At 41.0% G+C, this 72089-nt stretch overlaps 1 protein-coding gene across 2 annotated transcripts; it reads left to right on the top strand.

The window, feature by feature from the left end:
- The first annotated feature begins 31197 nt into the window (after window positions 1-31197).
- On the top strand, window positions 31198-68891 carry LOC118229065 (keratinocyte-associated protein 3). 2 transcript variants are annotated; one of them, XM_035420735.1, is made up of 8 exons: window positions 31198-31310; window positions 33011-33195; window positions 33409-33468; window positions 33955-34152; window positions 34490-34624; window positions 48678-48783; window positions 68184-68210; window positions 68808-68891. In XM_035420735.1, exons 1-6 carry the CDS (start codon window positions 31298-31300, stop codon window positions 48762-48764), a joined length of 678 nt encoding a protein of 225 aa, XP_035276626.1. In that variant the 5' UTR covers window positions 31198-31297; the 3' UTR covers window positions 48765-48783; window positions 68184-68210; window positions 68808-68891. The 2 variants fall into 2 exon arrangements, with proteins under 2 accessions (XP_035276626.1, XP_035276627.1); XM_035420736.1 differs by lacking the exons at window positions 68184-68210; window positions 68808-68891 and adding an exon at window positions 49138-49712.
- The last annotated feature ends 3198 nt before the right edge of the window (window positions 68892-72089 follow it).

The following is a 72089-nucleotide window of genomic DNA, read 5'->3' as shown; positions in this document are numbered from 1 at the left end:
GAGGCGTCCACCTCTACCACAAATGGGAGTGAAGGGTTAGGGGTTATCAGGATGGGCTCCGAACTGAACCTCCTCTTCAACTCCGTAAAAGCAGCCTCGGCTTTGGGCGTCCACTCAAAGCGTGAAGGGGTATTTTTCTTCGTCAGTGCGGTAATTGGCGCCACCACTGAACTAAAATTGCGTATAAAACGCCTGTAAAAATTAGCGAACCCCAAAAACCGCTGCACTTGTTTGACCGATTCTGGGGTAGGCCAATTCATGACCGTGGAAACTTTCTCTGGATCCATTTGTACCTTCCCCTCTGTCACAATGAACCCCAGGAAAGAAACGGATTTGGCATGAAACTTACATTTCTCTGCCTTTACAAATAGCTGGGCGTCCAAGAGACATTTTAAAACCTGTCTAACATGTCTGACGTGCTCCGAAAGACTGGCAGAAAATATTAAAATGTCGTCTAAATAGACAAACACAAATTTCTCCAGCATCTCTCGTAGCACGTCATTCACAAATGCCTGAAAGACAGAGGGGGCGTTAGTGAGACCGAATGGCATGACCCGATATTCGAAGTGGCCGTTGTGCGTATTGAAAGCCGTTTTCCATTCGTCTCCCTCACGTATACGCACTAAATTATAAGCGTTACGGAGGTCGAGTTTAGTGAAAACTGACGCATCCTGGAGGCGTTCGAAAGCTGAGTTCATGAGGGGCAATGGATAGCGGTTTTTAATAGTGATATTGTTCAATCCTCTATAATCAATACATGGTCTCAGTCCACCATCTTTTTTCTTCACAAAGAAAAACCCTGTCCCCGCCGGCGAAGTGGATGGTCGGATAAAACCGTTAGCTAATGCCTCTTGGATGTATTCCTTCATAGCTGTACTCTCCGGCGCTGATAAGGAATATAAGGAACCGCGAGGCGGTACTGTGCCAGGATGTAGATTAATGGCACAATCGTACGGTCTGTGAGGTGGCAAGGTGGTAGCCCTTTGTTTGCTAAACACCTCAGCGAGATTCGCGTAATCGGCTGGTACGTTAGGTGGTAATGGAAACTGAAGCGCACCCACCATACTGGTATTTTCTGAACTAGCGGGAGAGTGGGGCATGGAGTCAGAGATAGTCTCTGGTTCTGTTAACTCCCCTAGGGATAAGTCATCAACCGGAGGATCCCAGTCGAACCGCGAATCCCAATCCAAACTCTCCTCTCTGTCCTCAGAAGGTGGGGATGGCGCAATTGGGTTGGACGGAAACCCCTCTTCCTCATCGTCCCAAGCCGAATTAGTCTCTCTTTGCCAACCACGAAAATTAGGAGTTGGTGATGACCTCTGTTGGCAATGTTTGACACACTTGGGCCCCCACTGAATCACTGTGTTTTTCTTATTGCCCCAGTTAATGTGCGGCTTATGTTTCATCAGCCACGAATGACCTAAAACAAGTGGATAGGCTGGTGAATCAACCAGGAAGAGCCGGACTCGCTCCGAATGACCACCAAAAGGGACACGCATGCAGACAGGGTCGGTAATCTTTTTAACCAATCCGGTGCCCAGTGGGCGACCGTCAAGAGCTGTAATGTGGCGAGGCCGTGAAAGGAGAACCACAGGCAATCCAATTTCACTAGCCCAATTAGAATCCACAAAACAGTCAACTGCTCCTGAATCTAAAAAGGCGTCAGTTTTAACTAATTGGTTATTCCAGGATAGCTCAATGGATAAAACAGTTCGAAAGGCTGATGGGTTACGCCTCACTGGGACCTTTCTTTCACCTAGTGAGGCCTCCCGTTTCCCCCCAGCTTAGGGCACTCATTCTTAATGTGTCCCTTCTGTCTGCAATACCGACACCATTCGCTGCGCTGCCTTTGTTCCTGCACATTGCGTAGGCTGGAGCTATCTATCTGCATTGGTTCATCATAGCTCAGAGAGCCTAATGGGGGAACCAAAACTGCAGGCTTAACCGGAAGAGAGGCAACATACGGGAGGGAACGGTTCCTCCTCTCACTTCTCTCTCGCTCACGTTCCCGCACTCGGTTATCAATCCTGATAGCCGTCCTTACCAAAGCATCCAATGTGGCCGGGGGCTCAAGAGTTGCTAAACTGGCTCTGAGAGCGCATTCTTAAATAACGTCATGAGCGGAGCCTCTGACCAACCTGTTTCACCAGCCAATGAACGAAACGTGACAGAAAAGGCTGCTACACTGTTCTCTCCCTGACGAATGCTGCTTGTAGCTTTCGTAGCTGCTTCCTCTCCGGTAATATCATGATCAAAGACCGACGCCATTTCTGCCATTAAACTTCCAGACGTGTTCATTACAGGGGCTTGTGAACGGATGAGCGGCTCAGCCCATGCAAGGGCTGTCCCTGTTAGCAGGGATAAAATAAAAGACACCCGTGAATCCTCCGTAGTGAAACGTGATGGTTGAGCTCTAAAAAATATCGTACATTGCGCTAAAAAACCCCTGCATCTCCCTGCTTCTCCATCATACCGCAGGGGAAGCTGCAGTTTAGGTTCGCGGACAATGACTGATACCATCGGCTCTGGGGTCGGGGGAAAGGAAGGTGCTTGTGGAACTGTGGGGTTTAATGCGCAAGCCAGTTGGCGAACACTGTCAGCAAGCTCCCGCAGTGCATTCTCCTGGCTGCGCAAACTTTCTTCCTGACGGTGCAGGCGTTCAAGCATTTCCCCCTGCCGTTCATAAGAGGTTGTTTGTTGGGAATGTAATATCTGAATGCCCCTATCATGGGCGGTTAGGGCAGCCTGTTGAGCTGCAACAGCCTGTTCTAAGCCCGTTGGAGTCGCTGGTACATCCATTTCGTGGCTTCAGTGTACTGTGATGGAGTTGGAGTTTTGGGAGACCAACCGCGACTGAACAGGGGGGTTCTTTAAGCTATTAACCAGAGGTAAAATAGCCACAAAGTCTCAAGAGACACGGGAAAAGAAAACAATACTCCTTAGGGAGAGTATCCCAAAGAAAAGCTCTACACAACCCACGTACTGGGTAAAAAAAGAACTAAAGCTTAAGGAGTATGAAAATAAAACAAAACTGCCAGAGCAGAAAACGGGGCAACTCAAAGAAAACAGACCTCGAACCGAGGCTGAAAAATTAACACCCTAAAGAAAGAATACCGAGCTTAGATTGTGGCACTAACTGGTTGCCAACAATCTAAAAAAGCTAAAGACTGTTGTGCTAATTTTATAGCCACAACAATCCAATATCGCAACTCAATCCTATACCTTTACCTTTACCTCGCTTGACAGAATACCGGCTTTCGTGCAACATAAGTGACACTGAAGCAAAGCTTATCGGCTTGCTCAGGGTTTAAATAGAACGCCAACAGGTGCAAATTGTAAAAAGAAATTTGCACGTGTATAATTTAATCAACTCAATGGCCGTAATAACTGAAGAAAAGGCGCATGAAAAAACCAATGGCCGTAATAACTGAAGAAAAGGCGCAGGTAGGAAAATAAATGGTGGTATCAGCCAAAACCATGACAGTGACTCCAGCAATGGATACACTGTGGATTTTGCTGTGTACACAGGAAAGAACAGCTTTCAGACAGGACAAGGACTTTCATATAACTCTGTGATGTCACTCGTGAATCGTGCATTCTTGGGTTTCGGATATTATGTGTACATGGACAATTTCTATACGAGCCCAAAGCTCTTCAGGGACTTGTATGGACAAAACTTTGGTGCTTGTGGGACATATAGGGAGAACAGGAAGGAATGTCCACGCACTGCTTGTAATGCTCTGACTAAGAAGTCAGGAAGAGGAGCTTTACGGTGGATAAGGGATGGTCCTCTGGTTTTTGTGAAGTGGATGGACACACGAGAGGTGTCTGTCTGTTCCACCATCCATGCAGCATTCACTGGGGACACAATACAGCGGAGGGTGAAGCAAGATGGTGTCTGGATTTCAAAGAACTTTCCATGCCCATCATCTATCATCCAGTACAATGCACACATGGGGGGTGTTGATCTGTCTGACCAACTGATACAGTATTACACAACACAGCACAAAACAATGAGATGGTACCGGAAATTGTTTTTACATTTCTTGGACATTGCTGCCACAAATGCGTATATCCTACATAAAGAACTGTCATCACTGGGACAACAGGAAGCAATGCCTCACAAGGCCTTCATGGAGGAGCTCACTGCGCAGCTGTGTGGCGTCTCACAGAAGGCACCCAATGTAACAAGACGGGAATGTTATGATCATGTGCCTGTGCCTACAGCCTCACAGACTCTGGATGCCAGCAAGGTGGCTTCGATTGGTCGCAAGACATGTAAACTCTGCAGGATGGACTTCGGGAAAAAACAGAACACTCCATGGAAGTGCAAGGAATGTGATGTCCCCCTGTGTTTACAGCCAGACAGGAACTGTTTTGCAAAATGGCACTTGCAACTTTGAAAGATTATACACAAAATATATAAAATAGTGGTGTATATTGTGTAGGTGCTCTTTTTACATTAAGCACTTTTTATATTCATTGGCTTTTGTGTTTGTTGTTTTGTAAGGCACTTGTGGCAACCATTCTGGAGTCAAATTGTGTGTGTGAAGCAGAAATATTGGGTTTATATTGTGTAATTGCTCTTTTATATTATGCACTTTGCCTAATAAAGTTGATTCAGATTCTGAAATAACCTGGAAGTGTGTGTGAATTGCATCTCCCATTCATATAATTTACTTCAATGAATGTACCAAAATCAAATGATGTCTGCGTTTCTGTCTTCTAAATGGCTCACTGTGTATTGCTTTGTGAAAAGTCTTTGTCTTAGAGGTGGGGAGGCATGCGGCCAGGTGTGAATAGCCTACTTAGCAGGCAGGTCCTCCTTCTCAATAAATATTCATTACAGAAAGGCCATTAGCCCTCCCATTTTCAAAAATAATAGTCACAACACTTACTTTTAGCAATTGATTTTATATTTCTCATTGGATTTGCAAAAATATTTTGTCATCTTTTGATACCCAAGACCTTGATGAACACATTTCAGTGACCAAAAGTCTTCGTCACAATTGTTTAGTGTGTTTTATTACAACATTCCTGTGCATGTTCAAAACTACTGTTTACAATTTGTGTGATTTTAGAGCTGTTTACAATCCACACATGATTATGACCTACTTACTACTGCCATATTCTTGTAGCTGAGTTTGTGCTGAAAACAAAGATGTGAAAAACTTTGGAATCACTGTGTATGAAGTTGATGAAATTTACACAAATGCCAGAGCATCGCAGAATCACCAGTTTGCCTCATTTTACCCTTAGACCCCTGAGAGTTAATTTTGAGCTGAATATTAAGCCTAAGGCTTATGCTTCATATTCATCTTAGGTTGAATATTCAGATTAGGCTTAATATTCAGTTTAGGCTGAATTTTCTGCTTAGGCTTAATATTCAGCTTAATTTTAGGCTGAATATTAAGCCTAACGCTTAGGCTTAATATTCAGCTTAGGCTTAATTTTCAGTTTAGGCTTAATATTCAGCTTAATTTTGAGCTGAATATTAAGCCTAAGGTTTAGGCTTAATATTCAGCCTAAAATTAAGCTGAATATTAAGCCTAAATAAATCTGAAAATTCAGCCTAAGCTGAATGCTTAGGCTGAATTTTCAGATTTATTTAGGCTTAATTTTCAGGATAGGCTTAATATTCAGCTTAATTTTGAACTGAATATTAACCCTAAGGCTTATGCTTCATTATCAGCTTAGGCTGAATTATCAGCTTAATCTTAGGCAGAATTTTCAGTTTAGGCTTAATATTCAGCTTAATTTTGAGCTGAATATTAAGTTTAAGGTTTAGGCTTAATATTCAGCTTAGGCTGAATTTTCAGCTTAATCTTAGGCTGAATTTTCAGCTTAAGCTTGATATTCAGCTTAATTTTAAGCTGAATATTAAGCCTAAGGCTTAGGCCTAATATTCAGCTTAGGCTATATATTCAGTTTAGGCTTAAAATTCAAGTAAATTTTAAGGGTTAGGCTTAATATTCAGCTTAGGCTGAATTTTCAGCTTTATCTTAGGCTTAATTTACAGCATAGGCTTAATATTCAGCTTAATTTTGAACTAAATATTAAGCCTAAGGCTTATGCTTCATATTCAGTTTAGGCTGAATTATCAGCTTAATCTTAGGCTAAATTTTCAGTTTAGGCGTAATATTCAGCTTAATTTTGAGCTGAATATTAAGCCTTAGTCTTAGGCTTAATATTCAGCTTAGGCTGAATTTTCAGCTTTATCTTAGGCTTAATTTTCAGCTTAATTTTAAGATGAATATTAAGCCTAAAATTTAGGTTTAAAATTCAGCTTAGGCTGAATCTTCAGGTTAGGCTTATTATGCAGCTTAATTTTGAGCTGAATATTAAGCCTAAGGCTTATGCTTCATATTCAGTTTAGGCTGAATTTTCAGCATAGGCTGAATATTCATCCTAATTTTGAGCTGAATATTAAGCCAAAGGCTTATGCTTCATATTCAGCTTAGGTTGAATATTCAGATTAGGCTTAATATTCAGTTTAGGCTGAATTTTATGCTTAGGCTTAATATTCAGCTTAATTTTAGGCTGAATATTAAGCCTAAGGCTTAGGCTTAATATTAAGCTTAGGCTTAATATTCAGTTTAGGCTTAATATTCAGCTTAGGCTTAATATTCAGCTTAATTTTGAACTGAATATTAAGCCTAAGGCTTATGCTTCATTATCAGCTTAGGCTGAATTATCAGCTTAATCTTAGGCAGAATTTTCAGTTTAGGCTTAATATTCAGCTTAATTTTGAGCTGAATATTAAGTTTAAGGTTTAGGCTTAATATTCAGCTTAGGCTGAATTTTCAGCTTAATCTTAGGCTGAATTTTCAGCTTAAGCTTAATATTCAGCTTAATTTTAAGCTGAATATTAAGCCTAAGGCTTAGGCCTAATATTCAGCTTAGGCTATATTTTCAGTTTAGGCTTAAAATTCATCTTAGGCCTAATATTAATCTTAGGCTGAATTTTCAGCTTACTCTTAGGCTTAATTTTCAGCTTAGGCTTAATATTGAGCTTAATTTTTAGCTGAATATTAAGCCTAAGGCTTAGGCTGAATATTCAGCTTAGGCTGAATTTTCAGTTTAAGCTTAGGCTGAATTTTCAGCTTAATCTTAGGCTTAATTTTCAGTTTAGGCTTAATATTCATCTTAATTTGAGCTGAATATTAAGCCTAAGGCTTAGGCTTAATATTCACCTTAAGTTGAATTTTCAGATTAGGCTTAATATTCAGTTTAGGCTGAATTTTCTGCTTAGGCTTAATATTCAGCTTCATTTTAATCTGAATATTTAGTCAAAGGCTTAGGCTTAATATTCAGCTCAGGCTGAATTTTCAGCTTATTCTTAGGCTTAATTTTCAGTTTAGGCTTAATATTCAGCTTAATTTTGAGATGAATATTAAGCCTAAGGCTTAGGCTTAATATTCAGTTTAGGCTTAATTTTCAGCTTAGGCCTAATATTCAGCTTAATTTTGAGCTGAATATTAAGCCTAAGGCTTATGCTTAATATTCAGCTTTGGCTGAATTTTTAGTTTAGGCTTAATATTTTGCTGAATATTAAGCCTAAGGCTTATGCTTAACATTCAGCTTAGGCTTAATATTCATCTTAGGCTGACTTTTCAGCTTAATTTTGAGCTGAATATTAAGCCTAAGGCTTAGGCTTAATATTCATCTCAGGCTGATTTTTCTGCTTAAGCGTAGGCTTAATTTTCAGCATAGGGTTAATATTCAGCTTAATTTTGAGATGAATATTAATCCTAAGGCTTAGGCTTAATTTTGAGCTTAGGCTGAATTTTAATCTTAAGCTTAGGCTGAATTTTCAGCTTAATTTTAGGCTTAATTTTCAGTTTAGGCTTAATATTCAGCTTAATTTGAGCTGAATATTAAGCCTAAGGCTTAGGCTTAATATTCATCTTAGGTTGAATTTTCAGATTAGGCTTAATATTCAGTTTAGGCTGAATTTTCTGCTTAGGTTTAATATTCAGCTTCATTTTAATCTGAATATTAAGTCTAAGGCTTAGGCTTAATATTCAGCTCAGGCTGAATTTTCAGCTTATTCTTAGGCTTAATTTTCCGTTTAGGCTTAATATTCAGCTTAATTTTGAGATGAATATTAAGCCTAAGGCTTAGGCTTAATATTCAGCTTAGGCTTAATTTTCAGCTTAGGCCTAATATTCAGCTTAATTTTGAGCTGAATATTAAGCCTAAGGCTTATGCTTAATATTCAGCTTAGGCTGAATTTTCAGCTTAGGCTTAATATTTTGCTGAATATTAAGCCTAAGGCTTATGCTTAACATTCAGCTTAGGCTTAATATTCATCTTAGGCTGACTTTTCAGCTTAATTTTTAACTGAATATTAAGCCTAAGGCTTATGGTTAACATTCAGTTTAGGCTGAATTTTCAGTTTAGGCTTAATATTCATCTTAATTTTGAGCTGAATATTAAGCCTAAGGCTTAGGCTTAATATTCATCTTTGGCTGAATTTTCAGCTTAAGCTTAGACTTACTTTTCAGCTTAGGCTTAATATTCAGTTTAATTTTGAGCTGAATATTAAGCCTAAGGCTTAGGCTAAATAGTCAGCTTAGGCTGAATTTTCAGTTTAGGCTTAATTTTCAGATAAAGCTTAAGCTTAGGCTTAATTTTCAGCTTAGGCTGAATTTTCAGCTGAAGTTTAGGCTTAATATTCAGCTTAGGGTGAATTTTTTAGCGTAAGCTTAGGCTTAATTTTCAGTTTAGGCTTAATATTCAGCTTAATTTTAAGATGAAAATTATGCCTAAGCAGAAAATTACACTTAAATTTAAGATGAAAATTAAGCCTTAACTGAAAATTAAGCCTATGTCTTAGGCATAATTTTCATCTTAAAATTTAGCTGAATATTAATCTTAACTATATATGGTTACTTTAGTATTTATTGGTTTTTATCGTTTGAATCACCTGAAATTGAAATATTCTTCCGTGGCCGTTTGGGCATATTATTTTACCGTTGTCAAGCAAAACTTTCGTTGGTAGTTCAACTTGGACCGTTGTTATGCAACAAACAGGATATAACAGGCTAATATACAGATTGAAACTGTTTTATATATCCTCTCAAACACATTCATTATGTTTTTATACAAACATTCACTTTCATGTCTTGACATCCGAGGCGACAGAATGCATTCACATTCCACAAATCACTGGTAACAACATTTATAGTAGAAAACATGCACACGTCTAAACGCTAAACGCTAAAAGCAAGAAAAGAAGAGCACGTTATAATCCTCAATCTTTATTTCTCATCTGTAAACGTTGGCAGGCTATAACCAAAAGTAGGCTACTGCGCCGCATAACATAAAGGTTTGAATTCAAGGTATTATTTTGAAAATAAATCGGACTTGCGGCTGCAGGCTTTTAAAAATGGCGGTTGAAGGAAAATGCTGCGAGTACTCGACCAATCAGAAATGTTTGCGCTTGCGCCGCACCCCAAAAGTTCCGGTACCTTTGGAAAGTATACCCAGGGACTTTTTGGGGGGGGTAAAATAAAGTTCCCGGAACTTAATTTAGACCTTGGTCCCTGCGGTGGAAATGCACTGATTTCCTCAAAAGGTTCCTAGTTTCTGGAAACTAGGAAAGTTCCTGTGGTGGAAACGCAGCTATAAGATAGCTATTCAGTTACCCTGTATCAAGTTATGCCTTGGCAGGGGCATGCCCCATACCTATACAGCACTGAGAGTTTGGCACTTTTCAGGGTTTCCCACAGAAATAACCACAACAGCCACAGACACTCAGTACTTAAAAACATTAAATTCTGTACATTGTCACCCCATTTCAACAGACAGAATTCATAAACAACTTCACATGTCCACACAATAAAGCCCCAAACTTCTTCTTCTCTTTCTTCTTCTTCTTCTTCTCATTCTTATTTTTCCTGCCGCCTATCCCACTAACAACATGTTTCCCCATTGGATATTTTACCGACACCAGCCAAATCTTCACCTACACGACCCAATCAAAAACTCGCATACACACGCAAAATACCCATACCTTTTTACTCTGAAACATTTCCAGTTTTAACAGCTAGTCTGCCTGTGGCCTAGTGGGCAAGGCTACAGTCTTGGGAACATGGGGACCTAGGTTCAAGCCACGCTAGGAACACGTTTCTTTAACCTGCTTTTACCCTCACTAATAATTGTCTACTACTTCTCAATTATGCTTTTGCACCATATCTACCCGCCGTCCACCGATCGTATACACTGCATTATGACGTACCGTCTGCACATTCAGTTATTAACCAGCTACAGTATTGCAAAGCCATATGGATTCAACGGGAGCTCTTCTGTGCTTACTGGCCTGTGTTCTTCTTTAAAACCACGGACAGGTTTGCTAATGATATTTCATGCATTGCATAGCTATGCTGCACTAACAAAGTCAGACTGGTAAACCTCCGGTTGAAGGCTTGAATCCCGCCTCGCCCTCAGGCAGATAATTTCCTCTTTTACACTAACGTTTTCTTACGCTTATATTTGCTTTATCAAAACTCACTCACGGCCACCCATATGCATTTAATGATGGCAAATGTATTCCTTTTATTAAAAAGTTACACCAGTTCACCACTGTGCTATTTCTACTAACTATATTTCTTCACTTGGCTACCGTACAAAACCTTCTTATCAGCAAACGCCACGTTTCTACATTCATGTTACCTTGCCCTGTTCTCTATCTAGCCACATACAAACAATTACTACGTATGTACGTTCTGCAACTCTGCATTAAAACATTACATTTAAAATCATGACTCACTCATAATTATAACTATTAGTACTGAACATGAGAAAAACACATCGTACAATAGATTTCACCCGTTATTTAATCCTCCACTTTAATGAGTAATGTTTAATACAGACTGTTATACATACCGTTTGATAAGGAAACTAAGCTCGCTCATGGTCACTTCATTTACTTCGCACAATAGTCTGTGATCATGTCAACCTTCACCTACATGCCCATTCTAATAAAAACATATTGTTTCAACTACGCAATTTCATCATTTCGCCTAATTTATCTCACACTGTTGTTATTTTCTCATATGCAAAGCTTGCTGGGACATATGCATCTGCTCCTGTTCTCCACTATCAACTTTTCCGGTTCTAACTTAACAAAACAGCAAAGAGGATTCCTACCTGCAGATAAGCTATCAAAATGCTTTATAAACCTTACAAACACTAAAAGTCACGAAATAACAGACAACGGAGCAGGACAGAAGGGTACACAATTTGCGACCTAATTCTACGCAGCTCTAATTCTACGGGCTTGCTGATTCTTTTGTCAATCAAGGCTCGTTGGATGGCCGTCTAATCCGTGACTACATGCACATAAATATTTCACCTGCGTTTATGCTGCATTTACACTTACGCCACAGCCACTGTTTTACATAAGCCGCGTTTCCACCGCAGGAACTTTACCCCGGAACTAGGAACCTTTTGAGGAACTCAGTGCGTTTCCACCGCAGGAACTAGGGTCTAAATTTAGTTCTTCTGGCTACTTTAAATTAGGCTACTGGGGGTGTGTCCCTAGTTCCCTACCATATATTTTATAAGCAGCTAAAAAAATACAAGCCTTTTCATTTTTGTATTGTCCTTGCAAGGGGGAAAACAAACTGGAACCTGGGGAAAATGCAAACTTAGCTCCGCTATCTTATTTTGCAGAGGGGGTGGGGTAAATTTGAAAATACACCACAGAAAGACGTAGCCTATTGAATTTAAGCTTATGGTAATTCTTCAAAGCATTTACTTTCTCACGTATTTACATGAGTTAACTAAATATTACCAAATTAACAAACTGAAAAAGGTCTCTCACCAAGTATTCACTTAACCCATAATCAACAGTCGTGAACAAACGTGAAATACACGATGTAATCCCACTGCAGACTGCGAGAGCTACTAGGAATATAGAGCTTTAAGCAAGCCTTAGCGCGACACAAACGAAACCTGTGTAGACACGCTACGCGCCGTGCCGTGCTGCTTCGCTGTGCTGCTTCCGCGCCGCTTACGCTACGCGTGCGGTGGGTGCCCAGCATAATATAAGGAAATATAAATCAGAGCATGTAGCCTATACCTAGCATTTTAGAGCATGTTTCTGTGTATAAACAGGTCATCATGACGTGCGGCAAGCAGAAAAATAGAACAGAAGCGAAAAACTACGCTTCAGTTCGCTTGTCGCACAAGTTTCGCAGCCGGTTCGTGACGCGTTCGCATCTGGTGTAGAGGACGTCGCCCACTGCCGTTTTAATAACAGTAGGTCGACTTCAAATACGCTTCACTTACGTGCGTAGTACGTGCGTTGTGCGCTCGCGGCAGCTACGCGTGCGGTGGGTATCCGGCTTAATTCCTTTGCACAATTCAGTCACTCCGCGTCTAAGAAAAAAAACGTTTTTTCAGTGGTTAATAGGAGTGTGTCTATTACTTTCATATTGCCATACTTGGTGACTTCCGCTTCGCGTCAGGCCGAACAACGCCCCTTAGCTGTTATATAATAACCATAACGGCTTGGCTGAATACTCGATTCTGATTGGTCCAAGGGTGGGCATTAGCCTATTTCTCAGTAAAGGGATACCTCGGCCTTTTAACAGTTCTAAAATCAATGCGCTACAAAATCCAGCATTTTAAAGCAGTTTAAACAGCAACGTTATTCTTTCACTTTTGAATTGTTGTTACATCCCCTCCCCTTTTCAATGTCCAGTTTCACAATTGATGGCAATGTTGAATCACATTTCTAGTTACTGTTGTTAGCTTTATTTACGGTTGCCAACCATCCCGCAAATCGGAATCGTCCCTTATTTGGACAGTAGAATAGGCGCTCTGCATTTAACACATGGCTATGGGACGCATTTTCATCCGTATGTTTGTGAACGATTGTGTTTATAGTAACCGCTGTTTTGAATACAATTCAATAGTTAGCTAGCTAGCTAGAAGGGATAACAAGAATGCCGTGAGACCATTCTGACCTAAAACCAAGAATTTTAATAGAAAAACGTTATGTACATTGTGCAACCACACCATTTAAAAAGTAAGACAGTGAATTTGATTGACTTATGGTTTCATGCAGTTTTATTAAGTAATGTAATGACAAAAATGACCAAAATTGGTGCTATACTGTATGGTATAAAACGAGAAGGAACTGTTTTTTCTTGATAGAATCATTGTTTTCATAGAATTAATGACCAGAGGTTTTTGCTTAACAACGGTGCAAATGGAACTACCAACCAGAGTTTTGCTTGACAACGGTAAAATAATATGCCCAAACGCCCGCGGAAGAATATTTCACTTTCAGCTGATTAAATCGATAAAAATCAATAAATATAAAAATAACCATGTATAGTCATTGTTGGTAACCCGTTGTATAAGTGGAATAAACCCCTCCGGGCTGTCCCGTTATTGGAAAATAATGTAGCCTACCTTGGGGCTGGTTAAGCGACCCTACATTATTTTCCAACAACGGGACAGCCCGGAGGGGTTTATTCCTTGCATGTCATATTACAACACAAAGGATGAATATAAAAAAGGGGCCAGGTGAACGAGAGGGAAAAACACATCTAATCGCTGCGGGCTCTGGATGGGAATGAACCTCGTGGTGTCACTAGAATTAGAATTTTTGATCATGGTTATCTGTGGAGCTGGTTGTCCAGCAGTCTTGATCCTCACCTGCTGCGTAATCCAAACTGTGGAATGGCTGTGACAACAAATAATCCACAAGATGTTCTTCCCCATCCCACTCACTGCGTCTGCGTCCATGCCTCTCTGTGACCCCCTCACTCACGCTGCTGTTAATTGCCTCGTCAAAATCCATTCTTGCCGGCGTTAGCTCAGTTCTTCAGGGCTGCTACAACAAGCTAACTGTTGCGTTGGCTAACGCAAGTAGGTAGCTACTGCTCGATAAAAAAGGGAAACGTAAATCTGAAAAAAGGAAATTTGGACAACCTCCTCTACCTCTATGGACCAGCCTCCTCTGGTTGAAAAGGCTTAAATAAAATGTACTTTTTTTAGTGATGTGTTTTAAAAGTAGTTGCAATTTGCATGTTATAATACAATACAGTGCTAGAAAATTGAAGATGAAATTTGGAAATTATCATTGGACCAACGCGATGTCAATATTGTATTCTGGTTGTTGATTGGTTAGGTAGGATGTCCTCCCTTGGAGCATCATTTTACGTGTATTGGCCAATAACAGATTAGCATGAAAAAAATGAAGTACATTAAATTGATATAAGAGATCCCGCCCTAAGGAGGACAGCAGGAGCCCGTCCTCCCCAGCCCCCCCTCCCCCCCTCCACCACCACTTCATAGATACTGCCCTTTCCCCTCTTGCCTGCCCTGCAGGTGTTGAAGCATTTTAATCAGAATTTCAATAATGGATTTTTTCCAAAGAAGAGATAAAAAATATTTTATAAATGATAACGAGATTTGTTAATGGTTTATTTCAACCGATTACTCTTTTTTATATTTTGATCTCCCTCTTGCCTCTAAAAAATACAGGAGGAGAAACCTCCTCTGCCTCTATGGACCAGCCTCCTCTGCTGCAAACTCTAGCGAACTCTGCCTTTGGTCTTAGATAAAGTGAGCTGGCTTGAGTGGCATGTAGCCTACCACTGTACATGGATCAGAGATCACTTCCGTCTGTAGCCCAGTCTACCACGCCCGCCATACCAATGTGATTGGACAGTGATTACTTTTCACTGTGGCACGATTTTTGCATTGTTTGGGTTGAAATGCAATGAAGCCTACAACGACATTCGGAGAAATGCAATGATGTGATTAGCATTTATTTTTATCATGGAGTTTTTTATTTTTTTATCATTTATTTTTATCATTGAGTGGATTGCACATCAAGATGGGTTGGATTCAAATATGACACAAATTCAGCATTTCATTTGTTCATCTTGGCATGTTTTCCGCATGTCACTAATGAAAAGTAATGTCATGTGTGCGGATTTCACGTTGTTCTACTCTAACGATTGCATTTGATTGTGGCACAAATCCCCCACCATGTCATTACACTGAAAATTTTTCTTAAAATCTTTGTTTAGGAAGAACCAGCCACGCCATATCACACCATTCAACTGCCGGATGCCTGTGACTAAGAAATGGTGTTCAAGGAGAGAAGAACTACTGCTTCAGTGAAAATGGAGGGATTAGACATTTGCAGAGCTGTGAGTGTGGAAGATGGCATCCTTGCAGCGTGTTGTGCCTACTTTGTGTCAACGTGTCTTACCCTTCTCACTGTAAGAATACGCTAATATGTATCCAGAGGCATGTGCTTAAAGTGTCTGAACCTTGTGATAAGCCACTGCTGTCACCAGGATAATCAACCTTCTGGACTAATAGATAAAAATGCTACGACCATATTGTTGCCCCAAGACTCACACAGATTTTTCACCTTGCTGAAATTGGTTCAGCACATTGGGTTAATTCATGCTCATGAATCAGACTTATATAAACTGTGGCCTTGATGACGGTCAACGGACCTTTATGAAATATGAATCTTTTAGGAGGCACGTCTACAGGAAGCATAAAACATGCATTGTGCCATGTAATCAAAGTAATTCTGAAGATTGTTCTAATGAATCTGCTGAAGAAGACCGTACTGATGCAAATAGTCCACCCAATAGAAATGCACTATTAACAGATTTCAGAGGGAATCTCATCAATTTCATACTAAAGTACAGAGAAAAGAACATTATACCACAGGGTGTTCAACAGGATATTCTTGATGATGTCAAGAATTTGTTTGGCAATTTCAAGGAGCACTATGACTCTATTATTTCTTACCATCTTCAGCAAAATGGTTTCAATGTTGAAGATTGTCCTGGACTTTTGGAACTCCTAAAATCCACAGATTTTTTTGATGAGGCCTCCAGAGTAATACGTTCAGAATATTTACTCAGAGAGTATTGTAAATCTAATTTAGAAATGACAGAGCCTGTACAGTATACATTAAGAGATTCATCTGGCTAAGCAATAGGAAGTTATGCCTATGTCCCTGTAAATGATGTTCTCAGAAAACATTGTACTCATGATGATATTTGGGACCATATTCAAGCACAGAACACTCGAAACAGAGAAGAGGATGTGTTGAAGGATTATCAAGATGGTTTGTTCTTTAAAGAGCATCCATTTTTTTCCACTCACCCAGATGCTTTACGTCTGCATTTTTATGAAGATGAGTTCCAAGTGGTTAATCCACTGGGTTCAAAAAGAACAAAACATAAGGTCTGTGCCTTTTACTATACAGTTGGCAATATTGGCAGCAAGTACAAATCTAAGGTAAAACATATTCATCTGGCTCTGTTAGTGAATATGGACACCATTTTGAAACCTCTGATTGATGATTTAAAAGTACTTTTAACTGATGGTTTTGTTGTGACATTTGGTGATCATGATTACAGAGTGCATGCTGCTTTAGCTACGATATCTGGAGATAATTTATCTGCACATATGATTGGTGGATTCAGTATGTCATTTAATTCCGGAAGAATCTGTCGCTATTGCATGGCAACTCATTCAAGTAAGAAGGATCACTTTAGTGAAGACCATTTTACTTTAAGGACTACTGATGTTCATAGTTACCACCTTAACTGTGTTCAAGAGAATCCTGCCAACAGTGCAATATATGGTGTGCACCGTAGTTGTCCATTTGATGCTCTGAGTTACTTTGATGTTACAACATCACTACCACCGGATGTCATGCATGACCTGTTGGAAGGTGTTATACCCTTGGTAATACGGCTTGTTTTATGTAGAGCTCATCGAGAAAGACACATGACAATACGAGAAGTTAATGAAGAGTTTAAATTAATTTCAGTAGGTCAGAATGACGAGAAAAATAGCGCTGTTCAAATCTCTGAAAAAATATTACAAAATTCAGGTATTGTTGGTTCAGCTGCTCAGAAATGGTGTCTTTTTAGGCTGTTACCTTTTTTGGTGCGGATGTAATAACACCAAAATGCCACTACCTTATACATTATTCTAGGGTTCTCTTGTGGTATGGCCCTTTCTGTTCACTCTGGTGGATGCATTTTGAAAGCATGCACCAGTATTTCAAGAATGTAGCCAGTACATGTAGAAACTTTATCAACATTTCCACAACCCTAAGCAAACGCCACCAGTTTAAACAGTGCTGGGATTTCTCTTCAAACAACATGTTGGGAGATTATAAGAAAATACCAGGAATGAGTGTGGAAACATCATTTACATCCTTACCACTACCACTTCAGCAAGCTCTAGGAGGGCACAAGAAATTATGAAATACAGATTTTGCTGAGAAGATTCAGCGTGTAACTGAAGTTATGCTTGACAATGTTAAGTACACAATAAAAGATGTACTTGTAGTCGCTGTTGTACATGCAAGCAAATTCCCCTGTTTTTGCAAGTGAAGTATATTTTACGCGTAGACACATTGTGGTTCTTGTGTGGAAAGTTATTAATTCCTTTATCATTTGATGCACACTTTCACGCATATCGTGTTACGTATGACAATGATTGGACTTGCATAATGCCAGGGGACGAGTTGGACTCGCAGTCACTTGGTTGATGAACATTTGCATGCGGGAGCAGATATACACGTGCATACAGTGTTTGATCGTACAATAATTCAAATGCTGTAAAGATGTATTGATTGTGTTCAATTTACTGTGCTATTCAATTCAATGTATGCTATTCAAAATATTCAGTGTACAGTGTAATGCTGTACAGTTCAGTTCTGTTTAGAGCCCGACCAATATGGGATTTTTGAGACCGATACCAATTTTAGAGAGGAAAAATTCACAGATTACCAATATGGCGGCCGATATAGTGAATATTTGAGCTGAAATGAAAATAGACCTTTTCTATGTGGATTGTGCACCGATTCTGCACCGGTATGACTATACAAAGGTACTCAGAAGGCTGCTTTCTTAACCCCTTAGTGCACATGCCAAATCTGGCCAATCCTTGCCCATTTAGGGGGTACCCTATTTAAAGCTTTATAACTCCAGATGTGAACACCACAGAGACTTGAAAAATGGCTCAAATGAAGCAAGACATTTGTAACATTTACAATACTAGCTTAGATTACTTTGTATTCATAATAATTCAAAATGAAGTGCCACAAATGCAATTGTCTAGGCAAAAAATCTAAAATGGATTTGCTCTTTTTTAGTTCGCAATGAAATACTGGGAGATTGTATATATACAGCAGGTTAAAGTATACATGTCCTGGATCAAAAACTTCTTGACCACAAGTTCATAACCTCTTGACCTCTTCATACTAAAGATCTATGAGGAAAAACTTTGTCCCATTCTCTTATTTACAACGGCATCAGTAAATGGCTGATTACCTGATGTAGCCTTAAACAGAAAACCAGAGGAAACAAAATGTCTGTTGAAAGTGCAATTAGGATTCAGCTGTGCAGGACCGCAGAAGTTCTCCTAGAGCGGGCTAAGTATCTGTTTTTTGCCATTAGTGTAGCTAGATTAGACTTCTACCTGTTTTGTAGTTTGCCCAGCATTAGTTTTGGTGTTTGTTTGTGAAGTGTAGTTTGAAGTGTAGTAGCTATCTTATTAGCCTCATTTGCTCTTAACTGACTGCATCAAGCAGGTATTGTGTGGAGCTAGTTAGCTGCTGGTTTGTGGGGCAATTGCTTAGTCACCAGCTGCTTTTCATTTGCTAATTAGGGCTTGTAGTCTGGCTTGGAGCGACACTATATTAGAACTGTTTGGAGTTAGTTGGGCAGAAAGTGCAATTAGGATTCAGCTGTGCAGGACCCGCAGAAGTTCTCCTAGAGCGGGCTAAGTATCTGTTTTTTGCCATTAGTGTAGCTAGATTAGACTTCTACCTGTTTTGTAGTTTGCCCAGCATTAGTTTTGGTGTTTGTTTGTGAAGTGTAGTAGCTATCTTATTAGCCTCATTTGCTCTTAACTGACTGCATCAAGCAGGTATTGTGTGGAGCTAGTTAGCTGCTGGTTTGTGGGGCAATTGCTTAGTCACCAGCTGCTTTTCATTTGCTAATTAGGGCTTGTAGTCTGGCTTGGAGCGACACTATATTAGAACTGTTTGGAGTTAGTTGGGCAGAAAGTGCAATTAGGATTCAGCTGTGCAGGACCCGCAGAAGTTCTCCTAGAGCGGGCTAAGTATCTGTTTTTTGCCATTAGTGTAGCTAGATTAGACTTCTACCTGTTTTGTAGTTTGCCCAGCATTAGTTTTGGTGTTTGTTTGTGAAGTGTAGTAGCTATCTTATTAGCCTCATTTGCTCTTAACTGACTGCATCAAGCAGGTATTGTGTGGAGCTAGTTAGCTGCTGGTTTGTGGGGCAATTGCTTGGTCACCAGCTGCTTTTCATTTGCTAATTAGAGCTTGTAGTCTGGCTTGGAGCGACGCTAGCGTTGCTCCCTCCCAGTTTGTGTCATTGCATCCCTATCCTTCTACCATCACCCTTCCTCTCTCTACTCCCTGTCCTCACTGCTATGCTATGTGCCCATCCCATCCCAACCTGTTCTCTCCCCTTCAGAACTCTCTTCTGCAGGCGAGGCCCCCCGCGACGACGGAACCCCTCCAACCTTCGCTATCCCTCATTGACCCCCTGTGACAACTTCACGGTCGCAGGAGGGCTATGGAACTGCCAGTCTGCTACGCGGAAGGCTGACTTCATTTCAGCCTACGCGTCCCTCCTCTTTACATTTCCTTGCCCTCACTGAGACCTGGATCACACCAGGCAACACTGCAACCCCTGCAGCCCTCTCCTCCTCCTTCTCCTTCTCTCACACCCCCCGCCCATCTGGCCGTGGTGGGGGCACAGGTTTGCTGATCTCTCCCTCCTGGAAATTCTCTGTTCTCCCCCTCTCTCACCTCTCCATCTCTACCTTTTGAATACCACTCTGTCTCAATCACCTATCCTGTTAACTTGTATATTGTAGTTATCTATCGCCCTCCAGGGCCCCTGGGAAGCTTCCTTGATGAGCTCGACACCCTGCTGAGCTCCTTCCCAGAGGATGGCACCCCACTGATCCTCCTGGGAGACTTCAACATCCACCTTGATGCCTCCCACTCCGCAGCCTTCCTGCCTCTACTTCACTCATTCGATCTCTCCCTAATGCACTCCCCACCAACACACAAAGCTGGCAATCTCCTAGACCTGGTTATCCTGAGGAATTGCTCCTCTTCCAATCCCACAGTGACCCCTCTGCACCAGTCTGACCACCACTTCATTTCCTTCTCCCTCCCTCCCCTCCATCCACTCCTACTGTCATGGTCTGCCGTAATCTCCGCTCCCTCTCTCCCTCCTCTCTCGCTTCCAGTGTCACTGCTTCACTCCCCACTCTTGAATCCTTCTCCAACCTTCCCACTGACTCTGCATCCTCCACTCTGTCTTCCTCGCTCTCCTCAGCACTTGACTCTCTCTGTCCTCTAGTCTCCAGGCAGGCACGCTCGTCCCCTCCCAGTCCGTGGATGTCTGACCCCCTCCGAACCAACCGGGCCAGCCTACGTGCAGCGGAGAGGAAGTGGAGGAAATCCATGGCTCAATCCGACCTGTCTGCCTACCAGTCTATGCTAGCTACATTTTCTACCGCTGTAACCTCTGCCAAAATTAATTATTATCAAACAAAAATTCATAAATCTGCCTCTAACCCTCATCAGCTGTTCTCCATTTTCTCCTCTCTCCTCAGCACTCCTTCCCCACCTCAGTCCTCCCTCGCTGCAGATGATTTTGCAGTTTAATTCGATGAGAAAATTGCAGACATCCGCAGCTCCTTCACGTCCACCACCACCCTTCCCCACTCCCCCATCCCTGTTCCCTCCCCTTGTTTCTCCACTTTCTCTCCCCTCACTGACTCTGATGTTTCCCAGCTCCTACTCTCCCACCGCCCTACCACCTGTGCTCTTGACCCCATCCCTTCCTCTCTCCTTCAAACTATCACACCTGACATCCTCCCATATGTCACCTCCCTCGTGAACTCCTCCTTGTCTTCTGGATGTTTCCCCTCTTCTTTCAAGCTGGCCCACATCACCCCACTGCTGAAAAAGCCCACTCAGGACGATAGTTCTGGATGACAGAGGGATCCAGTCTCCCTTCTCCCTTTCCTATCCAAAACAATTGAACAAGCTGCTTCTAATCAACTCTCCTCTTTTCTCTCCCTGAACAACCTCCTAGACCCCTATCAGTCTGGCTTCAGACCTGGCCACTCGACAGAGACAGCACTCCTCTCGGTCAATGAGTCGCTTCACGCCGCACAAGCAGCCTCCCATTCATCTGTCCTGATCCTCCTAGACCTTTCTGCTGCCTTTGACACCGTTAACCACCCCATCCTCCTGTCCTCCCTGGCAGCTATGGGGATCTGTGGCACCGCACTAGACTGGATTGAGTCCTACCTCTCCGGTCGCTCCTTCCAAGTCACCTGGGCTGGTGCAGTATCAGCACCTCGCCCCCTTGCCACAGGAGTTCCCCAGGGCTCTGTCCTTGGTCCCCTCCTATTCTCCCTGTACACCCAATCTCTTGGTCCTGTAATCTCTGCCCATGGGTTGTCCTATCACTGTTATGCCGATGACACCCAACTCTTTCTCTCCTTCCCGCCCTCTGACACTCAGGTCTCTGCTCGCATCTCTGCTTGCCTGAGGGACATCCAGAGCTGGATGGATAACCACCATCTTAAGCTGAACCCAGGCAAGACGGAGATGATCTTCATCCCTGCTCCATCCTCTAACCTTCTCGACTTTTCTATTTCCCTTGGGGACACTGTGGTGTCATCACCCATCGCAAAAAACCTTGGAGTGGTGATGGACAACAGACTGTCCCTCTCCCAGAACATCACGGAGGTGAGTCGAACGTGCAGGTTCTTCCTGTACAACATCCGGAGAATCCGCCCCTTCCTCACCACCTACGCAACCCAGCTCCTGGTTCAAGCGATGGTCCTGTCCCGCTTGGACTACTGCAACTCGCTACTGGCTGGTCTGCCAGCATCCGCCATCAGACCCCTGCAGCTCATCCAGAATGCTGCAGCGCGTCTGGTCTACAACCTCCCCAGACATTCCCATGTCACCCCCCTGCTCACTGACCTCCACTGGCTTCCTGTTATGGCTCGCATCAAATTTAAGTCCTTGGTGCTTGCATACCAGGCAGCTAAGGGGTCAGCACCAGGGTACATTCAGAGGATCATCAGACCCTACACACCAGCCAGACCTCTCCGTTCTGCCACCTCTGGACGCTTGGCACCTCCCCCTCTTCGCGTCTGCACTTCCCGCTCCCGTCTGTCCTGGCCCCTCGCTGGTGGAATGACCTCCTCGTGATGGTCAGAACAGCAGAGAATCTCACCACTTTCAAACGCAGACTGAAGACTCATCTCTTCAGGCTGCACCTCTCCCCACCCCTCCCTAGCCTATAGTTCAGCTCACTGTACCTAGCTAGGATAATTTGATTATGTTAGTGTATCTGGCAGGATTGTTTTTGTATGATTAGGTGTGATTCCAGTGCTAGTTTGTACTTGGTAGGATTCTTGCTTGCTGAACAAGCTTACTCTACAGGGTTGGAGTCCTGATTGATGTGGTCACTTCTGGCACTACGATCCTTACTTAACTCTAGTGTTTCTTTTGCGCCTCTACATCATGAAACCTATGCACTTGTTGTACGTCGCTCTGGATAAGAGCGTCTGCTAAATGCCTGTGATGTAATGTAATGTAATGAAACAGTTGAGCATTTCAGCTCTATTGGTGACCTTATCAACACCTTTTATAATACATGGCGGCAGTTCATAATTACAGTTTGTACTCAGGGATCTGAATACTTTCCAAAATTTGAAAGGGTTGTTTGGTTGTGGTTGATACAAAGTAGTCAGATTCTAGCATCTTAACTAAAAGTGTACACTTATTCCTCAGAAACCTAAATATTAGCCAATCTGACTCTGAACCTGTTCTCCTAGCAGTAGCCCAAGCTTGGTTTCTCATGTGTAATTGCTTAGACAACTCGTCAGAAAATCAAGGATTTTCCCTATCTTTAATCCTATAAGTTCTAAAAGGAGCATGTTTGTTTGAGAATTTCAAGGAATTGTCCCTAAAGAAGTCCAAGCCATTTCAACATCTGGAATAAGACTGATCCTGCTCCAATCACAATAGTGCAGGTCGTGTAAAAACGATTGTTTTGAAAAATGTTTTTGGAGAAAACGGGGGTTGGTTTTAAGGATCTTAGTGTTGCGTATAGCTGCAATGGCACAGTGGTCACTCAGATCATTAACAAAAATACCAGTTTCAATATATCTGTGCGGAACATTTGTCAGGAAAAGATCAATAAGGGTCGATTTCTCTGGACATTTCTGATTTGGACGTGTTGGGCCATTGATTGCGTTAAATTCAGAGTCGCAGTAAGCCTTTAAATCATCAGACATCGGTTTTAACCAATCCCAATTTAGATCTCCGATATTGACAACCTCACTGTAGTTCAGTTTCGCCATGCATTTCGTGAAACAAGACAGCATATTACTTGGAGCAGACGGAGGTCTGTAACAACCAACCACAGTGAAGACGTCTTTCGACACCTCGGCTGCTTCATACCAGAGACTGTAAAATGCTTCATACTTTCCGCGTGTCCGCGAGGGTCCACTTTTGTCCGTGTGACGTAAATGTCGTCATCCGCCCATGTCCGGAGGGTCCACGCGGACCCCTATGTGGACGTCCTCGAGCAGCCCAAAATTTGTGACCTCACGGACTGTACGTATAGGAAGCGCGTGTGGTTTTGTGTGTTCGTTTGTGAGTATGTGTCGTTGTGTACGAGTGTGTATCGGTGTGATTGTGTGTGCAGTTTTGTGTGTTTCTGTGCAAGTATGTGTGTGGTTGTGTATCTCCATGCAAGATTGTACATTTATGAGTGTGTGGTTACTATGCAAGTATGGGTGTGGTTGTGTGTGAATGTGTGCATCTCTACATTTCAGGTACCCAGGAACTGTTAGGGAACCAGGAACATAGCGCTAATTGTACATGGGTGGGGGGGGGGGGGACTACAGGAAGAAAAAGCCTTTTCCTTTTGCTAAGACCCATCTTGCATCAGTTTAGTATCAGAGATTTAGGTCACAAATATTACCCGTTTATGCAAAAAGTGACAATGCGTACAAATTAAGCCTCCCAAGGTTTCTTTAAGGCAGTTTAAAAGTGCTTTATCTAAAACTGATGGCCTGATTTCTTTCAACAACAATAAAAATGTATTTAAAACCTTGCCCATCAAGCCATAAAACAAACTCCAAATGGGATTTAAAACATGAAACACAACTGAATAAATAAACAAAAAATCAATTAAAAGAAATCAAGTCTTTTGTAAACGCACATCTCACATTAGTTCAGGGACAGGAATTCAAGATCACCAATTTTTAGTAAAAAAACTACTGTATGCAATAAACATTATGTAATTTGCAAACATTAGCAAACTGAGGTAGATTGGTATTGGTGAGGCAGACATAATGAAAATTACATCACAACCCATGTTATCAAATATAACACTACTTAACCCTTATGTAATTGTAACACATTTAAATAATTTTGGCAAATGTTAGTTTAACTGTTAGTTTAAATGATAAACGTAATGTTGAAAAACTGTTTCATTCAAATGCTCACAGCAACAATATACTTGGTTTGTTTAGGGAGGAGTGCCAATAATGTTATTGAGCATGACATACACACTGTATATGCATGCAAGCACGTGCACACACATGCACAACTGTGCTCACTCTTTCAATAATGGAGCATCGTGTAGTTCTGGCAGGCCACGAGAGTCAAGCGCTCCGGCTGAATCAGCTGATGGCTCAGCTGAGTGATGTTCGCCTATCACAGTACATTCACTAACAGGGCGGTCTACTTAAACAGCCTCCCTCTACTCATTCGGCTGCTCCTCCTGCATGCAAGCGCTGCACGTTGCTTCGTAAATCCCCTCCACCACCCCAGCTCCATCCCTATGCGTCAAGAATTTGCATTTCTCCATTCCTATGTGTTAAGAAATTACATTGCTCCATCCCTATGTGTTAAGAACTTGCTTTGCTGCTGGATCTGTTCTGTGTGTACCCCTCTAAGGGGGTTTGGCTGCTGGCCTCCCGGCCTTATCCACGCGGGCTGCGTGGTTGGCGGGAGAGCTCCAGAACAGAGCCATACCGCCAAACATAACTGTATTGCCTTTATTGTCAATAAAGTTCTACTTTGATGACAGTGGTCCTGACAGAAAGAGGTCATTTTTCATTAGGCAGGGTTTCAGTGGTTTACCATCATCAAGACCCATCAGTACTTTTTGGATTTAGGTAAAGGTGTGGACGAGCTTCTTGGAGTAGTCTAAATGTAATGCATATATTAAATCAAATAACAATGCAAATGCATCAGCCAACCAGGGGAGATCGCTGATAATGATATCAATAAAAAATGATACAATAACAGTGCTTGCAGGACAGAAATGAACTGAATCTGTGCGATGAAGGGCAAAGTTCATTTGCATAAGCGATTCTATCAACAGCAGGTTTCTCTCACTCTTCTCAACTTCATGCAGCATCTGTAGTCGCATTTGTTCCAAACTGGTCTGGTTTTCTCCTCTGGGGAAGTTTGGAAGGTAGTTAACCTGTCTGGCTCTCTTTATGTTGGAGTGGGGGGACTCACTGTCACGGTTGTTTCTGCTCCTTTTGCCTACATTGACAGACACCTCCATACACCCAGATCTGGCCAGCTTGGTACAATAATTCCCCATCTTGAACTTCAAGCTGACCTTCCAGCTGTACCATCCACTCTGAGACAGGCTCTCTGAGACATGGATGAGCTGTAACCAGAGCTTCAGCTGCCTTCCCCACTTCCCAGTCATTTGGGTAAGGTTTAGCTATGCATTGTTGCGGCCATGTTCTCCAGGATGTTGTGCTTTTGGGCCCTGGTTAACTACAGTTTCTTTCCAGATCTCTTGAAAACAGTGTTCCCCTCCTCAAGTATATGCTCCACTTCATAGGAAAAAGTAGGCATAGGGAAAGCATCAGGCCAGTTCTTCTGACGCTGAGTTACAGGCACATGGAGGAGTATGTCAGTATCGGAACTTGCACATGAGCTGGTATCAGTTTCTGATCGGACAACTTTCAACGTGCCTTTCTCTGGCAACTCTTCAATGTCCACCAGACAGCTGAGTTGTCCATCAAAGTCAGGAACTTCATAGAGCAGGGTAAATTCACAGTCCAGTCTTGGCTTGAACTTCTCTTTCATTGTGTTTATTAGTTCTTCCACTGACTTTGGCTGCTTAGTCAGGGTGAGTTTCATGGCAACATTTGTGGCAACATATACACATAGCAGGAACTTCTGGGGTTCCACCATCCCCAGATGAAGGACAAATCCATGAATTATTTTAATGCAAAAAACCTTTTTTATCACCCTTTACATACAATTAATCCTTGTATCAAGACGTTGTATGAAAGTAAATCAATAAATACGAGAATAAAATCCTCTTTAAGGACAAGGGCAGCATATTTTTTTCTGATTGTCAACATAGCTCAGGAAAATACCAACATTTACAATGAATTTCTCCAACTTACAAATGTGCTCCATCTAGTCAAATACAATCCTAGGCATAGAACTTCATTGTTAAACTTCAAGTACACAACTTGCACTTCCACTCCATTGAATAATCTGCTCACTACAATTTCAATGGCAACTGTTTAGTATAAGATAGAATTCCGCTTGATAATGGTTAAACCAATAGATAACCATTAAAATAAAGGTCAATGCTCCTCAACACTGTTGATAATTTGATCCTGTGGCAACAGAATAAACAAACAATATTAAACCAGTCGACAATAAGAACTTTACAACTTAATGCAAATATAATTTATTGGTGATTGAATTGCGACACGGTATTACACTGAAACCCTATTTATGCACCGCAGTTCATAATAGTACCCACGTGGGCACAAAGATGTTATGTTGAATGCGAAACCCTCTCAGCAAAAACCAAACAGGAGGACCTCAAGCCTCCTGAATTTTCGGTTGATGGAAGTAGGCACAAGTTAGCACACTTCCTTTCCCATCAAGCCAAGGCTCACTGGAGTAAACTATCCTGACTGGATAGGTTGCTCTTACAGTTTAAATTTTGGTCACAAGCTCCCTATAATGTAAAATTAAATGTCTAGCAAAATAGTAACCATGTTCTTGGACTTCAAATTGAGTGGCTAAGTAGTCATTTGAAATCCCTAAATGTTAACATTATATGTAGGTATAATTCTAAAGCTACAGTAACAAAATGCTCAGCTGCCATCACTATTTTAGTAAAAAATAATTCAACTATAGAATATGTAATATAACCAACATATTAAACCATAACACAAGGCCACCCTTTGGTGGTTTAGTGAAGAACTGCATAAAAGCAAACTAGCTAACATTACTTCAGCTTAAAGTTTTAAAAATAACAAGCACGAAACCGTCCAGACCCACGGCGCACCTCCTGCGAATGCATCTTACAAAGGTCATCCGTGAGTGAGTGAGTGACCACAATTTGCGATGCATAGCTCACGGCGGCATCCTGCGCAGCGCCGTGGGAAAAATGAAAGACAGAAAAACAATTCCAAAATAGACTGAACCATCAAGCATTTAACATAGGTACTGGCTCACAACTAACAAGCTTGACAAGGCGGGCAGACATTTGTATACATGAGGTTAACATAAGGTTAGCTAGCTAGCTAAGTATAGCTAAGTGAAATTTGTTAACTTACCAGATCAGAGCGCTTAACAGAAAAAGCAGCAACATACTTAATAATGACTTACTTAATAATGACTGTCGACGACTGAATAAAGAAGTTATCAGCTAACGTTGCTGACATAATGTTATTTTCACCATAACTACCATTAGACTATGGAGAAAGGTCTGCACTGCAGATAAGTTAATCGAATTTAAAAATGGGCGCGAAGCAATGGGAAACTGCCTCCTGTTGCACACGGTACATTACCTCGAAAGTAAAAAATGGAATTTAAAAAGTCTAACAATCAAACATTTTTAAATATAATATCCTTATATACCGTTACTGCAACCAACATAGTTCTGATAAGTTTTGTGCATTAACTTAATGTTAATTACCACTTTTCTCCACATAGATAGTAACTAACTTCAGCAGGAACCTTCTCGATTGGAGGGGTAGCCATATTGGATGGATTTTTCTGAAAACGTGATGTAGATGACGTCAGGATATGTCCCTCTATATACTCAAAAGAAATGATTGGAGTAGTTGTGTTTACTTAGAAATACTGAGGCACACAAAAATAAAAATAGATTACTCGTTCAGAAAACCTAATAGTTTATTGTTGGGTTAACTATGTAGCAGGTTTTGATTGTAGTATTCACAATATTTTTGAGTTAGTAGTACTGTTCAGGTTTACAGTGAACCTTAGCCTACGTATAGAAATGTAGTACACACACGCAGACACACAAAATGTTTGCTAGTGGTTGTACGCAGTATTATGAAGTAGACTGAAGGAAGAAATAGTTGGATTTAGTAAATAAATACTCACATGAGTACCACACTTATTTACGTATATTTCAGAAATATGAATACGTTTCCTGTAGAGATTATACAGATACAAAAGCAGAAGTGTTATTGTTATATTTTAAACATTTAAACATGTAATATGCATAGATAAAGAATTAAACATCAAGGTTGTTAAATCTGTTAGGTTACACATAGTAGACACAGGTGTGAGCAATAGAAGCAGGCTAAAATGCACACTTTATTCTGAGCAATGAATCAAATGATTAATACTTAAGTTTCAAACATCAATTTTATTATATCAGTATCATCAAACCAAAGAAAATCAATATTGAACTTAACAGAAAAGAGAAGTCCATCAACATAAAGAAAGTGCAGTCATGGCTCTGCTTTGTAAGAAAAGCACCAGTAATTTCATGTTTGCAATATAAGGCTGAACCTACCAAAATTCTGCAGTAATGTGTAATACTGGCAATATGAATGAGGTTATCAAAGTCAGATTGGGCTTTTACAACAACAGTAACGACAACAATTGTGTCTAAATAAGTTGCAGATTGAAACAGTGAATGGTCATAAATCCTATTTTACTTATGATACAACAAGAATACATTTTATTACGGAATGCGTTATACAACACCCACATCACATGGTATAAATCAAACAACCAATGCTGTACCGCGACTTCTACATTTTGCTCACATGAGTACCACACTTATTTATTCCACTTCAAGCCTTCAATGAACTAAATTATTGGTAGCTGAAGGTTTGTATGTCTAAACAGCATGTGTTTGATATGAATGTATTGGTTCTCTGTGATTATACAGGTACCAAGATGTGTATGCACAGAAACAATTTATTTTGATATGCCTACTTCTCTGGAGGGTGCTTTGGATTGGATAGCATGTGTGTAACTAAATTATCGACCAATAGAAAAATGCTGTCAACATGCCCATTGCTTTCCACACACCCCTTGCTGTCACCACACCCCATGCTCTGGTCTCCAGATACTGATACTTGGGAGTCCCCTGGTAACAACAGGATGAAGGCTGAAAGGTCTAGGCCAGAAACATACCCTTCGCAAGTACACAAACGCAAATGACAATGCCAGGCCAATGCACTGCAGACACATGGCTCAGTTGCACATACTCAAAGTGCGTTCTCAAATCCATGTGGAGGTAATAAACCCGAGTCCTCAAGAGGGCAATCCAGGACAGTTTCAAAACACTGAGCGGAAGAAAGCACAAATGGAAGAAGATGGCTTCAGCCTGTTGTTAGACAACTAAAAGGATTCTTGCTGTGACACTTGAAAGTGCAGCTTTGCGTTAAGAATTTCAGGTGACACATTTTAGAACACAATTATGCGTGAAATTTCGACTTTGCGTAGCTCGAAGCGTCTGTATTTGCGTACTTACATTTCCAACCTTACTCTCTTTTATGTGTCTATTTCTGTGTTATGTCTATTCTGTTCTGTCATTTAACCCTGATAATTAGATTTTTTTTTAAATAATTTAAAAAACTCCAGTTCTGTTGGTAAAAACACCTTGTTAATGAGAGATGTCAAGAGCAGAATGGGCATACTTGTTCAAGTTAACAGAAAGGCCACACATGCCCAAATAACTACAGTGGTATTTAGAAGGACATCTCTGGAAGCACAACGCATCAAACCTTGTAGTGGATGGGCGACAGCAACAAAAGTCCACTCCTGTCAGGGTTCCACTCCTGTCAGCTAAGAACAGGAAGATGCGCAAGTGATCACCGAAACTGGTTGACTAAAGATTGCAATCTGAAAATCTTGAATTTTGCTGCAACATACAAATGGTAGGGTTAGAATTTGGCAGAAACAGCCACGGATCCATCCTTGCTACTCTGTAAAGCGTGTTTGTGACAGTTCCCTGTAAAAAATAATTTTAAAAAAGCACTATACTGTAATGGCCAGCACAGCCCCGAGATCTCAATCCAGTAGAGCACCTTTTGGGATAAAGTGGAATGGGATGTTTGCAGCATGAATGTGTAAATATTCTTCAGGAACTGTGTGATGTTATTGAGTCAGAATGGACCAAAATCTCTATGGGATGCTCCAGCACTTTGTAGAATCCATGCCATGAAGAATTCCAGCTGTTACAGAGGCAAAATGGGTTCCTACCCTGTACTAGATAGGTATACTAATTAAATAGCCACTAGGTGTATGTACAAGACTTATTACCTATGGTACGGCAAGATTTAAAAAGGCCCCACGACAAGAGATCTGACTGACATTTTCTATCTAGACAAATGACTCAAACATTAAAGGCATTAATTACGCAGAAATCCTTCCCATTTAAATGTATAATACATGAATGTAATGGTTGAGTAGAACTCTATACCAGTCTTCCTTTTATCCACCCTGATCAAGTTTTCCACAATTCCAGAACCCTGTCCACACGGGGGTAGTTATTAACGATCAAGTTGTCACATGGGAGATAAATTTAGCATCTTAGAACGAATACATAATGATATTAAACACATTGCTTTGTACATTTCGTGGTCATTCGTTTTTGTGCTAATCTAGCATATCGTGATAATAGAAGTAAATTCCTTAAAGCGTTTCTTATTTTGCATCTGTCTGATTTAATGTGTTCGTAAATGTGAGGTTAAATTTTCATTGTATGACCTTTGATATTTTTTGCTCACTTCCGCATCTCAGGTAAAATTTACCACGTCACGGATGACTTGCGACTTTGTACAGCTAGGGAAAAAAGAAAGACAAAAGGAGAAAATTATTTCCATGCAAAACATTTTACCTCTCACAACTTCTGAAAATTTGTATGATTCTTAAGCGGACGAAATGTGTGGATTCGGTGAGTATGTTTTGCGTAAACATACACGTTACTTTATTTCCATAAATGCGGTGTGCTGTGGTTATACGTGGCATTGTTTTATGTAAGCATCATTCCACGAACTAAAAATGTTCTGCCACAAATTTAAGAGTATGTTCGGTGTGAAACCTTACGTTGTTTGTTTTTCAGTATATGGGAGAGTTTCCATAAATGTAACGCTCGATAAACCTAACACTAAATAACTTGGGTTCAATGCGCCTCCCTAGTTATTTCAGGTTTGTACATGCGCAATTCAGTCCTCTACCACCTAAAGGTACGGAACACTGTACTTTTAGTGGAAGTATTTCCAATAATGTTTAGGGAACTAAGGAGTAATCTGTTCCAGGAGTAATTTCGGCTATTAAGCTTTATTTCTATTTACGATATATCAAATCATAGACTAGCCTACTTCATTTAAAAAAGTTATCTGTCCTAGAAAAGTTAACATAATTGTCGGAGTGTATATTCTAGCAGAAATTTGGGTTGGTACCCTGGGAGGTCAGGGCTTCAGACTTGGAGATTAGGGACATTATGCTGTTAAAAACGATTTACATGTAGTGTCCTTTTGGGGAGACCCTAGGCTTATTAAATGGTGTTTAATATTTATTTAAGAAATTTATTTTACTCATCAACGTGTTTGAATTTTTAAGTTAGTTCAGTGTCTAATGGTAAATGTGTTCGGCTAATTTGCTTGCTGTGGTGGCATAGCCTCATTTTCAGTATGCTCCAAGTGATTAATATAAAAGAAACCGTCACTTGGTCACCGGCATTTAAAATAAGCATGGACCAGATTGGTCTGTATGGTCGACTATTTGGTTTGTACAAGCTTACCTTTGTGTTGAGAAACAAGTAAAAGCAGCTTTCCTCTTCAATTTGGATGTTACCACAACTCACTACATGGTAAGTTAAAAAGTTGCTTGTGCTTATGCATGTTTACATAGTCTTTTCTCATGAATAATGCCCCATGCTTCATGATGTGAGAATGTGGCTAGTCTCACTTTACCATTGAAAATGTGTTTCCTTGATTAACAATAGTATGTGCAGAAAAAATCTGCGTACGCACATCATAGGGCATTTTTAATTACTGTTGCAATTATTCTGCATCTCTGTTACAATCATACTCGGTGGTATGAATGTAACATCGGACATCCAGTATTTTAGTTTTAATTATATCTGACTCGATTAACGTATGAATGTAATTGAAGTGGCTAATGACTACTACCACGGAAGTAAAATTTCATAGAGCTAGGTTAAATAGTTTCTGGGTAAATGAGCAAAATCCAAAAACTGTTATATTCATAGTGACTCTCCCCTACTTTATATTAATTTTAGGGGAGCAATATTGTTTCTTTTGCTCCCCTAAAATGGAGGGACTATGTAGAAAAAGGGTTGTAATTCCTATAGGTTGATCACCTGATATGGATGTAAATACCATAAAAATAAACTTGACAGTTTGCACTTTAACCTCATTGTTGTTTTATTTAAAATCAGATATAGTGCGAAAACTGATACCTTTCAATATAACCGTATGTATAAATCCGTTCAAATGCTTCCGTGGCATTCTTTTTTTTCTTTTTTCAAGTGGAATGAAATACCAGTCTAGCATTAGGCTTTTTAGTCATTGTCATTCCAAGACTGAAAGTGGCTACACTATCATGTTTTATTTTATTTTATTTTTTCAGATAAACTCAAGGGGCCGCGACGACTAATGAAGAAAGGAATAACACTGATTTTCGTTGGCCACATAAACTTACTCTTGGGTGCAATTGTTCATGGCTGCATTTTGCGTCATATTTCTAAACCGAACGATAAAATCACGACCGAATACTCTGCTGCCAACGTAATATCTGCGACTTCAGGACTGCTGGTCAGTGAACGTATATGTCTTAGATGGTAGATTTATGGCTTGTATAATTGTGTTAATTTTAATTTTGAACTCCTGGGTATAACTAGTATTGCGGTAAACATTTTCCTGGGGTGGTAGGCACAGAAATAACCAATGTAAAATGCGTTATCATTGTAAACGTTGTTTATGCCCATTTCTGTCTTGTCACTAATTTTCACTGATTATTATTTTCAGAGTATTGCAACTGGCATCATTGCTGTTTTGGTGTCTAAAAATCTCTCTATTTGGAAAATGGTAAAGTATTTTAATAATATTGTACATCCTTGATAACAACTCTTCATTAAACTTGCAAGATATTAAAAATGATTGTGGAAAAGCACAGAGCAAGACAGGGTTTTCTTGGTTTAGGGGAAATGTGCAATTGATTTTATACAGTTGTTTAGGAAAGGATGTGAAGCGGTTTAGGGAGTTTTCCAGTGTCACAGTCTTATATGATAAACAATATTGGGGCTACCAGTTTAACAGAAAGTATGAGAAAATGTTCAAAGTGTTTCAGTATATGATCCATAAAAGAGGCTGAGAATAGTTTGCTTAGAAAGAGATGTTTTCCTGAGTGAAAACCTATATTCCAGAAAATTTGTCCAAGGGAATTGCTGTCCTGTATTCTGAATTTCATTGAATTACATTTTTCCTTGGATATGCAAATCTTTATTAAGACATGAGACATGTGATGAGTGCCAAAACAATGTTTTAAACAAATTCTTAATTTACCCCGTTTAGCATGTGGGTCTTCTGGTATCATCTTTCCTGAATGCCCTGTTGTCTACTGCCTGCTGTGTGGGTCTGCTCCTGGCCATCACTCTCACCATTGAAGGGAACGGTCACAGTCTTATGGTGGGCTGCAACTCCACTGGCCTTCCCATCAGCCCCCACTCGTCTTTCATGACAGACTGCCCCTTTGACACCACCCGCATTTACGTGAGTCTCCTCCAGGTGGTCCTATATTTCTAAGGTTTGCTTAATGCTTAATCGCCCCAAGATGTGTTTTTTTCATTTGCATTGCTTAGGCCTTAAATGTGGCCAAGTCCAAGTCAATTATCCTGAAATTAATCCAGCTAAAGAATAACTAATTTGGTTGAAAACAAAAATGATATTTGATATGATATTTTTTTAATGTGTGGGGTGCAGTTGGAGTATTTGATTTTAAAACTGCACTGCGGATTATGATGGGACATCTAATGGACTCATTGGACTGGAGAAATTGTGTTGGGTTTTATCTGTGTGTGCATGACTTAAACCAACTATCTACTTACAGGACACCACTCTGGCCTTGTGGTTTCCCAGTGCACTGCTAGCAGCAGTGGAAGCAGGACTGTCCATCTGGTGCTTCATAGTAGGGCTAACTCTGAGGGGCCTTGGGCCCTGCATGCACACCTATCTAAGAGAGCAGGTACAGCATCGTTTAACACGCACATGCCCACTTATCTAAGAAAGCAAGTACAGCAATGCCTGTACTACACATGCACCCATGTATGCAGCATGCACACACGTACACACATGAAAAACACAGCAGATGCCACCTCACCTGTATGACACATGCACACACACAGCAAAGGGTGTCCAGTCTTATCTGAAAAGGTTCAGTGTGGGTGCAGGTTTTTGGTTTACACAGAATTCACAGAATTGTTATCATGTTGTTGTAAACCTAGTCGATTTGGACGGTAACACAACTAACGGGATTACTGGTATGCAAAGAAATGTATGCTACAGGTGAAAATATTGTCAAGACTAATTTCTGTTTTACAGACAATCGACGGCATTGGCATGGAAAACTGTGTAGCATTTGATCATTTGGTACAGATGCTGCTTTACAGGTTATGTCCTGCATGAGGTAACAGGATAACATGATTCACATCTAGGGTTTTGCCTTCCATTTAATCCACATAGCTGCCCACAGCCTCACAGCATTTGAAAAAAGTTGACCACGCACACATATGCACACATGTACCTGCTGGCCAAGAGTGGAACACATTGCAAATAATATTTTTACTGAACATTTTTGTTTCTTTTTAACTAGCAAATTGAATATTTTATAAGAAATTATTGGAATGATTGTAGTCAAGGGTGCTTGTGCCTTGGTTCAAAAATCATGATGCAGTAGCATATGACATCAGGTCACAGGGAGTGGCATAGTGAGTCCAAAATAGTGAATAAAAGGATATCAGAGTTTTTCTCTTCAAGCAGCCCAAAGGTAGCCAGGATGTGGATGTCTTCCACTACCGAAACCATAGCCAGTCTGAAGAAAATGTTCTCAATTTGCTTCAAATTTGGAGGCAAGACCAACCACCACCACAGCGGGAAGCAATAGCGCTCCGCGGCGATGCTATTTTTAGCTCTTCAACATAAGGTCCGGTGACACTCAATAACCGGAAGTCAGACAACAAAGCAGTCGCATTAGTACACTCGTCTATGGAGAAGGCGCCAGAATTGGTAACATTGCAAGCTTTCAGTAAGAAATTTTGAAAGAAATCATGGTTTATATTTAAACATTGCTGTTATGCGACATGCAATAGCAACAGTCGGTACGCAGACCGACCGTTTATGGCGGGTGTAGGATTTATAAACTTCCCTAAACCCAAGACGAAACCGGAGAACAGCCAAATTTTCTCCTGGAAGAAGATTTGGAACTTTAGAGCAATCGTTTCAGGCAAGCTGGTTTTCAAAGTGGTGGAGGCCACTTTTGGACTGTGCTTTTTGCTTTTTCTGCTACAAAGCGTGAGAGTAAAGGGGTTCCAGCACATTGATGGAAATTTTGCTTACAACGGGAGGATTTTAAAATTGGCATAAAGTGACGACAAAATTTGGCCAGCATAGAGTGCTTTATCCCTCAACAACAAATCAATTACTTACTCCCTGATCAGATTGAGAGAGATCAGCAAATTGCCAGGAAAGTTTCAGAACTGCTTTTTAGATCTATCAAATTCCTTAGCCATTAATGGACTACCACTGAGAGGCTATTGGAACCATGATCGAGTTCACTGGCAACTTCTGATGTAGCAGAGGTATGCTTTGCCCAGAGCTCGTGAATGGCTCCAGTGAAGAGACAATTGGATGTCCAATACCATTCAAAACTATATATTGCAAAGCTTTGCACATGCAGTTAGGAGAGAAATGGTTTCTGAGCCAAGAGAGCATACATTACATGAACTAACGGGATGGCACCATCGATGTAGGTGAATCTGAAAATTTCCCTGTAGTCTGAGTATTTCAATTCAAGCTTAATAGCAGTGAACATTTTCCTTGAGCTCTACAATGCCCCAGATTACACTGCAGAGACTCTATTTTACTGCATCAAATATGCCTTTATGCATCTAAACTTTCCCAGTGAGTGCCTTGAAGTATTTTGTTTTGATGTGGCAAGTAGGCTATTTCTCAGGTGTCCAGGCTAAATTGATAGAACCATGCCCCGCTTCCCAAACCAAGTATTTACAAACTAACTATGCATGATAATAGATAAATACATGAGAGCACTAAGGTCAAAATGTATCTGTGTGTCTTATTATCTGGTGTATTTACAATGTTTTATTGCCTTAGAAAGGAAAAAGTAACAAGAATCTAACAAAAAGTTATTCAAACTGAGTGTTGTATCCTTGTGCACAATAGCAAATTCAGTTGTGTTGTAAGCCCATGTCATAACAGAAATAATTTTAAAAACTACTGCTTGTATTTCTATGCAGTAGCTTATCTGAAAATAATTCCTCTATTTATAGCTTACCTAAACCTGAAACAGTTTATCAGCTCACAAAAATTATACGTTTTGTTTAGAAAAAAACATTGCGTTGATGGTTTGTCTTCCATAGTTAGTTTGTGCTTTAAAAGTATTAACTCCCACAAGGTCCCAAAAATTGAAAGGGAGTGAATTAGGTGCTTGACAACCAGGAGGAACGGTATGTTGTCAATGGTCAGCCAGGGCAGCTGATGTTGCTAGTGTTCACGCTATGCAGATACAATGGGGTACTTATCTTACAGTGTTTTAGCCAGCAATACCATACAGGCCTTTCTACAGTTCACTTGCTTTAGTAACTACTTAGCTTACCATGCTTTAGCCAGCAGGCTAATAACAGTAAGTCCAAATCAGATCCTACGTCAATAACCACATAGTTACGCATGCTTAGCGTTGGTTGGAATAAGTACACATGACACACCTGACACCAATGATGCAAACGATTTCACAACTTGCATCACCTTACTTGAGCACCTTTTATTTTTAAATGCAGGCTGAGTGTTGCACAAACATCTTTGAAAAGCCTATCAATGGTGTATGCTATGTAGAAATTCACCTACAAAGGACAGAAGGTGACTTATTTCTGAGCAGTTTTTCACTGAAGTGCGAGAATGAGCTTGCATGACCGAGTTGGGTTCTTCCTTCAGCCGCTGCATGACTCTTGTCACTAAAGACAATAAATTGGCAAAATGTAAGCAACTGGCATATGCCTATGGGATTTTTTTAGTATCTGCACTGTAGGGATTGCAAATAGCACTTATGTCATTAAATAAATGATAAGGAATTGCTTGTGTACTACTGTGCTGGAGCGGAGGCCCGTCAGACTGGTCTTTTATTTGTTTCCTTCAATTTGTTCAAAGTTTGAAGGACTCAAATTAACAAGTTGAACTCATTGTGCTGAATGTACTGAATGACTCAAATGAACAAAATGTACTGAATGACTCAAATGATGCAAATGAACTGAATGACTCAAATTACTCAAATGAACAAAATGTATTGAATGACTGAAATGAACTGAAAGATTAAATTGGTACGAAAACTTGAGTTGCCTACTGAACAACTCGTTGAATGTATGGCAAAGGCCTACTAATGCCTTGTGCGAGCAGAAGCGAGACAAACAGAACCAGGAAATGCTGTATGTTCGGTGAAAGAAGTGTTTAGATTTGTGAAAAATAATGTCGCATGGATGTTTATAATGACATTAATCACAACCTTGATGACAACTTTAACTTTTTAAACAGTGTTATGGGAGCATATTCTCCGCTTTGGTAAAAAAAAAAAAATTAGCATGGGTATTTCTTTAAACAAAACCCAATGGATGCAGCCTGTCAGGCTATATAATTTCATTTGTTCTTAGAAACAGCATTTTCCTTAATTATATAATATGAACAGATTGGAGCAATTTAATTAGACTGGTTTGCAATTGTTATTAACTTCTTAGCATAATCCCCCTAGTGGTCGGCCGGCGTGCCTAGATTGCTCAACTCATTGCTCCTGCAACCAAAGTATGAGTTGAAAACAGAGACTCTGTGTTCTAGTTTCATTAGTAGACGATACACGGCAACTATGCCAATACGGTGTTTTGCAGCGCCGTTCATTTATCAAGCACCCCCTCCCTGCAGTCTCATCTACAACACACCCCCCACCTATGACATATTGGACAATATTGTCTAACTGGGCATTCACAGAAATATTCTTTCAAGGCTCAAAAATCGTATTCCGTCACAGCAACAAGATAAATCCAACAATAGGCCAAAGATATGCCAATACAGCAGTGAAAATGCTGCTTATTGAATAACAAAATAAACAAGACAATTAAAGAAAGAATTATACCATGCCTGGGACTAAATATTGAATAAATGTACAAACTTACCATTGGTTTTACACTGAGATATGTCCCTTTTGAGACTGAGTGGTCATATATTGACTTGGATAATCCATTTGTGAAATATACGCGCACACGCCTGGGTACCTTCCAAACTAGCTGTGCATAATACCACACGTTGTTTACGGTGTTGTCACCCTTTTTGGCAGGCATACATCTCCAGGAGGACTTTCTGCTCAAGCAGTCTCGGGATGATACTTTACGCTTTGTCTGGCTTGATCAACAATTAATTGATCCAATAGGTGACAGAATAAGCTTTCTAATGATGTATAACATGTCTAATTTTGCTTTTGGAATAGTGTTTTATAGCTCAGCGTAACCAAAAGTTTTCTCATAATCACATTCACTTATGTCATTCACTCGGTGGTAACAGTAAGACACTGCACCCGACGAAACATTATCAATGATTTTTGTAATTTATTCAAAAATATTATTATTATTGAGGACTTCTGAGTATAGCTATGCGATATGTTTGCTGATAGACCTAGCTGACACCATTTACTGGAGTCAGACAGAACAGGAGAGGATGACAGGATTGATGTACTGTCTCTGTCTCCTACTTCCTTACTTATCTACTGAACACAGATAACACTTCATCGCTATGTAAGTATTACTGCTCAAAATATTTCGGTTATATACGTTAGTTTTTGAAATTGAGTGTCTTTAAATAGGTGAGTGGTATTTTATTATGAGGATATTTCACACTGTAATGTAAGCGTTCGTTGTTAGCTTAGTAGTTTTTGTGATGCATGCAACAGTGATGACGTGACATTGCCAAGACGTGGTGGATGGTTAAAAATTGTCATCCCATACAAGAAAACATTACATACTGTAGAGTACAGAAATACATATGAGTTAATTATTGCACATTTAGGTACTGTACTGCATTGTGAGACAATGTTTCTGCATTATTTTAAAATCTGATGTCAACGTTTCATCTTAAACCTTCATAAGGGGCTCAATGGACAAAAAGCATTTTATTCATTTTTGAAGAGATTCTGGATATGTTTCTGGACCCCTAGATATTTTAGACCACTGTACTGATGGAAAGCTTGTAATTACCACTTGAAAATGATGCAAAACTGAGTTTGTAGTGAAATATGTGAATATGTTTGGAGACACTGGGTACACTGCTTAGTTTTTGCTTCATAGAACTTTAGCAGTTCTACATAGCCACCCTTAGATTTGATGAACTTGTGGTCCAAGAGTTTTTGATCCGGGACATGTATAGTTTAACCTGCTGTATATGTGGGATCTCTCAGTATTTCATTGCAAACTAAAAAAGAGCAAATTCATTTTTGATTTTTTGCCAAGACAATTGCATTTGTGGCACTTTAGTTTATATTCATAATTTTGGAAATAATAATCTAACTTGGTATTGTAAATGGTATAAATGTCTTGCTTCATTTAAGCCATTTTTCAAGTCTCTGTGGTGTTCACATCTGGAGTTATAAAGCTTTAAATAGGGTACGCCTAAATGGGCAAGGATTGGCCAGATTTGCCATGTGCGCTAAGGGGTTAAAATCTGATTTGCTAGACTAGACTCATGTGAACAAAACGTATATCTGTGGATTTTTTGTAAATTGTGTCACACAGATTGTCTCAAAAATCCATGAATAAATCCAAGCGACAGGAAATGCACAAATGTGAACCGGCTACATTTATTTGTGGATCGGCTACATTGATTTGTGCATCAGCTGCATTTATTTGTGGATTTATTGGAAACAGTACTACACAGCGGCACTGATTCCAGTTATCGCATTGCGTAGTCTACTAAAACTAACACAAGGCGATGCCCACGTGCTCTTTGGTCTAATGGCCCGATGAGGTCTATCCCCAACCGTTCAAATGGGACCTCCATTAATGGTAATGTTCGCAACGTTGCTTTTGTTGTAGCCACAGGATTTACTAACTGATAATCGGGACAAGATGCACACCACCTCTGCACTTCGCCCATTATGCCTGGCCATTAGAAGCAGGCCATTAGCCTACTCAGGTGACCAGCCATCGCATTTCCCGATGGCTCTTCGGTACCAACAACTGGGTGTTTTTCTTTCTGGTTTGAGTGTCACAACTCACTCGGTATAGCCTATCTTTAATAATAGAAAAATAAGGGTGAACTAGAGCGGTGCCAGGGCATGCCCGGTGACCATCAATAGCTATCACTTGGTCAAAGGCAAAGCGTAAAGTATCATCCTGAGATTGCTTGAGCAGAAAGTCCTCCTGGAGATGTATGCCTGAAGTCAAGAAAGCTCTTGCGAGGTTCTCCTGACCCCGCCTCTCCCTCAGCAGCGTCGGACAACCTTGCGTCACCACTGAACACATCACATAGCTTTCAGATTTCTATCAGTCTTGATCGCTTCCCCATGTGCCCTTTCATTATATTATTAAACCCCGGCCAATCAATACCCAATAAAATGGGATGCGACAGGCGGGAGCTAATCACGGCCTTTACTCTATGCTTTTTCCCCCGTGTCGAATTTCCACTGGCACCACTGGGTAATTGTGAATATCCCCATGCACACGCCTTATTGACACCCACAATGCTTCCACCAATGTCTTGAGCCGAACCATGCTTTGGTGAATCATGGTTTGTTTACACCCCGAAAAAAGCAAAGCCTGGCATGTACCCCCTTGAATCCTTTCCGGTATCCGGTAAATCCCCTCCTGACTAGGGGAGAGGGCTGGCGGGCCAGCGACCCACACCACTTGCCCCACTTCCATCAGAGGACAGTTCCTGCGGAAATGGTTGGGCTGCCCACAATGCCAGCACTCCCGCCCAGGCGTCTGAGGAGCCCTCTGGGTGTCCGGCACTGCAACTACTGAGACCAGGGGCTCTGGGGGAACTTGGAAGGGGTTGTGGAGAGACAGTACAGATCAGTACAGTCCCCTTTCGTATATATTGGTATTATATCATAGGGTGGCAGTGTAGTATAATGGCTAAGGAGTTGGTCTTGTAACCTAAAGGTCGCAGGTTCGATTCCCTGGTAGGTAGGACACTGCCGTTGTACCCTTGAGCAAGGTACTTTATCTGCATTGCTCCAGTATATATCTGGCCGTATAATTGGATACAATGTAAGTCACTCTGGATAAGAGTGTCTGCTAAATGCCTGTAATGTCATGTAATATTACCTTGCTTCCTCAGGTATTTCTTTAGTTTCTAGGGACGGTCTAAAAATACCTGCCAGTGGTTTAAAAATGATCTCCGATAACTCTTTGAGTACTCTTGGGTATATGCCATCAGGGCCTGCTGCTTTATTTGTCTTTAGTTTAAGTCATTCATCCAGTAAATTTTTATCCTCTATTTCAATATTTGATAAGACATCCTGAATACTGAATATGGCTTCCGGTCTTTTAGTAACATCTTCTCCAAAACTCTGAACAAAATAACTATTTAAGGCATCAGCAACATTTTATTCTTAGAAAACAATGCTCCTTCTTCATTCCTGATGCACCTGATATCCTCTTTGACTTTCCTTTTCCTACTATAGTATTGAAAGAAACGTTTAGGATTACTTTTTGCATTTTGGGCGATTTCCCTTTCAAAGAGCCTCTTGGCTTCCCGTAGTTCTTTTTTAATCTTAGCACGCATATTACATTATTCAGCCTTATTACTCTCAGTGCTGTCATTTTTGTATATCATATACAGTTTTTTCCATCAAACTCTCTTGTTTGGCTTTGTTCATTCATTGGGGAGTGTGCTTCTTCAAACTTACGTTTCCCTCCCTTTTAAATAAATTAGCATTACACTTCAAAAATAACCTTTTTCAACCTTCTACACTTTTCATTCATAGACTTGCAGTTAACAAGTTTCACCTGGTCAATATTACTTCAATTTTCTTGCTTCTTGTTGAAATTGGCTCCTCTAGAATTTAGAAATCTGGCCATAAAGTCAATGTTAATTTGCCATAATACATCAAATCTAATTGCAGAATGATCGATAGTCCCAAATGGCTCAATTACCTCTATGCTACAAATTCTGTCCAGATCATTACATAGCCCCAGGTCCAGTATTGATTTCCCTCTATCGGCTGATTGACATGCTATGCCAAAAAAGGTAATTTATAACATCTAAAAATTCTTTCTCACTTTTTCCTTGTCCTGTCATTATTTCCCAATTAATAGCAGGGTAATTGAAGTCACCCATAATAATAGTCTCACAATTACTGACAAGCTTTATTTTTTATTTTTCCAAATAGTGTTTAATTCACACTACTGTCTGAAGCTGGCAGCCGGTAACACACTCCTACCGTAAGGCCCTTTTCATGTCCCCCAATGAGCTTTATCCAAATATCTTCACTAGGCATGAACTGGTCAATTTCTGGAATTTTCTGCACATTAAAATTTTCTTTTACATAGAGAACTACACCCCCACATCTTACTGGATCTATCCTTCCTAATGAGTTTGCACCCTTTTATATTATATTAATCTACAACCTCCTCCCCATGCCATGTCTCTGTAATCTCAACTATGTCAAAGTCCCCACTATTCATAGCAGCCTCATGTTCCAAAAATGCTTCTAGCATTTAAACAAAGACATTTCAGATTATTACTTCTAAATATCCTCTCCTGTTCCCTCTCCCCCCGCCATCCCAAGCCACAAATACTACAACTTTGCTTTAAATAGACTTCATTAGTGTTCACACTATTATAGGAAACCCTGACAGCTTCCATCCTAGCACTCTGCACTTCCCTTCCCTTTTCACTTTCTAAACCTCCCTGCCAACTATGTCCCTAGTTTAAATAATCCTGTGCTACCTTAAGCATAAGATGGCCCAGTACAGCAGTACCCCTCTGGTTCAGGTGCAGCCCATCGCGCTGCCCAGAAGGAGGCACCAAGACCACAATATAAAAACATGCAGGTGTCTCCGGACAACTAGCAGCATAAACCAGAGAAGAAAAATAAATAAATAAATAATCCACTTTTATCTATCTAACATTAAGTGTTGAATAACTTTAAGCCATGGTTAATCCATGCCATTGTCATGAATTAATGATGGACTCCTGTGTTATAATTTTTCTTTCATCTGAGCAACACAAAGTCATTTTACCGCTGTGAACGGGATCACAGGCTTTATATAGTCTTCCCTGGTTTTATTTTGTTTAATAAAACTTCAAGATACTCTTGTCATTATTACTTAGTTAATGAATAGCCCATATAAGCTATTTAGCTACAGGTTTAATGAGACATTAAAACAGCCCCACAATAAATGTTTAGGCAATGTTTTCATTCTGATTGATGAAAATTCAAACAAATGCGAACAAATTCTTTAAATGAGATTCATTCTGGCTCAATTTTTTTTAAATTACAGGCCAACTCCCACCAAAGAACGTCTTGTGAGAAACGTCTGATCACTAAATCAATATCCTTGCCTTCCATTGCAGCTGTAGAGTACTGAAATTGGCAGTACACCCTGTGCAATGTGCACGGCTCTTAAAGGGAATGAAAATAGGTTGTTTGCTTAGCTCTTAACAAATCCAGCTGCACCACTCCTACTGGTAATATATTTCGTATAACGCAGCCCTGTTTCCAGGTGCACCCCACATTTTGTGCTGTGCCTTCCTCACCTCTGGTTTGAAAATGCCAACATTCACTAGCCATACCCAGTGCACCCATGTGCCGTGCCATTGACTGAGCCCATGTTTTGTGTGACATTGATTCTGGAAAATAGAGCACTAAGTGTCACATGAAAGTGTGAAATACAAATAATTTATGGTGAAAATAATCTGCAAGTGAGCTGCGGTACACTTAAAAATTGTGCTACACATATGACCTATGGATGTTGAAAAGTACAGCATGAATAAAATGTATTATTATTATTATTATTAGGGGTCCAAGCAGCGAAGCTGGTGGAACCCTATTGCATCTGTTATGATTATTATTAGGGGTCCAAGCAGCGAAGCTGGTCGAACCCAATTGTATTTGTTAGGATTATTAGGGGTCCAAGCAGCGAAGCTGGTGGAACCCTATTGTATTTGTTAGGATTATTATTAGGGGTCCAAGCAGCGAAGCTGGTGGAACCCTATTGTATCTGTTAGGATTATTAGGGGTCCAAGCAGCGAAGCTGGTGGAACCCTATTGTATTTGTTAGGATTATTATTAGGGGTCCAAGCAGCGAAGCTGGTGGAACCCTATTGTATCTGTTAGGATTATTATTATTAGGGGTCCAAGCAGCGAAGCTGGTGGAGCCCTATTGTATCTGTTAGGATTATTATTAGGTGTCCAAGCAGCGAAGCTGGTGGAGCCCTATTGTATCTGTTCGGATTATTATTATTATTTTTTTTTTCCCCCCCCGCTAAAAGTGTCTGAGGCTCAGAAACCATAAGTCCTAAAGCAACCAAATTTGGCAGGTGGGTTCCTATGGCCCCCCACTACTCAGGCACTAAAAACCACTTATTTCGGCCAGATGGTGGCGCTATAACAAAAGGTCATGCGTAAAAGACCATAACTCCCACACCATAAGTTAGATCAACACAAAACTTAATCGACCTATGCATCTGAACGTGCTCTACAACTTTGCTATTGGGACCACCTATGTCCGCCATATTGTTTGACCGCCATTTTGACTTTTTAGACGGGGCGTGGAAGTTTTCTCCACTAAAATGTCTGAGGCTCAGCAACCATAAGTTGTAGACCAACCAAATTTGGTAGGTGGGTTCCTATGGCCCCCCACTACTCAGGCACTGAAAATCACTCATGTAGGCCAGATGGTGGCGCTATAACAAAGGGTCATGTTTAAAAGGTCATAACTCCCACACCGTAAGTCATATCAACACAAAACTTCATCGACCGATGCATCCGAAAGTGCTCTACAACTTTTTTATTGGGACCACCTATGTCCGCCATATTCTTTGCCTGCCATTTGGACTTTTTTATTAGTTGGGGTGCTGAAGAGCTGTAGCTCCACATCTAAAGTGTTACGACATCTAGTAAACTTCTTTACGGCAAGCGGCTAGACGACATCCATGGCGACGCAAGTAATCCGACACCGTAGAGTCTAGACAGTGCCAGCCAGAGTGCATACTAGGCTACTAAAAGTTTGTTAGCAAAAGCTTTTTGAGAGGATGAATAATTACTTTTCTTGAGCATGGATCCATTTGAAGACAGTATCGCGTGAGTTTGTTTAGTCTTTGAATCTGTCATTATGCTGAGAAATAGCTAAACCATTTTATTGATAGTATTTGAGTTTCTGTGCAAACGCGCGAAAACACGCTGGTATAATAAAACGACGGTAATATAAATGACGGTAATACATATATAGTCCGCTTTGTTCCGTTGCTACCATAACATAAACTGTCTTGTGTCTACAGCTGCAGTTTCTCGCTGCAATTACTAATATTGAATATAAACAAAAGACGCAATTTATGCTGTAGTCTGCCAATGCACCGAGAGTTTGGCACTTTTCAGGGTTCCCCACAGAAATAACCACAACAGCCACAGACACTCAGCCCTTAAAAACATAAAATTCTGTACATTCTGACCCCATTTCAACAGACAGATTTCATAAACAACTTCACATGTCCACACAATAAAGCCCCAAACTAAGGGGATTTTGCGTTTTCTCCTTCTTTTTCTTCTCTTTCTTCTTCTTCTCATTCTTATTTTTCCTGCTGCCTATCCCACTAATAACATGTCTCCCCATTGGACATTTTACCGACACCCGCCAAATATTCACCTACACGACCCAATGAAAAACTCGCATACACACGCAAAATACCCATACCTTTTTACTCTGAAACATTTTCAATACAAACAGCTAGTCCGCCTGTGGCCTAGTAGGTAAGGTTACAGTCTTGGGAACACAGGGTCCTAGGTTCAAGCCCAGCTAGGAACGCGTTTCTTTAACCTGCTTTTACCCTCACTAATAATTGTCTACTACTTCTCAATTATTGCTTTTGCACCATATCTACCAGCCGTTCACCGAACGTATACGCTGCATTATGACGTACCGTCTGCACGTTCAATTGTTAACCGGCTACAATATTGCAAAGCCATATGGATTCAACGGGAGCTATTCTGTGCTTACTGGCCTGTGTTCTTCTTTAAAACCACGGACAGGTTTGCTAATGATATTTCACGCATTGCATAGCTATGTCATGGTGCTGTCCTAACAAAGTGACAGACTGGTAAACCTCCGGTTGAATGATTGAATCCCGCCTCGTCCTCAGGTAGATAATTTCCTCTTTTACACTAACGTTCTCTTACGCTTATATTTGCTTTACCAAAACTCACTCATGGCCACCCATATGCATTTCATGACGGCAGATGTATTCCTTTTATTAAAAAGTTACACCAGTTCACCGCTGTGCCATTTCTACTAACTACATTTCTTCACTTGGCTACCGTACAAAACCTTCTTATCAGCAAACGCCACGTTTCTACATTCATGTTACCTCGCCCTGTTCTCTATCTAGCCACATACAAACAATTACTACGTATGTACGTTCTGCAACTCCCCATTAAAACATTACATTTAAAATCATGATTCACTCATAATTATAACTACTAGTACTGAACATGAAAAAACACAGCAGTGCAATAGATTTCACACGTTACTTAACCCTCCACTTCAACGGCTAACTCTTTAGAGCGACTGTTATATATTCCGTTCGATAAGGAATATAAGCTCGCTCACGGTTACTCCATTTACTTCGCACTATACTCCGTGATCATGTCAACCTTCACCTACATGCCCATTCTGCTAAAAACATACTGTTTCAACTACGCAATTTCATAATTTAATCATAAGCTTTCTAACGATGTATAACATGTCTGATTTTGCTCAGTTTCTCAATGTCGTATTTATTATTGATGATTTGTCTACCCAGCAACTGCCAAGGCAAAATCCTTATAGGAACACTGCGGGGAATTTTTTTCTCTTCCTTATTAACCATTTGTTTCCAACACAAACTGAGCAGGGTGGGAATATTAATTTTGTATTAGAAACATTTCTGTTTTCATGTTTTTCAAATATAAATCAATACAAAATATAATTAATGAATGAAATTGGAATTAATACACTTCTTTAAAAGTAGATTTAAAAATATCTTTGGCCTTCTCCGAGGGCCTTGAGGGCCCTGACTGCTGTATACAAAGAGCAGATTGATTGTTTAAGTATCAGAGGGGGATTTTAGCAATATCAGTACCATCACTGAAGTGTTAATAGTTGTTTGACTTGTTGCGGACAGTTATTGGTTTATAAAATACCATAATCATCAACCTGGGGTGTCAGTTTCAACCCTCCTTTGGGGAAGGGAACTGCCTTACTATTTCTTTATTTCTTGTTATCTCTATTGGTTTTACTAATTGAGACTGGGTTTTTTAAATCAAATTATAATAATGCAATAACTGCATTGCTAAAGATTTTTTGACATCAGGTCTGTAACTACTTAAAATGCATAAAGAAACAGAAACATCTTCTGTAACTAAATAGAAGCATTTTCTGAATTTTCCTTTACACATCTTTCCAAACACACATCAAGATTTTGATAAGTCAAAGGTAACATTGTCATCATAGGCATTGGCCTTGCCTTATAAGTATATGTGTACAGCTAATCCATGCCAGTAGAAAGCATCCCACAGCATTCTGGAAACATCAGAATCCATTACTGTTGGAATACGGTTTGTTTTCAACGTTTTTCTTCACACCTTATATAAACCATCGACACAAGCACACACCTGGATACATGTCTGAATTGTGTATATACACATACATGTATGTACATATTATTTGAGATGAACATTTAGCATCATTTAGCGCCCTTTGGGTAGGTGTATAAGAGTGGTTAAGATCAGTTCTGCAGGACCTCATACCTATTCCCCTTTCCCTCAGCTTGAAGAAGAGGCCATGGCCATCAGAATGGGGACAGACTCAAATTTTTTCTCTCATCAGCTCATTGGACCCCAATCTGTTAACTAATGAACAAGAACTCTGGAAGGTAGGTTTGGACACAAGGTTTAGGACACCAGACTCAAATTGTATGTGACAGAGCACACCATGCTTATTTTATAAATCACACTGCAAACTGGATAATATCTGTGTTGTCTTGAAGCCTGCCATATCTTTTGTGAAGGGCTTAATTTGTACATTCAATGTAGATGACATTTCTAGATATCTTAAAATGTACATAACTTTAAGTTGATTTTATTTGGATCCATGCATTTATTTGTCATTTTCCAGTTTGGCTAGTATTACTGCAACTGATTATACCATGATTAGCATATTCTTACTTTGTTACTTTGAAAAGTTTTCATGTGACAAACATGATTCTTTCTCTCTCCCTTTCAATTAGCCTGTGTTCCCTATCTTAGAAAAACCACAAGACAACGAGCAGTTACATTTCAGGAGGACTTCTTTTGCCTGTAGATTTAGTCAAGGTTCCAAATCTGATTGTGTAATATAATATATTATAATATAGTATGTATGCTTTGCACACTCCTTGTCTGCACTGGCCATAGAAAAACTTCTTCATACAAGGATTTGAGACTTGTCTTCAATCAGAGGCAAATATTATTACAAAACTGCCTGCATGTATATGAGGCATTCGACCAGACATGTATTTAATCAGCAGTAAATCAGCATTCATACTATTTTGTTTTAAATGAATCAAATTGTCTAAAATGTTTTTATCGGGATGAGGGGAATGTGAATACATTTCAGTTCATTTTAATTTGGTCTACAGACATACATAAGATGCCTTCAGAGAATAACATTTCTCATTCACAAAACTGTTCACAGTTCCCCCCACCCTATAATCAGTATTTTGTAAATAGGCCTTTGGCAGCAATTACAGCAGAATGTACAGCTGCAGAACAGAATGCCCTTCTTGTGTTTCACTATACAAATAAAATGTCCCATTCTGTTGTTTCCATTTTTTGAGCTTGGTGACTGGGAGATTCACTCAAGGATTCTGTTGGGTTGTCAGAAGGGGAGTGGGAGGGTGAGGTTGTGCAGGAGCTAGAAATGCTTCTAGCCTCAAAACACTGTAAAGGTGCTTTTCCACCGTAGGGCCGAACTGTTACCAGGGCCGCTCCGTGCTGCTCAGGACTCGTGGGAACGGTTACCGTTTCTGTTTCCATCTGTCGGGCTGCTAAAACCAGGACTAGGAAGTGTCTAAGAAAAACTAGTGACGACAGCAAGTGACACGGTGAATCAGCGACGGCGTTCCGTTGTGTATAAATATGCGCCAGTTGTTGTCGTTGCTTTCCATTCTGTTTTGTTTTTGTTATGTTTCGTTGGCTGACGATATGGGCGAGGATTCTGTGTATTTTGGTCTGTTTTTGGTTTTTCTTTTCAGCGTATCCTCCACTGACCATCACTGTTGCATGCATCACAAAAACTATTACACTACTAACTAACGCTTACATTACAGTGTGAAAAAATCCACATTATATAATACCACTAACCTACTTAAAGACACTCAATTTCAAAATTTCAAAAATAATGTGTATAACTGAAATATTTTGAGAAGTAATACTTACACAGCAATGATGACATTTTATCTGTGTTCAGTATATGGAGACAGAGACAGTAAATCAACGATACAGTTCAATCCGCTTCTGTTTTGCTCCAGAAAACGATGTCAGATAGGTCTATCAGCAAATATATGGCTTAGCTATGCCCAGAAGTCCTTAGTAATAATAGTATTTTCCAAGAAATTACGAAAAACGTTTCGTTAGGTGCAGTGTCTTTTACTGCTACCACAGAGTGAATGCGTAAGTGAATGTGATGATAAGAAAATTTTCAGTTACGCTGACCTATAAAACGTTATTCCAAAAGCAAAATTAGACGTTATACATCGTTAGAAAGCTTATACTCTCACCTGCTGAATAAATGATTTGTCAATAAAGCCAGACTGTACTAAAAAGGGCGACAACGCCGTAAACGACACACGTGGTATTACGCACAGCTATTTTGGAGGGTACCCAGACATCACAAATGCGTGTATATTTCACAAACGGATTGTCCAAGACAATATATGACCACTCAGTCTCAAAAGGGACATCTCTACGTGTAAAGCCAATGGTAAGGTTATGTATTTATTCAATATTTAATCCCAGATATTGCAGAATGACATGGTATCATTTTTTAAAACTTTTTCTCGTTTATTTCATTATTCAGTGAGCATTTTCACAGCTGTATTGGCATATCTTAGGGCTATTGTCGGGTTTATCTTGTTGCTATGACGGAATACGATTTTTGAGTGGTGAAAGAATATTTTTATGAATGCGTACAGTCTGTGAGGTCACAAATTTTGGGCTGCGTGCGGACGTCCGCATAGGGGTCTGCGTGCAGCCCAAGTTGGGGCATAACACATAACACATATCACAGGTTTACACATTTAGCTACAGTGGGCATTCGTGGGATGGAGGGGAGCGTTACTGGAGTTTCTGTGAGTCAATCTAACAATCAGATTTAAGCAAATTGAAAATTTTGAGCTTCATTGGCAGACATTCCAGCTACTTGTGGGCTTGTGGGCTTGGAATAAATGAATTCAATCACTAATTGCACACGGGTATCAAACAATAAAGTTTTTATTGAATAACAATCACATACAGAAGTAAACAAAAAAGTTCAAAAGAAAAAGTGCAGTCAGTGTTGTATCGAGTACTTACAGTTCGGGTTTCTTCTGTCTCCGTCCAACCCACAGCTACCTCTATGCTTATTCTGAGGGCAGGTTTTTTCAAATGAGGTGATGCAACCCTCTCGCCTAAAAGAGCACGTAATAAAAATTCACCCAGAAAAGGCGAGTAAAGACTTATACTTTTGCAGAGCCCTGAAGGAGAGGTTCATCAAACAGGGAAAAATCAGCAATCTCTTCTCCTAAAAATTGACTAAAAATGCCAGTGGTCTAGAAGCATCGTACAACATTTCGCTGCTGATAGCTAAGTGTGGGCCCCCATTCAACATAGGGGAAAAGTTGGTCCTTTCAGTAATCAAAGAAGTGATCAAGAACAGATGAAATGGCTTTTGACACTGAAGAGCAGTTGTGAAAAACAGTTTGCAGTTCTATAGAGAACTATTGCGGACAGCAATGCCTTTCTAATGGCCTATGTTTGGTTCGCCTTTTCTGGCGAAGCATGGGAGGAGATTCTGTTTGAAAAGTACCTGGAAACTGATGGCAAGGGGGAAACAATATTCCAGGCACTTAATGATTATTGCCAGGCGAAAAACATTGGATTTAAAGGCCACGTGTATGTGCAAAATATGACACGACTGCTCATTGGTTGGTTACGCGTGCGCATCATAAATTATTAAATTATTCAGTTTAATCCAGTTCAAACGATATGCTTGACCTGTAAGTTTGATATATTTGTTATAAATTAAAACACAAAAATCAATATAACCACCTCACGTCTCCATTCAATATGGGTGGGTGGGTTGGGGTGGTGGCGATGTACAGCCAAACCTGAGCCTTGGGGTGGGGCGCTGGTGGAAAAAATGTTGAGAACCCCTGAGCTACAGTGTTAGCACGAGAAAATGAAACACCCAATGAGGCATTATTGTTGTTTTCCTTTAAATTTGGAAAAAATCTCAGCATGACTAAGGTGTATCTTCACCTAACTGATATAGATATGGTCAGTGAATCGGAAGAGGAGAGCAAGAGAGGCTACTCTGAGCCCAATGGTATTGATTCTTTCAAGGAGAATAAATACTGCACCAATTTCAGCAAGAGACAAGCCAAGCAGATCACACTTATTTATTAAGACCAAAAGAATGCAGATTAAACAAACACAGGAAGAGCAGAACTGGCAGAACTGGGGCCCACAAGTATTGATTGTATGCACCTTTTATACCCTACCTGAGGCCCATAATACAAATCTGATACAAAGTTGAGGACATGATTCATGATGAACAGCAGAGTGGAGCTGGGTGTAAAAATGCAAAGTAACCGTTTAAGAAACGGTTGTGGATTATGGCTGTCCTTGTGTGAATTTGTACAGTCTGATGAACGTGTACCGTTGAGCACTTTCGCTTTGCTATATATGTAAAACAATGGCTGTGACAAAGCGTGCGGTGGCGTAAGTATAAACACATGGGAAACGCAGCTGAAATATGCCCAGTGTATGTACTCACTGATTTCACGGCCACCCTACGAGCCTTGATTGACAAAATTATCAGCAAGCTCGTAGAATTAGAGCTCCCGAGGTCGTAACTTGTGTACTCTTTTGTCCTGCTCCTGTTATTTCGTCGAGATGCACTTTTAGTGTTTGTAAGGTTTATAAGGCATTTTGATAGGCTTATCTGCAGGTAGGAGTCCTCTTCGCCTTTTTGCTTAGCTACATCACTGACCTTATGTGAGAATTGGAAGTAGTAGAACCGAAGCACTTGATAGTGGAGAATAGGAGCAGACGCATGTGTCCCATCAATCTTTGCATATGATAAAATAACAATAGTACGAGAGAAATGATAAAATTGAGTTGTTGAAACAAAATTTTTTTAGCAGAATGGGCATGTAGGTGAAGTTTGACATGATCACAGATTATAGTGCGAAGTAAATGAAGTGACTGTAGCGGACCTCTGATTTACAACATATAACGGGTAACCTTTGCTGCCACCACCTTTGTTTATCCGGTAAGGTCCGGAGGGGGAAAAACAATGACTGAAGGAAAACGTATGGCAAAGAATATATTTTATTTAGGCTACTATTAAAAAGAGCTAGTCACGGGATATAGTGGATTGGTATTTCCCCAGTAACATTACGTCTGGGCACGCACACAAGTGAGATTGCACTACAGATACACAAGTGAGGATGACAGCACTACAATAATAATCTGCTGGTATAAATACACCACACGAATACACTGCACACGTGAGTTGACTAAGGCCAACCGGGGAGAACACAATATAGACGGAGCGCAGACAATAATAAAAACCTGAATACAAACAATTAAGAACACATTCTAAAAGGGAGAGCAAGAGAGGGAATCACAAACACTTATCACTGAGCCATCGTTCAAACTGAACGACACGCCGCCAAAAAAAAACACAGGACAGGAGCACCAAGATCAGAACTCCAAGCCATCTCTCGGTTTTATCAAGTACCTCCGAGGAGCCCCCCAGGTGACATTAATTTACCTTAATTAGGCTGCGCCTAGGCTACGCAACCACCGATGTCATCGGCATTCGTTACATGACCGTGATTGAGATGCGTTTCCTTATTGAACGGTATATATAACAGACGATATAAAAAATCATTTGTTAAAGTGGTGGGTGAAGTAACGTGTGAAATGTGTAGGAATGCATAGGAAATCTATTGCACTGATGTACTTTTCTTATGTTCAGTACTAGTAGTTATGATTTTAAATGTCATGATTTTAAATGTAATGTTTTAATGGGGAGTTGCAGACAGTGCATACTTAATAATTGTTTGTATGTGGGTAGATAGAGAACAGGGCGAGGTAACATGACTGTAGAAATGTAGTTGTATCTATCAGTTAAACCTGATGAAGTTGTCCAGCTGTCAAAGATCAAAGCCTGTTTTATAGACATAAAGGAATGGATGACCCAAAAATTTATCTTGCTAAACTCCAATAAGACCAAGATAATGGTAGTTGGGCCCAAGTCCCTGAGATGCAAACTATCTGACTATATGCTTAACATTGATGGAATCTCCATTACTTGAAGTGCTGTAATCAAAGATCTTGGTGTTACCTTTGATCCAGATCTTGCATTTGATATACATATTAAAAACATCTCTAGGGTTGCTTTTTATCACTTGAGAAATATCTTAAAATTTCGGAAAATACTGTCCTTACATGATGCAGAAAAGCTAGTTCATGCTTTTGTTACTTCAAGATTAAATTACTGCAATGCTCTTTTGTCTGGATGTGCAAATTCCTCTCTGAAAGGGCTCCAGCTAATTCAAAATGCAGCAGCTCGTATTCTCACTAGAACAAGGAGATTCGAGCACATCAGCCCAGTGTTAGCATCGCTTCACTGGTTGCCAGTTAAATCCCGAATAGACAATAAGATACTACTTCTTACCTTTAAAGCCTTATATGGGCTTGCCCCTTTGTACTTAAATGATTTACTTCTTTCTTATATTCCCTCACGAACGCTCCGTTCGCAGGCTGCAGGGCTGCTTGTTATTCCAAGAATAGCTAAAAGTACCATAGGTGGTAGAGCCTTCTCCTTTCGTGCTCCCCTCCTGTGGAACAAGTTGCCTGCCCATGTTCGGGGCGCAGACACTATCACCTTATTTAAAGCTAGGCTCAAAACGTATCTCTTTAGTCTCTCCTATATTTGAGGGGCAGGAGTGGGTGGTGGGCATAGCTATAGAGTCTCTGATGGACTGAGCGGTTAGTGCTGTGTTAAGCTGAACCGGTCATGGTCTGGCGATGACTGTCTCAAGCCTGTCCTCATGGTTGGCCCCTGCCTCTGTTTCCCTTAGCTATGCTGCCATAGCCTTTTTCTGCCAGGGTTTTCCTTATCGCACGGAGGGACCTCTGTCTCTTCTGCTCTGCTTGCTAATCTACCATTTGAACCCCCTAACAATGTTTTTTTTTCTCGTTTTCCTCGGCTCTGGGCACCTGCCCGGAGCTCTAGCTCAAGTTTGCTGAGCACCCCCCACTGGTCCAGAGCTCCAGCCCTAGACCAGCTAGACCAGCTGGGCACCCCACCTCCTGCCACTGTTGATTTTCCATAACAAACTGGTGCCTGCCCACAGCAGATGGGTTCCCCCTCTGAGTCCGGTTCTGCTCAAGGTTTCTTCCTGCTATCAGTCAGGAAGTTTTTCCTTGCCACTGTTGCCCTAGGCTTACTCTTTGGGGGCCGGTTCTCTGTAAAGCTGCTTTGTGACAAAGCTCCTTTGTTAAAAGCGCTATACAAATAAAAATTGATTGATTGAATTGAAATGTGGCGTTTGCTGATAAGAATGTTTTCTACAGTAGCCAAGTGAAGAAATATAGTTAGTAGAAAAGGCACAGTGGTCAGCTTGTGTAACTTTAAGAAAATCAATACATCTGCCGTCATGAAATGCATATGGCTGGCCGTGAGTGACTTTTGCTAAAGCAAATATAAGTGTAAGAAAACATTAATGTAAAATATGAAAATATCTACCTGAGGGCGAGGTGGGATTCGATCCTTCAACCTCTGGCTTTCTAGTGTGTAACTTTGGCAGTACATAACTATTCCATGTGTGAAATGTCATAGTCAAACCTGTCCGTGGTTTTAAAGAACACAGGCCAGTAAGCACTGCTGAGCTCTGTTTGAATCTATAGCTATTGAAATATAGCTTGGACATTTCTTGGGTGATAATAGAAGAGCTCCCTTTGAGTCAATATGGCTTTGCAATATTGTAGCCGGTAAACTGAACGTCATGGTACGTCATAATGTACATGTTCGGTGAAAGCCGGGTAGATGTGATGCAAAAGATGTTGATGTTTTGCACACAGACCTGAAAGTAGGAGGAAATGACCGACGCTACAACAAGAATGATTTTTTTTTAATTCAACAAAGCCTCAACTCATCTTTGCATGGCCCAGATATTCCAAGCAGAGCTACCGCTTCAATCAGACCAAGCATTTTGAAAACCGACCCCAATTTAGTTTAGGCTAGGTATTTTGTTGACGTGTTAGCCCGTAGCGAAAGTTGATGCAAGTACAGTGCAAAGTACGTAATTACAAACTAAAAACAATGTAAAAATACAGATTACCACATGTTCAGATTGCTTAATTATTTTTAAAAAATATATATTTTTTAACCCATTTGAACAGACTATACAGCAAATTTGGAATACACATTATGGCGTGCAGCCATAAATATAAACTTTTTTTTATTACAAAAAAAGTTCTAAATATGTGCCACTCAATTATTATTAAGTCTAGTGTATACAATTTTTTATATATAGGGTACAGGAAATTTTTCTTTGTTACTCCTGTTTAATTGATATCATTGATCTTAGTTTATACTATTTCTTTGTTTTTGTTCTGCAAGCAATTATTTAAACTGTTAACCCTGCATACCACTTTTTCTGCACCTCTGCACTTTGAACTGATGCACTTGTTGTACGTCGCTCTGGATAAGAGCGTCTGCTAAATGCCTGTAATGTAATATAATAATTGAGAAGTAATTGACAATTATTAGTGTGGAAAACACCAGGTTAAAGAAACTTGTTCCTGGCGGGGTTTAAACCAGCAACTTCATGGTCCATAGACTATAACATTGACCACTAGGCCACGCACAGACTAGCTGTTTAAACTTGGAAATTTCTTTGGTGACAATAGAAGAGCTACTGTTGAGTCCATATGGCTTTGCAATATTGTAGCCGGTTAACTGAACGTGTAGATAGTACGTCATAATGCAGTGTATACGTTCGTGAATGCCAGGTAGATGTGGTGCAAAAGCAATAATTGAGAAGTAATAGACAATTATTAGTGAGGAAAAACCCAGATTAAAGAAACTTGTTCCTGGCTGGGCTTGAACCAGCAACTTTTTAGTCCATAGACTGTAACTTTGACCACTAGGCCACAAACAGACTAGCTGTTAAGACTGGAAGGTTTGCTATTTCCCAGCAAACATGAGACGTCTGCCAGACGTGCAGATCATGTCTATTGCGTCGGTCGGTCCAGGACCATATCTGTATGTCTGCACGACGTGTAAATCAGGTTCAGTATCTGGATGTCTGACTACAACCCCTCTTCGAAGTAGACGTGCAGTTCAATATTTGAACATCTGGCTAGGAGATTTTTTGGACGTCTGTGGACGTGCAAGACAGGTGCAGGAAATCGACATGTGATTAATGAAATATTTTTTATTTGTGATTAAACAAATAAATGATATGTATAATTTATTAACAACATATTTATTGTTATTATTGGAGAGAGAGAGCGCAAGAGAGTGTGTTTTTTTATCAATCAAAAACCTAAATAACAGCATTTAAATAGCTTACACTGTAAATCATGTAAATCCTTTGGTAGAAGGTAAATGCCTTCCTCACAATAAACCCTATCTAAACTAGCTAAATATAGTAAGCAATATAATGCTTAAAATGCACATTACTTTAGAGACAAATCTTAAAGAGACAAATCGAACTAGCACATGTCTACAGGGGAGCATATCTATGTTCCCAGGGTCCAAAGTTCTGCTGCACCTGACGAAACGTTGTGAACAATCTTTCATAATTTCTTGGAAAATATTATTATTATTGAGGACTTCTGAGCATAGCTAAGCCATTTGTTTGCTGATAGACCTAGCTGACATCGTTTTCTGGAGTAAGACAGAAAATCATTGATTTACTGTCTCTGTCTCTATCTACTGAACACAGATAAGATTTCATGTAGAGCTGGAGAACATATGACCCTGGGAACATAGGACCCTTTGTCATTTTCCCATTATGTGCCATATAAATTTGGGGAACATAGGACCCTGGGAACATAGAAATGACCCCGTCTACAGAAACATGAGTTACCCTTTAACGGGCGCCGCCATCTTATTGTAACTGAATACTCTTAATGCTCATGGCAGATAGCATGACAAATCATCGTATCCTGTCGCAATGGCGGCTAAAGGCAAGCTAACACATGAATGATATTAGTACTCGCTATTGTAGGATATGTAGTGTTTAGATTTTGGCCTTAGAGAGGGAAACAGTAAATAAGAATGTGGCCTGGCCTCCCCGTCACAAGCATCAAAGCAAATGTGATTGGGGCAATATAAAATCCACTGATACCCTAATCTAGGCAGACAATCTATGGGTCTCACCCCCTCCAAAGAGACAAACCAAATGACACAGGATACCATATTGGGGGTCGGAGACCCTACATGCCTAACATTTCCCTTTCCCATGTCCTCTGTAAGTCTAAATTCAATCTTTAGGTAGGCCAGTCCTTGTCATAAATTAGTCTGACCCCCCTTCCCTTCTATCCTACACCTTGACTCAGCATCACCCAATCAGGGCAAAACATCCTCAAGCCATGCTGGGTAAGGTGTTTAAGATTGCCACAGGAAAAAGGGTTGTGTTGCGTAAGTGTCAGAGTCTTGAAGAAGTTTTCCTCTTTTTATTTTGGTGGTGGTTCCTTGGTTGTGTGCTTTTAGCTGGTTTCCTTGTGGCGCTTATACTGGAAGTGGGTGATACTTTGGCAAGGTCTGGCTGATCCGTTTCTCTCTCTCTCTCTCTTATCCGTCTCTCTCTCTCTATTTTCTGGTATTTCTATGTTAGTTGTTTAATGTTTTGCTGTATGTCTTCTGTTGTGTAATTTAGAAGTAGAGTGCCTGCATTCAATAAAGAATGTATGTTTTCAATTAATTAATATAATTGACTGCTTCTTATTGAATTAAATAATTTAATCTTAAAACCTGGGATAGAGCTTGTTTTGACTTGTTGGTTGATTCCACCAGTGCACTGTAGACTGGCCTATCAATGAATTCGGTGATTTAATTGATAATTCTAATTTTAAACATAAGTATTAAATTAAATCAAATAAAATATATTTTACATGTAGGTTAAGTGAGGGGTTCTAGCATGCAATATCACTTGGTTCAGTATTCAGAGTGCTGAACATCTTAACAAGGAATTTGTTGTTGGAACCGCTGGATTCAGAAGATAAACATATTCTTAATTAATCCTTGCTTGTCCGACACTATCTAAACAAATTACTGAGTTTCTGTATATCTCTAAACACTTAACAAAGTAGGAAACGCTCACTTTATGTTCAAATAGCGCACACAGTTCAAGCTAAACTTCGTGCACGGCACACTTGAGGCGCGCGTGATCATCTCATGCAGCAGTGACATTACTCGTGGAGCCTCTTGAACAGGTTGCAATGCAAGGACCGTTGTTGCAGTAAGGCAAAGAACGTGTGCGTTGTTTTAGTTTCATTAGTAGACGATACACAACAACTGTGCCGAATACGGAGTTTCGCAGCACCACCATTGTCGATCTGGTCATTTATTTAACACGCACCCCCTCCCAGCAGTATCATCTACAACTACACCCCCCCACCCATGACATAGTGGACAACATTGTCTATTTTGGCATTCATAAAAATATTCTTTCACCACTCAAAAATCATATTCCATCATAGGAACAAGATAAACCCGACAATAGCCCGAAGATATGCCAATACAGCAGTGAAAACGCTGCTCACTGAATAACGAAATAAACAAGAAAAAGTTTTTTTTATATGATGCCATGTCATTCTACAGTCAATATCTGGGACTAAATATTGAATAAATATACAACTTTACCGTTGGTTTTACATGTAGAGATGTCCCTTTTGAGACTGAGTGGTCATATATTGTCTTGGACAAACCGTTTGTGAATTAAAGCTGCAAGCGGAATTGGGAGGGGTCCAAGTATCGACACTATTGAGCCCCTATGGAGTAATTTTAAAATGGTTTTGTCCTCATGATCATATACCTTCACCCAACATATCTACTGAATATCATGATGATTGTATTAAATATTGATCACTTATGGCCAATTTTGTGCTAAGAGACGCTGTCGGATTACTTAGTTGTGTCGCTACGGATGTGTCCTGGCCGCTTGCCGTAAAGGCCATTACTATGTCGTAACACTTAGATGGCATATCATAACACTTAGATGGCCCGGCGTGTATGTAGAGCTGCAGCGCTTCCGCACCGCAACTAAAAACGGTATCAGACTAGTGTTGTCACGATACCAAAATTTTGACTTTGATGCCGATATCAGGTTTGGTATCTCAATACTGAAACGATACTTGAAACTTAAACAATACTGATTCGATACTCTAAATGGTAAATGGACTGCATTTATATAGCGCTTTTATCCAAAGCGCTTTACAATTGATGCCTCTCATTCGCCAGAGCAGATTAGGGGTTAGGTGTCTTGCTCAAGGACACTTCGACACACTCAGGGCGGGGTTTGAACCGGCAACCCTCCGACTGCCAGACAATCGGTGGGCTGTGGGCCTTTGCGAGCTGTGCAGAGGTCGCAGCACCTGCAAAAGTCCTCTACGTCCCCCCTCAGTCGCCCCCAGTAGAAGACTAGATGCAGGCGGCGTAGCGTCTTTGTCACACCAAAGTGACCCGAGCCTGCAGAGTATGGCTCTGAGAACCGCCTCCTGCATTCCTCTGGGCACCACCACCTGCCAACTCTTCTCCCCGGTTGCTGGCTCCACCCAGGCTCGTTGGAGGACCCCATCTAGCATCCGCAGGGTCCAGAATTTGGCCCACAGCCCTTTTGTCTGTGGAGAGAGGGCTGCAACCTCCTCCCATGGCGGTCGCTTCTGCGCTTCCACCCACAGCATCACAGGCTGCAGGTCTGGATCCTGTCTCTGCTTCACAGACCAGTCTGTAGTGTCCACCCCCTGTAGCATTCTACTCTCCCAGATGGCCGCCCCGCACCCTTCTCTATCCTGTTTGTCCGCCCCCAGGACCAGCTCATGTTCCCTGGCCTCCCTGCGGTCACAATATCAGCAGCCCTCTGTGCTGCATAGCCGACGAGACAGCATGTCTGCCTTGCCATGCTGCTCCCCTGCACGGTGGGTCACCGTGAACTTGTAGTATTGTAACTCCTCCAGCCAACAAGCTCCTTTATCAGCCACTGCAAAGAGGCATGATCAGTGCGTACGGTGAAGGACCGGCTGCACAGATAATACTTGTATCTGATGGCAAAGACTACAGCCAGCAGCTCCCTGCGAGTTACACAGTACCGCTGATCAGCTTTGCTCATTGCTTTGCTATAATAAGCCACAACTTTTTTTCCCCCTCCGGCCATACCTGTGACAGGACCGTGCCTACCCCCTCCCCGCTCACATCAGTGTCCAAGCCAAAGGGTAATTGGGGGTCAGGGGGCGCCAGGATGGGTGCGCTTGTCAGGGCCTGCTGCAGTGTGCGAAAAGCCGTTTCATAGTCCTCTGCCCATATAAACTGCTGGTCTTTCTGCAGTAGCTTGTGCAAGGGGGCCGCGATGCATGAAAACCCATGCACAAACTTTCTGTAATAGGAGGCCAACCCTAAAAAACTTTTTAACCCCCTCTGGTCTGTAGGGGTGGGCCACTCCCGTATAGTGCGCATCTTCTCCTCTGCAGTTCCAATACCCTCGTTGCCTACCCGGTGCCCCAGGACGGTCAGCTCCCTTCTCAGTAGCCTGCACTTGTTGGGGTGTAGCTTCAGCCCCGCCCCCTTGATCCTCTCCAGCACCCTGCGCAGTGCTGCCACCACTGAATCAAACGAGCTGCTGTGGGGCAGAATGTCATCCAAAAAAAACAGCCATTCAGCCTGCGGAACCCCAGCTAACACCCTCTCTATTAAGGGCTCAAATGTGGCCGTCGCATTACACAAGCCAAAGCAAAGCACTTTAAACTGTCATAGCCCCCTCGCTGTGCAGAACGCGGTCTTGGGTCACGCTTCAGGAGCTAGTGGGACTTGCCAGTAGCCACTCCTTAAGTCCAGTGAAGAGAACCAGGAGGAACTAGCCACCAGATCCAGGCATTCATCCACGCGTGGAAGGGGGTATGAGTCCTTCTTGGTGACCTCATTAAGCCTCCTGTAATCCATGCAGAAGTGCCACTCACCCCCCTTCTTTGGCACCATGACCACCGGTGATGCCCAGGGGCTCTCAGAGGGCTCTATTATGCCTGTACGCTACATTTTCACTAGAACCTGCTCTGCCGCTTCCTGTTGGCCAGGGGGAGGTGCCGTGGGCGCTGCCATATGGGCACAGCGTCCTCTGTATCGATAGAGTGCTGCACAAGAGAGGTCTGTCCCAGCTCCTCCTCTTCACAAGAGAAGCAGTCCTGGAATTCAATCAGCAGCTGCCACAGTTGCTCCTGCTGGGGTGTACTGGGTATCCGCAAATGGCCGGCATACTCACATCCCCCACACAGCATCTGTGGGCTCCCGCTGCCAGCTCCCTCATGCGCTGCGGGTCCTGCGGCCTCATATTCACTACATGGCAAAAGTCTGAAATAGAAATCCTCCCCACCACAACTTCCTGCCTGCCCCCTGCCCCTGCTTCTTTGTGTGGCATGGCTGGTTTGCGTGGGTGGTGAACGGGACCTTGGTGTGGAGGTACGCAGCGTCCCGCCTATTGTGCCCCCATGTAGTTTCCCGTCACTTTAGCCAGGGCAGGGCAATTCCTTACCAAGTGTCCGGCCTGGCCACAGCCCCAGCAGAGGCGAGTCTGTGTCTGTGGTCATTTCAGTCATCTCCTCCAGCCACGCCGGTTTCTGGACAGCAATCTCGCACTCCTCCGCATCTGACTATTGGGGAGGCGTCCGTAACCGCGCCGTGCTGCGCTGCTCCCATCACCATCTCCCTCTCCAGCGCATACTCCAGAGCTTCAGGCAGGGTGCGTGGGTGAGCCAGCTGGGTATGGACATGCAGGTCAGCTGGGGGGAGCGCCCTGATGAATTGGTCGCGGGCTAGCTCAGTTTGCACAGTAGATGGCGTGTGTGCGTACGCCCGTCTCGTCAAACTTTCGATGTCATTAGCCATTAGTCATTAGTCATTAGCAGCGGCTCACCCGCACATCTTTGTCGGCCATGCAGCTCAGACCGCAGGAGCTCTGCTCGAAAACATTGTCCAAAACACCGGAGCGCGCCGGATAACACGCCATAATTAGCCCGCTTGCTAGGATCCAAAAGCAGCAGGGAAGATAGCGCGTCGTCTGTTAAACAAAGAGCAAGTTGGAGGGCTTTCTGTTTATCAGACCAACCGCTCGCCCGTGCTAATAGCTCGAATTGGGCCTGGAAAGCCTCCCAGTCCAATTTGGCGTATTTAGGTGTTTTTATGCCTACCGGCTTATGCAGCTCCAGGGCGCTGCCATCTTTGTTTACATCTGTGCCAGAAGCTCCGCCCACCTTCCCCGCCGTCGGTGTGGCACGAGGCGCGAAGCAGTGGCCAACCTCTGAGCCCCTGGCAGCAGCTAAACCCATGGGTGTCGGCTCTCGTTTCCCCTCGGTGCCCCTCTGACGACCGTCCCAGGCCACACGTTGTCCTCCCGACCATTTCGCGGCACCCGTGTAGGTATCCCTGCCCTCCTCCTTCATCTTAATACGCACTGAATGCTCCATCTCACAGCAGTAAAAATAGTCAAAGCTAACAAGACAATGTCCAGCAAAAGTTAGCATTAGCCCACTGGTTCACCGAATGTACGATTTAGTTTTCTTCTGACACCAGTTGCAGCATTTGCTACTATTAAAGAGTCTCCGATACAGTTTACATGAATTGTGCATTTATTATGGCTGTTGTCGGCCACAACCACGCTTACAAACCAAGCCAACTTTCGTAAACTCGTCTTCTCTACGCCCTCTAGACAGACACTTCTTACTCTCACAGCTCAATTCACAGACTAAATACACACAGAGGAAGGGCCGTCTTGTCCCTAAACTCCACCCACATTTCCCAGGCAGCAGTGCACCCTCCTTAAAGCTGTATACCTCCCTAACTTTGTACATCCTTGACTCTAACACACTACAGTATTATTTTTTTCGATATTGGCAGACTACAGCATAATTTGCGTCTTTTGTTTATATTCAATATTAGTAATTGCAGCGAGAAACTGCAGCTGTAGACACAAGAAAGTTTGTTATATTATGACAGCAACGGAACAAAGCGGACTATATATATATAGGCTAGCCTATATTTACCGTCTTTGTTTTATTATACCAGCGTGTTTCCATGTGTTTGCAGAGAAACTCAAATACTATCAATAAAAATGGTTTAGCTATTTCTCAGTATAATGACGGACAGGGATGGGACGATATGAAAACAATTTTCAACCGTCCACTACGTTTTGGCAATTTTCCAACACTCTCGTCATCACTGTTCCATGCATCACAAAAACTATTACACTACTAACGCTTACATTATTGTGAAATATCCACATTATATAATCACTAACCTATTTAAAGACACTCAATTTAAAAAATAACGTATAACTGAAATATTTTGAGCTGTAATACTTACATAGCAATGATGAAATTTTATCTGTGTTCAGTAGATAGAGACAGCGACAGTAATTCAATGATACAGTCCTATCCGCTTCTGTTTTGCTCCAGAAAACGATGTCAGATAGCCTAGGTCTATCTGCAAACATATGGCTTAGCTATGCCCAGAAGTCCTCAATAATAATAGTATTTTCCAAGAAATTATGAAAAATCGTTGACAACGTTTCGTTAGGTGCCGCATCTTTACTGCTACCACAGAGTGAATGCGATGATAAGAAAATGTTCGGTCACGCTGACCTATAAAACGCTATTCCAAAAGCAAAATCAGACCCGTAAACAACAGGTGTGGTATTACGAACAGCTATTTTTGAAGGTAGGCTACCCAGGCATCACAAATGCGCGTATATTTCCAAGTCAATATATGACCAATCAGTCTCAAAAGGGACATCTCTACATGTAAAACCAATGGTAAGGTTGTATATTTATTCTATATTTAGTCCCAGATATTGATTGTAGAATGTCACATGGTATCATTTTTAAAAACATTGTCTCGTTTATTTCGTTATTCAGTGAGCAGCGTTTTCACTGCTGTATTGGCATATCTTGGGTTTATCTTGTTGCTATGACGGAACATGATTTTTCTCAGTATAATGACGGATTCAAAGACTAAACAAACTTAACCGATATTGTTTTCAAACGAATTCATGCCAAGGAAAAGTAATTATTCATCCTCTCAAAAAGCTTTTATTAACAAACTTTTAGTAGCACGCACTCTGGCACTGTCTTCCACTGCTTCCCCGCTGACAAACTAGACCCGACGGTGTCGGATTACTTAGTTGCGTTGTCATGGATGTCTCCTAACCGCTTGCCATGAAGGAACTTAGATGGCATGTCGTAACACTTATATGTAGAGCTGCAGCACTTCCGCGCCACAACTAATAAAAAAGTCAAAATGGCGAGCAAACAATATGGCGGACATAGGTGGTCCCAATAGCAAAAAGTTGTAGAGCACATTCAGATGCATCGATCGATGAAGTTTTGTGTTGATCTGACTTATGGTGTGGGAGTTATGTCCATTTCAGCATTACCCTTTGTTATAGCGCCACCATCAGGCCAACATAGGTGATTTGTAGTGCCTGAGTAGTGGGAGGCCATAGGAACCCACCTAACAAATTTGGTTGGTCTAGGACTTATGGTTGCTGAGCCTCAGACACTTTTAGCGGAGAAAAAAAAAACAATTTATAATTAATAATAATAATAATTATAATAATAATAATAATAATTATAATTATCCGAACAGATACAATAGGGTTCCACCAGCTTTGCTGCTTGGACCCCTAAATATACATGCATTTGTGATGCCTGTGTACCTTCCAAAATAGCTGTGTGTAATACCACACGTGTTGTTTACGGCGTTGTCGCCCTTTTTATTACAGTCTGGCTTGATTGACAATTCATTTATTCAGTAGGTCAGAGTTTAAGCTTTCTAACGAAACATTTTGCTTTTGGAATAGCGTTTTATAGGTGAGCGTAAACGAAAATGTTCTTATCATCACATTCACTCTGTGGTAGCAGTAAAAGACACTGCACCTAACGAAACACAGTCAACGATTTTTCGTAATTTCTTGTAAAATAATATCATTTTTGAGGACTTCTGGGCATAGCTAAGCCATATGTTTTCTGATAGACCTAGCTGACATTGTTTTCTGGAGCAAAACAGAAGCGAATAGAACAGTATCATTGATTTACTGTCTCTATCTCCATCTACTGAACATAGATAAGATTTCATCATTGCTATGTAAGTATAACTGCTCAAAATATTTCAGTTATATATGTTATTTTTTAAATTGAGTGTCTTTAAATAGGCTAGTGGTACTATATAATGTGGATATTTCACACTGTAATGTAAGCGTTAGTTAGTAGTGTAATAGTTTTTGTGAAGCATGCAACAGTGATGACATGAGAGTTGGAACATTGCCCAAACATGTCGACCCATCCCCATACAAGAAAACATACGATAGTACAGCGTATAGAAATACATACAAGAGTTAATTATTACACATTTAGGTATTGTACCACATTGTATGACAATATTTTTGCATTATTTTTTAATCTGATTGCAATGTTTCATCTTAAACCTTCATACGGGGCTCATTTATATGCTTTATAATGGACAAAAAGCATTTTATTCATTTTTGGAGAGATTTTGGATATTTTTCTGGACCCGTAGATATTTTAGACCACTGTACTGACTGAAAGCTTGTAATGGTGCAACAGTGAGTTTCTTGACTCAAAACAGTTGATTTGTAGTGAAATACATGAATATGTTGTGATTTACAGCAATGCATAATTTAGAAATTTTGGATGGATTTGGAGACGCTGAGTACACTGCTTCATTTTTGCTTCATAGATCTTTAGTAGTTCTACATATTCACCCTTAGATTTTATGAACCTGTGGTCAAGAAGTTTTTGATCCAGCACATGTATAGTTTAACCTGCTGTATATATGCAATCTCTCAGTATTTCATTGCAAACTAAAATAGTGCAAATTCATTTTTGATTTCTTGTTTAGACAATTGCATTTGTGGCACTTTATTTCTTCCAAAATGATGAATATAAACTAATCTGTGTTAGTATTGTAAATTGTACAAATGTCTTGCTTCATTTAAGCCAGTTTTCAAGTCTCTGTGGTGTTCACATCTGGAGATATAAAGCTTTAAATAGGGTACCCCCTAAATGGGCAAGGATTGGCAAGATTTGGCATGTGCGCGAAGGGGTTAAGATTATTTGGTTCCAGTCATAGTTAGCGTTAGGAGCTAACCGGCCATTACTTTTGAAAACTGCCATAGCATAAGAAAATATTCACAACTGTAACATTAGCAGATGCGACTGAACAAGCATTGTCTAAATAACTAAGTTACAATAAGCTAGCGAACTAACACATCAAGCTAACATTAGCTAGCTAGCTAGGGTTTTAATGTTAGCTAGCTACGTTAACTGTTAAGTTAGTTTTTAAAAATGTTGGTACCAGGTTAGTTAGCTAGCTAGTACGTTAGCCGTCCTACATGATGGAATGGCATGTTAAGTCAACAAGAAACGAGCTAACATTAACGTTATTGTTTTTATCAACCGTGCCACATGTTATGGGTAACATTTAACTCATAGTTATTTGCAAACGCAAGGATGAATCTGGCTAACGACATAACGTTGCGACACACAAGAAAGCACGGGAGTGATATTTTTTTCCTAATAAAACCGATGTAGCAAGCATTCATCTCTAATTTTAGGTTTTAAAATGTGCATTTTCATTTAATGGTAATTTTAGGCGATACAAAACGGATTAACACAATCATGTGATTTTAATAATGTTCTACAGAACAAATATTTAATGTAACATGAATACAGAGCAAGCGTCTTTATATTAGATGCTCATGAGTAATCACATCCCTTTGACTTCTTACAGGGTAACTGCAGTGATCAGAGCCTTCAGGTAAGTAGATTCTTTCACACAAACTCGTTGAATAAAAACCTAATTCAAGACCACGTCCTGTATTGTAGCATTTTTATCTCATCCATTGTAAGTTTCCAAGTCAAAACACTCAGCAGAATTTTATATTTTTACACGTTTATCGGCTAATCCTATATTTTAATATCTCTGTGTTTCGCATCTCTGATTTCTCATGATCTTCTGCTTCCTGATCACGTGGGATATGATGTGTCTCCCCTTTTTTCATTTACCAAAACAAGTCTCATGGTCTAGCGACAGATAGCATCTATACAGTGTATGACTGAGACTTTTGTTTTGGACTTTTGAATTAGGTTTTTATTCAACGAGTTTGTGCAGAAAAAACAAGACCCATAGAATTTATTTTAGGCACGACTTTTAAGCGTGGCTCAGACGGATAACAAAGTCTGAGCAGCGTGTCGCACCTAGGTTAAAGTATAGTTGGTAGTGCAAAAGCTGGGAAGGTGGGATGTACAAGGGATTGAAACCTTGATATTTTTACATACACATATGTGGACTTGGGGTATGACTACAGGTTGCCTTTGCACGTTTATAATTTTTTGTCTTTTTCAACTCTTGCAGCTGCAGTAATGAAATGGGGAAAAGACGCAACCGAGCAGATGATCAAACAACATGCTTCGGAGCACCTTAAGCATGCACCAGGGAGAAAGGGAGGTGGGGACACACAGGAGATGCACAGGAAGAATAATGAACTTTAAAGTACTTTTTTAAAATAAAAATTCCAACGCAGTCGTATGAGTTGTGAAGCGTGTGTGCTAGGTGGAGGATTTAATTGTTATCCACTGCAGCGTACGTTAAGTTTCACTTTTGTTTTCATGATTTTTGGACACACACACCATCATCATTGGGGGTCACTCGAGGCGAGTATGACTGTTCTCTCCGTTGGGTCGTCTACTTGTGGGTCTTCAGATGGCTGTGGAGGCCGATCCGCGATCCACATACTTTGGTACAGTATGGGCAGGGGAGAGTGGTGGTGGTTGGTGGTGGTTGAGCCTTTTTCTCTCTCTCCTTGCGGTGCTGTTGCTTTATCTCTGTGGCACAGCGGAGTTCCATTTCATGACGGGCAGCTCCTTCCTGTACGGATTTCTTCCAGGAGCGCCTGTCAAATCAAATCAAATTTTATTTGTATAGCGTATTTTACAACAGTTGTCACAATACGCTTTACAGACAACCCTAGCCTAAACCCCCACAGGAGCAAGCCTAAGGCAACAGTGGCAAGGAAAAACTCCCTGTGGCAGATGGGGAGAAACCTTGGAAGGAACCAGGCTCAAGGGGGAAACCCATCCTCCTCTGGTCGGCTCAGGGTGCCGACTGGTGACCAGCATGTCAGCCAGTTTATGCACAAGATATGATATGTGATGTGGCTCAGATGATGGGTGGGGCCGGGTGGCGGTGATGGGGAACAGCAGGTGGCGTCAGATGTGGGCAGGGTGGAGGCAATAACGAAGGAGGGGCGGGACCGCAGAGGTGGGGGAGACCAGACGACTCTCGAAGCACTCTCGAGGGTTGGGGCAAGAGCCCCGCCGGCAGCGTGGGGAAGAGGGTGGAAACGGCAATTAGGGAATTTGCAATATAGCAGACAGTGAGTAAAGTGCCAGTGGTATGTATTGGGGGGACCCCGCCAGGAGTAGAATATGGCTGCATATCTACTAGGACAGGGATGGAGAGCCCATGCAGTCATGAGGGGTAGACAACCATACCCGCCTATCAAGAGCCAGCCCATGTAAAGTCGGATCACAGTTGATTGACAGGTGACAGTAAGGAAAGGATTGCCACCTACAAAGCTCTATGACTACAGGCTTCTCGCACCCTGTCTCCAGACTACAACTGATTGTAAACCTGAGCATAGAGGTGCGTTTTTAATCTAGATTTAAATATTGAGACTGTGTCTGACTCCTTTATAAATTTTGGAAGCTGGTTCCACAGTAGTGGGGCCCTGTAGGAGAAAGCCCTACCACCTTTTAGGTTCTTGTAAATTCTTGGGACTACCAAGTAGCCTGCGTCTTGAGATCGGAGTGACCTTGTGGGCTTATAAGGTAGGAGCAGGTTCGATATGTACACAGGTGCACGTCCATGCAGAGCTTTAAAAGTCAGGAGCAAAACCTTTAAGTCTATCCTATGCTTAATGGGTAGCCAGTGAAGCGACGCTAGTACTGGTGTAATGTGCTCATACTTCTTAGTTCTGCTCAAGATACGAGCAGCTGCATTCTGCACAAGCTGGAGACTCTTTAACGAGTTATTAGGGCAGCCAGAAAGCAGGGCGTTACAGTAGTCTAACCTAGACGTAACAAACGCATGGATCAATTTTTCAGCATCCCCGACTGACAGGAAATGTCTAATTTTAGCTATGTTGCGCAGCTGAAAGAAGGCAATTCTGGATATGTTTTTTATATGGGTGTCAAAAGATAGATCAGGATCAATGGTGACACCAAGGTCTTTAACGACCATATTAGGTTCAGCCAAACAACCATCACAGTTTAAGGTGAGAGTAGACAATTTCTCCTTTAATATTTTGGGACCTAAAACCAACATTTCAATCTTGTCTGAATTTAGGAGCAGAAAATTTGAAAGCATCCAAACCTTGATATCTACAATACAGGCCTCTAACCGTGAAAGCGGCAGTGCTTCGCCAGGTTTCATTGAAATATAAATCTGGGTATCGTCCGCATAACAGTGGAACTGTACGCCATGTGCCCGGATAATATTGCCACGTGGTAGCATATATAGCGAGAAGAGTACTGGTCCTAGTACTGATCCTTGTGGAATACCGTATTTCATTATTGAGGAGCTGGACTCATCTTCTTTTAATTTGACAAACTGTTTCCTGTCACATAGGTATGATCCAAACCATGCGAGTGCCTGTCCATGAAGTCCAACACAGGCCTGGAGTCTGTCCAGAAGAATTCCATGGTCAATTGTGTCAAAAGCTGCACTCAGGTCGAGGAGCACAAGAACCGACACAGAATTACGGTCGGCTGACAGTAGTAAATCATTTGTAACCTTGATAAGTGCGGTTTCTGTGCTGTGGTGGGGTCTAAACCCAGATTGGAATACTTCATGGATACCGTTAGAGCTAAGGTATGCACTTAGTTGCTTAGCAACAATTTTCTCCAATAATTTTGAAAGAAATGGAAGGTTTGAAATAGATCTATAATTTTCCAATTTATCGGGTTCTAGGTTTGGTTTCTTCAATAATGGCTTAATGACTGCCACTTTTAGTGACTCAGGTACGTATCCTGTGACTAGGGATGTGTTAACGATTTTTAGTATATGCTGGCCTAGTACTGGAAATAGTTCTTTAATCCAGTTTGAAGGAATAGGATTGAGTATACAGGTCGTCGGTTTTGAAGATAACTCAACCATGCTAATGGGCGTAAAACAGCTTAGTACTGCTGTCTGTAAATCTTCCTGTTGTAACCAGGTGCGGGGCTGTTTATTAACATGAACAGAAATAGTGCATGATGGAGACCGTTCGGACCGTTTGGAAATCTGGTCTCTAATAGCCTCAATTTTCTGATCGAAGAAGTTCATGAAGTCATTGCTGCTAAGATTGGAGGGATAAGATGAAAACTCTGATGATTGTTTTTTAGTTAATTTATCCACAGTGCTAAATAGAAATTTTGGGTTATGTCTATTTTGTTCAATTAGTTTTTAGAAAAAGGCAGATCTAGCAGAAGCAAGAGCTTGCTTATACTGAAGAAAGCTGTTTTTCCCTGCAAGATGAAATACTTCTAGCTTTGTTGACCGCCATTTTTGCTCTAATTTTCTGCTTCAGGGGCCGGGTGGTATCGTTATACCATGGAGTGTGCTTTTTCCGACTAGGGTTTCTTCTTTTAAGGGGGG

This window comes from Anguilla anguilla, chromosome 6 (genome assembly GCF_013347855.1).
Source record: "Anguilla anguilla isolate fAngAng1 chromosome 6, fAngAng1.pri, whole genome shotgun sequence".
Classification (NCBI taxonomy): Eukaryota; Metazoa; Chordata; class Actinopteri; order Anguilliformes; family Anguillidae; genus Anguilla; species Anguilla anguilla.
Note: the sequence above shows the minus strand (reverse complement) of the source record. Positions and strands in the feature narration are given on the sequence as shown.

Bases quoted from the DNA above. Each gene is read 5' to 3' on its own strand.
- LOC118229065 (XM_035420735.1), top strand. The intron at 33,196-33,408 runs GTCAGTGAACGT...TATTATTTTCAG, and splicing joins CTGCGACTTCAGGACTGCTG to AGTATTGCAACTGGCATCAT. The intron at 33,469-33,954 runs GTAAAGTATTTT...TACCCCGTTTAG, and splicing joins ATCTCTCTATTTGGAAAATG to CATGTGGGTCTTCTGGTATC.